At 35.5% G+C, this 72,089-nt stretch overlaps 4 protein-coding genes across 5 annotated transcripts; 2 read left to right on the top strand and 2 right to left on the bottom strand.

Annotated features, from left to right (window-relative positions):
• Positions 1-18,854: 18,854 nt before the first annotated feature.
• LOC113093348 (5'-3' exoribonuclease 2-like) lies at positions 18,855-47,902 on the top strand. The gene is made up of 31 exons (XM_026259171.1): positions 18,855-19,056; positions 20,069-20,196; positions 20,271-20,382; positions 20,963-21,074; positions 21,199-21,257; positions 21,406-21,495; positions 21,588-21,660; positions 21,850-21,900; positions 22,724-22,881; positions 22,966-23,040; positions 23,589-23,722; positions 23,795-23,852; positions 23,997-24,104; positions 24,238-24,282; positions 25,930-26,067; positions 26,909-26,950; positions 27,071-27,150; positions 28,232-28,367; positions 33,841-33,948; positions 34,080-34,169; positions 34,662-34,734; positions 34,831-34,914; positions 35,066-35,163; positions 36,029-36,108; positions 36,240-36,296; positions 36,609-36,677; positions 36,795-36,923; positions 38,191-38,351; positions 43,514-43,556; positions 47,435-47,573; positions 47,654-47,902. The coding sequence occupies exons 1-31, from the start codon at positions 18,982-18,984 to the stop codon at positions 47,708-47,710; spliced, it is 2,862 nt and encodes a 953-aa protein (XP_026114956.1). The 5' UTR covers positions 18,855-18,981; the 3' UTR covers positions 47,711-47,902.
• An 872-nt stretch (positions 47,903-48,774) lies between these two features.
• Positions 48,775-51,191, bottom strand: LOC113093349 (homeobox protein Nkx-2.4). The gene is made up of 2 exons (XM_026259173.1): positions 50,718-51,191; positions 48,775-49,720 (listed from the first exon to the last, which is right to left on the bottom strand). Exons 1-2 carry the CDS (start codon positions 51,058-51,060, stop codon positions 49,137-49,139), a joined length of 927 nt encoding a protein of 308 aa, XP_026114958.1. The 5' UTR covers positions 51,061-51,191; the 3' UTR covers positions 48,775-49,136.
• Positions 51,192-57,920: 6,729 nt separating this feature from the next.
• Positions 57,921-60,354, bottom strand: LOC113093344 (homeobox protein Nkx-2.2-like). Of its 2 annotated transcripts, none has more exons than XM_026259168.1 (2): positions 59,728-60,354; positions 57,921-59,267 (listed from the first exon to the last, which is right to left on the bottom strand). In XM_026259168.1, the coding sequence occupies exons 1-2, from the start codon at positions 59,999-60,001 to the stop codon at positions 58,771-58,773; spliced, it is 771 nt and encodes a 256-aa protein (XP_026114953.1). In that variant the 5' UTR covers positions 60,002-60,354; the 3' UTR covers positions 57,921-58,770. The 2 variants fall into 2 exon arrangements, with proteins under 2 accessions (XP_026114953.1, XP_026114954.1); XM_026259169.1 differs by having other exon boundaries at positions 57,921-59,264; positions 59,728-60,353.
• Positions 60,355-65,789: 5,435 nt separating this feature from the next.
• On the top strand, positions 65,790-70,140 carry LOC113093343 (paired box protein Pax-1-like). Its single transcript, XM_026259167.1, has 5 exons — positions 65,790-65,928; positions 66,963-67,568; positions 68,092-68,225; positions 68,766-68,949; positions 69,635-70,140. Exons 1-5 carry the CDS (start codon positions 65,919-65,921, stop codon positions 69,712-69,714), a joined length of 1,014 nt encoding a protein of 337 aa, XP_026114952.1. The 5' UTR covers positions 65,790-65,918; the 3' UTR covers positions 69,715-70,140.
• Positions 70,141-72,089: the final 1,949 nt, after the last annotated feature.

Genomic DNA, 72,089 nt, shown 5'->3' with positions numbered 1-72,089 from the left:
GTGTGTGTGTGTGTGTGTGTGTGTGTGTGTGTGTGTGAACAGCCTGGTTTGTTGCTGCGAAAGTTTTGCTTTATTTTTTGTGTGGGTTTGCCTTTCAGTGTGAAGGTGGACACAGTTAATGAGTAAAACACTTTTCTGCCACGTTCAGCAGCGTCTCGATGACTGATTCTCCAACTCTGAGCCTCATCTTCAATCTCAAAATATCATGTCTGCATCTAATGCATTCAAAAGTGTGGCCACATCTTCGCAAATCCGGCGGAAATCCACGTTATCTCAGCATATGCCATCCGAGCGTTTGAATAATTGACACCTTAATGAGGCTAAATTAATTTGCCCCTAATGACCCTGTGCCTAACCAGAAGCACACTTGACACACTCCTCAAATTTACAGCACAGGAAATCTGTCAGCTTCGGCCGGTTTCGCCGGAATACAAGTGTTTGTGGGTTTTAGAGGATTTCAGGTTGGATGAGATGGAAACAATGAAGGAGAGGCTCTTCAGCAAATGATGATGAATTCTGTGTTTTTAAAGCAGGCAGACATCAGCGCATCAGGAGCTGAACTCTGTGGAAACATCTCACTGCCAGGTTAAGATCTTTTGTATTATCGGTGCAAAATAAATAAATAAAAAATCCATCACATAAAGGATCATTCAGCCTAATCCTGTGTGTTTTATTCAAGTAGTGTTATGCAGATCTGAAAGCATGCATATCCATTCAAGCACTCGGTATACAGCCTGTTTATTACTCAAATTAATATCAGTTTTATTGTTGTTCCTGTTTTAATCGTTGAGGTTAACTGACTGAAACGTTGCTTTACATTCAGATATTTCTTCTTTAAAGCTTCTAAAGGAACTTTTCAATGGATTTAAATTTATTTAACAGATAATTCAAAGTGACTTGCATTGAATTAACAGAGATTTTGATAGACTTTCAACATTTGCTTTTGATCTTTGCCCTCAGTATTTATCTTTATTTATTTGTTCTGAACTTGCTACTTTCTAAAGGATCCATTAGTTTGATGTGAACATCTTACCAAAATACATTTCAATTTCAAATAAATGCTGTTCTTTTGAACTTTCTATTTATCAAAGGACATTTGGGGAGGGGGGGGGGTTCCCAACATTTCAAATAACATATAATATTTTCCACAAAATAAATATGAAGCAGCACAACTGTTTTGAACATTGACAATAATCAGAAATGTATTTTAAGCAGCCAAATTTATGTTTTACTAATTTCTGAAGGACCATGTGACACTGCAGACTGGAAAATTTTTGCTTAAAATTCAGCTTCGTGTCACAGGAATGAATTACATTTTAATATATTCAAATGGAAAACAGGTATTTGAAATTGTGATAATATTTCAAGATTTTACTGTTTTTTCTGTAGAAAAAGTAGCAGCCTTGGTGATCGTAACATACATCTGTCAAAAACTTTAAGGTTGAAAATTGTGTTGGAAGAAAGGAGAGCATAAATGTTCGGAATGACATGAGTAAATAAATTAATAAACAATCATTTTATTAGTGAACTAATATATCCAGTTAAGTTCATCCAAAATTTAGAATTCTGTCATCATTTATTTACCCTGAAGTTGTATGAGTTTCGTTCTGCTGTTGAACACACCAGAATATATTTTGAAGAATACTGGCAGCCTAACCAAACAGTTGGCGGTAGCCATTTACTTCCACAGTATGGAAGAAAAGAGTATGTCATTGGCTACCACCAACTGTCTGGTTACAAACATTGTCCAAAATATCTTCTTTTTTCGTTGTTCGACAGAAGAAAAAAAACTGAGGTTGAGTAAATGATGACAATGTTTGTGTTTGGTTGAACTATCTGTTTAATTAACGTAAAAAAGATTAAGTTAGAACCAGTAAAATGAGAAGAGGGAGAGATGCTCCTCCAGGTTTAAGGTGAGCTAAAGCCTCTCATAAAGATGCAGCTGTCCCTCATTTGTGATTCCCAGACCTAAAAAGACACGGGTGCTGTAAGCTCCAGGTGTCCGGGGCTCTTTCAGCTCTCTGAACGCTCTGTGAAACCCGGCGCTACAGACCGAGACAAGATAAGAAACACACTCATTGAGGGGGAGGTCTCATAAAGGGAGAGAGAGATTGAGTGGCACATGAAAAAGACGAGTGACGTGATGAATCAATGTAACGAGCTGCTGCACACAGAACAAAACAGCAGACCCTGCCTGCCACATTTACGTTCAACCAGATATTCACACGCTCGTACACGGCTCCTGTGAGCGCTTAAACACAGAGCACTTTAATGAATGAAGGCCTTTTGAAAACAACTGCCAGTCTTGTTTAATAGTTTTATGAATATATCTGCCTAACTAGACAAATCTACCACAATGCTAAGGTGCTAAAACATTGCTTGAAGGTTGCAAGGTTGGGTGTTTTGGGTGGATACTAAAATGTTGCATTCTGGGTAGATAGTAAAGCGTAGATAGAACACTTCTATGGCTTAGTGCATAGGTTTTAGACAAAAAGTTAGGCTTTTTTATATGATCTTACTCCCCTCATGTATTATTAAATATATGTTCTTGAAAGCGTAGTTTTCTAGCATATTTACTTTATCTTCTCACATAATAATCAATGGTATGGCCTATTTCAGATGCAGCCGAAATTACTACAACAGTGGCTACATGCATAAATGTAATTGTTTGATCAAAATTAATGCTGGGGACAATTTAGTAGTCTTTGGCATGCTCGGTGGTTGCTAGAAGGTTTCTGAGTGACTAGTGTGTTTTGGATGGTTGCTATAGTGTGGCTAGAACATTGCTAGTTTGTTATTAGGGTATTCTGGGTGTTTTCTAGCGTTGTAAGAACATATCGCTACCTAGCTAACAGGGAACATTCTTAGAACTTTGGCTGATGTTCTGACAATGAAAGTTTTAGATGGACGTTCATCTGACGTTTTTTCCCATGTTACTACTTGTATCAGAATGTTCAGAGAGCATTCAAAAACAACGTTCCTATAATGTTTGTAAAATGATCAAATTAAATGTTTATAACCGAAAATATGTTTCTAAAACATCCCAAGAACACAATGTTCTGAACAATGCTTTCATAGCTTAAAGGCTCCTTTTTATGCCAATATTAAGGTTCCTAATATTGTTTTGGGATACTCCTAAAATGTTTACATGCATGCAAGGTCAAAAAAACCTTTTTTTTTTTTAATATACAGTTTAAGATTCAGTCTCCCCCGAGATTAGAGAAGCAGTCATCAGCAAAATGACGGGAACGCAAAAAAATACAAATAAATTGATGTACTGCTGTGGAAAAAAAATGAATTTAAACAACTGTTTCTTTCCAGCCTCATCTTCCAGAAGTGAAAATAAAACAAACATAATTTTCACAGTATAGGAAACAGCATCTTCTCGACGTGATGTTAACCACACAAACAGTGTTTGAGAGTGGGTCAAGTTCTTCGCAGCGCTGTCGACCAATTCAGAACATATGCAGGCATTAAGCAAATGCTTACTATGTGAAATGGGAATGTTAGCGAAACGTTCTTAGAACATAGTTTTGTTTGCTGGGAAGATGGTTACTGGGGCATTCTGGGTGTTTGCTAATGCATTGCATGACTATTGCGAGGTGGTTGCTATTGCTTACAGGTCCAACTCAAAACAGTCACCCCAAATTATCCATGATATTCTGGTCCTTGCAAATGTTAGGGTTTCATCCAATTGACTAAATCTAAGTAAGAGAAACACCACTAGCTAGAACCTGTTTAATTTATGATAAGAGGACAAAGAGTACAAATTCATATGCCTGATAATTTTGGTTACGATAGAGGATATATCCTCTATAAGTGGTGATTCATGTGAGAAGGACACCTCCAAACATCATATGTGTGGGCATCAACACCATGGCAACCCTTCATTTGGCAAACACTATTATAAAGTACACAGATGAAGTACAGTCACACCGGCACAGCAGTATGGAGTCAAAGCTGTTTAATACCAGTGGGAGTTGCTCAGTGCCCAACATTTATGAACAATCGGTGAATCAGTGTTTGCAATTACACTACAAATATCTTTCATTAGAAGAGACATCAGATACATACACCATCGTCTGTGTGATTTTCATTTATTAATGCCTCGAAGCGTCTATAAGCAAAAATGTTCATCAAGCCAACCGAGAAAAATAGAAAGAATCAATGGAAAAAATTCTAAATTACAAACATGCTTGTTCAAGTTAGCTATGAACATGTCCTCGTTATAAACATTTATTGAACTGTTAAATGGTTAAAGTTGTATTAATCAATCTGATTAGACATGATTTTTCATAATTAAAAATTATGTTAAGTACTAAAATGGAATGCAGAAGAGAAAAAAAATTAATAGGGCCCTATAGAGTTAACTGTCTATCTATCTGTAGTTGACCTGAACTAACTTTATAAGTGCTTGATTTGAATTATAGCCAGCCATAGAAAACAGTATACACTAATAAAATCAAATACTGAGTAGAAGTGTTTGCATTCACATACATGTGTCTGTTTCGGATCTTAAAAATAGAAACAAATTTTTTTATAGTCTGACGCCACAAGAGAATTTTAAGTCACACAAATAACTTTCTACTCTAGTTCTTTAGAAAACCGTCTTGGTCCTTGAAAGATTCCAGAAACCCAGATGCTGGTCTGAAGAAACTAAACTTAAAGAACTTTATTCTCTGAAAAGAAAAAGTCCAACTCAAAAAAACAAAAATGGTTCTTGATTAAAACAGGGCTCTTGGCTGCACATGTTGTGCAGCAATGTTGCTGTCAATATTCCCATGTTTTCTGAACGTTTAAATATTGTTTTAATGACATCTAACTCGTTTTATACATTTAACATCTTAATCTTGCCCTAAGAGTTTCTTGTTGATTATTAGTTTGAGTAAAGCTCGTCCATCCGTTGCATGCAAGCTGACTGGACTGACACTATCTTTCTTAATAAAAAACAGGCAAGACATGATACTCTCACAAAGACAAACTGCCACTTCCACCTGACAACACGACAACTAAACGGCTTGCTGCAACAATGCCAATTACATATCCCTGTTTGAGCAGGAATGCCATCCCGGGTTACACTAATAGATGTTTTGTTAAACCCTCTTTTATTGGTCCTGACCTTCCAAAGTCCCCCTCAACAAAAGGAAGCTCTTAAAGATTCAGTCATGACCTCAGCAGAAGGGCGACTGCTGATTGGCTGAAACAGATGACATGTCGAAGCATGAAGTGAAATCTATGTTGTGATAAATGACAAACCTTTTTTAAGGAATATTCTCGTTTAGATACACTATCCAAATAAATAAATAAATAATAATTTAACATTACAGTAGTATTCCATTCCAAAGCCTGTTCCCAGCTGACAAAAAATATGTTCTAAGAACGAAGAGAACATTCTATTCTTATTACTAAAGTGCATTATTCAACATAGTTCTAAAGTTCTGCGGACCTTCCCTGTTAGCTGATCCTTCTCATGATTTAAGTACTTTCTGAGAATAATGGGCAAATTTTTTTAAATGTAAGCAAGTTAATATTAAAATCATAAGGAAATTCCAAAAACATCACTCTAAGAACATTTTCCTCACAACATTACCAAAATACACATCAAATAGTAATTATAAGATCATTACAGAACCATTATATTAAGAAAAATGCATCCTTACATTTACATATCTTTTAAAAACATTTGAATGGGAATGTTCCCTATTAGCTGGGTTTCTGGGAACGTTCTGCATGCTACTGGACAAACACACACACTCACACACAGCACTAGAGATGCATTTATGAGTGCGTGGAATAGGACAAACACTACACTCTTGAAGAAAGGGTTCTATATAGAACCTTAACATCTTTGTATTTCTCCTGATGTTAACTACAAAATAAGTCCATTATAAAATTACATTAATCTATCACTAATAAATAATGCAAAACAACTGTCAATAAGAGTAAAACATTCTTCATTAGAACATTATTCTACAAGAGCAAGACATTTTTATTTCATTTTGATATGACATTCACAGAGCTACATGCAATCAAGTGATAGTGGCTGTAAAATTCTTTAAAATGATGGCATCTCAAATATCTGCTCATCACAATGAACGTCATACAGTTTAGAACTCAAGTTCAGATCATTTTCATTCACAGTACTTTTGGAAACCCTGTTAATTTGAACAAATAACAACATCTAAATAATAAAAAAATTATTTTGCTTATTTTTCAATTATTAATATATAAAGACTGAAATATTACTGTAATTACTATAAAATATTTATATAATTTATTTTACACTTCACTTTCAAACATTAATCATTAAGCGCAGAGCAGCATCCAAAATCAAAGTACTTCTGCTGAGAATGGACACTTTACTAAAGAAGATGTTTTGAGTGCGAACAGTTGACGGCACCCATTGACTTCTATAATAGAGGAAGAAAGACTATGGAAGTGAATGGGTACCATCAACCGTTTGGTGTTTAAAGCATCATCTTTTTAGCATTCAGAAGAAAACAGAAACTCGTACAAAAAATATATAATTTTTACATTTTATTTTAAAAAATAAATATGTAAAATAAGCACACACAGTTAAACTTTTATTCCTAACTAGTAATTCCCAAAGCAACCAACTATGTGTCATTGTTGTTAACTTAGACTGAAACTACTAAAAACAGTTTTCTGTAATTGAAATAAAGCTAAAGTAAAATGATATAGATAAATCGTGTAAGCTACTACTAAATATTGTAGAAACTTAATTTTTTGTAAAGTTGCTTTGCAATGATTTGTAAAGTAAAAAGCACTAAAAATTAAATGAAAAAGTACTAAAATTAAAGTAGTAACTTTTTACAAAAAGCTAAAATTGCTAAAATGTGTGTGTGTGTGTGTGTGTGTGTGTGTGTGTGTGTGTGTTTACCTGGATGTTCCCGTGTTTGGCTCCTGGGATGATCTGAATCCTCTCAAAGTCCCTCCCCAGGATGATGATGTCCAAAGCCCAGATCAAATGATTCGCGAAACGCGATTCGGAGTCCCGATCTGAATCATAACTGTATATGGATAGGCATTTTTAACTAATTTAGTTGCTAGTTCTAATTACGTTTTCCACACATGTTTAGGTGTGATATGTGAACTCGTATTTTTTGTTTTAATGATGTGCCTTTTAACAGTATCAAGTAGTATATTCAATAACTAAACAAATCGTGCCTAAAAAGTGCATCCATCTAGGCTAATGTAAAGTTACATGATGAAGTCATACTAGTGCGCGTGGAGCGTGTGCATTTTGAGTGCGTTCTTTTTACTGCATTATTCGGTGTATTCAAATGCATTTATGAATATGGGGAGTAGAAAATGTATATGTTTATATCATTTTATGTAGTTTATCAATATCGCACGAAGAGTGCCATTTCAGTTTTTCTCCAAAAATCAGTTACCACAAACAATTTAATTACAAATAAAAAATGTTGCAGAATAATCTAATATATGAATAAATAATAGCCTAAAGAACCTTTGTGAAAAGGATTCTTTCTTGTCATTATAAGACCTTTTTACCATAAAGGTTCTTTGGAGTTGATTAAAGAACCCTATGGTTCTATATAGAACCCCAATGAACCCTTTTTTCTAAGAGTATAAGTGGCCATTAAAATAAACTGTAGCATCACTTACACCTGAACACTTGGAGGACACAACAGTGAAGTTCTCTCTTTTTCTCTCTTTTTCTCTCTCTCTCTCTCTCTCTCTCTCTCTCTCTCTCTCTCTCTCACACACACACACACACACACACACACTTTCACTTGTTGTCCTCTCTCTTTCTATGCAAATCTCTCTCTCTTCATGTTTCAGTGTATTTTAGGCTTTCTACTGTACAGTTGCTGTTGTCACTATTATGTGAGGATTGTAGGAAGAGATTTTCTGCTTTATATTTGCTAGCTGGTCATCACTACTGTGTACTGTCTGTACTGTCCTTTTTGTTTCTTTTAACTTTGCAGAGAAAAATACCTGCTAGATCACAAGTCAAGTCACCTGTATTTATACAGCTCTTTATACAATACAGATTGTGTCAAAGTAGCTTTACAGTGTTGAACAGGAAAAGTGCATATGATGAAGCAAAAGGAAAATAGAAGGTCTTGTGACGATGGCTGTCGAGGTGATGAGGTATTCGCTGGGGACTTGTTTTTGGAGCTCATCTAGTTGTCCTGGTCTCCGCTGTCTTTCAGGGCTGCAGGTCGTCTCTAGGTGCTGATCCACCATCTGGTCTGGATGCGGACTGGATCCTGGTGACTGCAGTGACCATCTGATCTGGATCACAAAAATTTTTACTAAATAGAGCTTCCCTAATTAATAAAGCACACACATCTTGGCATATTGATTTTTCCCAAAAGACAGATATGCAAGCCGTCTGTTAATGGTGCAGGAGCCCACAACTCCATTATAGGGGGAATGGGAAACAAACATGCATTACTTATTACTAGTTTTAGTAATGATTTACTGAAGGGAATAAAAAGCTTTGGTCATGAGGAACTATACTGAGCTGAGTGCTACGAACATCATGACTGGAAAAGAACACAATGCTCTATAGAAAACAACTGACTAAAGACAAGATCAATACTGGATGTTATTTCAGATCTCTATGAAAGCAGTATTCTGTCTTGCAAGTAAGGAAATAAATAAATAAATACAACTATTAAAAAATTACAATATTAAATAAATATTTTTAATAAATTAATGTTTGGCTTTTTTTTTTTTTACCCTTTAAACTATTGATGAAATTAAGTTAGACATACATTTGTTGACATTTACAAGAACAGCAAAAATAAATCCAGAAAAAAATAATAGGAAAAAAAAAAAAATTCAAGTTTTTGTATGTATAATTTATTTGTTTTTATTTATGGGCGGACTTAATTTTTTTCTGTTTTCATCTGAATTTTAGTTCAAGTTATTTGTTGTGTTTTTGTGATATATATGTAAAGTTTTATTTATTCAAGTTTATTAGTTTTAGTTATTTTAGTAACTAAAAAAAATGAAGTGTTTATTTTATTCTATTTCAGTTAATATTATTTTTATTTTAAGCAACCATGTGTATTTTTTTTTTTTAAGTTTTAGTTAACTATAATGACCCTGATCCTAAATATTAGAAATAGCAATTTGGGCACTGATTAAATTGTTTTTTAATAACACCAGATAGAAATCAGAGCAATGCACCGTTAAACAGAACAGTGTCTTTTAATGTGGTTCTCCCACAGCTGGTTCTTTTCAGTAGGCTTACGGATGAGCTCAACGCCACCCCCTCAGCACCTGCCCTCCATTACTGTCCATCTTCAAACATATGTTTTCACATGCAGGCCTGCGACACACAATAACCCCTGCACACGGGGGGCTCTGGGGTGAGGGTATCTATCTCTAATGAGGGGCAGCTCTGGAGTTTGTGGAAGAAGGCCAACAGGAAACAGACTAATGCTGCCGGGCTAAATGGAAATCCCTCGAGTCGGAGGGTACAAAGACTCCTCTTCGGGTGCCTTTGCGCTTTTGTTTGGGTTTGTTTACCCTGTCTGCCGGCCAGGATTGTTGGTGATCCGGCTTGTCACGGCCTCCTGGGGACAGTTTTACACACACACACATGGTTTAGAGAGATCTATTGTGATAAATGAGGGGGCACACACTCTCTGGCTGGGGTGAGAGGCGCTGTGCACCAATATCTGCAGCGATTTGGGTTTGGTTTCAGGAGGAGAGAAGATGCCTGTTAAAGAAAAGTGATAGAGTGAGCGTGTTTGCAACAGTGTACAATTTTACCCATTCACTGATCTTCCCCTCTATGAAAACTTTTTAAAACTAACCTTACTTAAAGTGATAGTTCACCAATAAAATGAAAAGCTCTTTCAATGTAACAAACATCTATGCATTTTATCTACTTCTGAAGAACACAAAAGAAGGCATTCTGAAGAATAGAGGAGCACAAATAACATTGCAATAATGCAATATTGTAAACTTTTTTAGCCATTCACTGATACTGTCAAAACATAGTCTAACCTTTTTTAAATGATAGCTGACCTTGAAAATACTGCCATTGTTACAAGTCTTTAAGCATCTTTTTTTTCTTCTGAAGAACACAAAAGAAGATATTTTGAAGAATACTGGAGCATAACAACACTGCAATGATGCATTTTCATAAAATTTTAGCCATACACTTCACTAACCTTACCATACACCAAACTTCTTTCATTTTAACAAACCTCTATGCATTTCATTCTTTTGAAGAACTCAAACAAATATACTTTGAAGAACATTTGAGCCCATACAACATTGCAATTATGCAATAAATGTATAGTTTAGCCATTACTGATAATCTTCCCCTATGTTAAAGTGACAGTTCATCCATAAAATGAAAATGATGTCACTGTTACAAATCTCTATGCAACATGTTGGAAGAACACAAATTAAGACAGTTTGCACGTGTCAACACTACATCTATTATTATTATTGATGCAAATCCATGGTGCTTTTATTCAAAGTGACTTTTTTACGTTCAATGTAGGAGTAGGCAATCTTGTCAAGATTATTTTTCCATGTTGGTTTCCAACTTAATGAGCTGCCAAACTAAAATAAAATATATATATATATATATATATATATTGCCATGCAAGACAATTAAATGCATTTGAAAAAAGAATGACAAAGTATTCAAAGTATACATGCATTCCCTGGGATTCAGACCAGTGAAGCTCACTTAGCTGCATGCATTGTTCTTCTTTTGTGAAATATTTTGTTCAGAAACATGTTTTTGTGTTATCATTAAAATAAATGCCACAATTATAATGCAATTGAAATTCATGCATCAATAGATGCAGTAATATTGTGTGAACATAAATATAGTCCACATAGGTCTACTCACAATACAAATGCAGTTTAGTGTTCAGTTCAATTTGTACTGCACCTATTTTATGTCACCATAATTTTTATTCTTTGTTGAATAGAGAACATTTAACAGAATTTCCCACAGTTGGTCCTTGCCGAGAGAACAGACAGGCAGAACTTGACCCGTACGATAGAGAGCATGTAGGCAAGAGCGCTAAACACTTCAGAGGGTTTCTGAACAGCTCCATTAGCCCCAGCCTGATGGATCGAGCGCCATCTCACATGCATACCGTTCTAATGAGGTCTACCTGTGCCATTGTGTCCCATAAATGTGTCATTTGCGTGCTGAATGCATTTCATGCCAATTCTGGAATTAAGAATGCATACAGAACAAAGACAGAAAAGACAGAGAATGATCAGATGTGTTATTCATGTATTATTCATGTAGATGCTGCTGTAATTGAGTTACTTTGCCCAGGTTTGAAGAAGAATATGCTATTTAGAGGATGCTTTAATGTAAAGCATATAACAGCACTTTTGTTAGCTTTACTCTGCAATGTTCTTGTTATCCTGAGCGGATGTGAACTGATCAAACTTGTAAGACTGTTGGATACAGTCGGTGTCTCTCTCTAAAAGTGTTTAGATACTTAAGTCCAGCAGGAATTTTTATATTGTGCTGGTTAAAACCAGGTTTGTTCTGTTCAATGCTGCTCAGAAAAGCTTGGCTTTTCACTGACATCTGGATGCAGCTTTATGAAAAAGCCATGACTAATATACTTTGTGAGAGAATGGGACAAATAGAATTGGAACAACTTTAAAAAATTTATTTTCTAGTAAAGCCACTTAAAATCACCAAAGTACCAGGTTATAAAAGACATAAAGACTTCAAAAATGATGAATAAAAGTGACGTTACTGAAGAGAAAATATCATACAGCATTTGAGACATGCAGATACAGACACTGGACATTTAATATTGATAAGTGTGGCTTCAGTGTCCAGTTTTTTAAGGCAACAGCATTAACTTTCAGCTGTCTGTCAAAACTGCAATCGTTGGCCAGATCATGGAGAAAATTATGACCATGAAGAGAAACGGCAGATTTGCCCACCTCTGAACAGCATGCACTTCTCTTCCTCTCAAGAATACTTGTCCAACATATTATGACTGCATTAATTTGCGGCAAAACAAGGCGACAGCACTTGAGATCAAACCAGGAACAAGACAAAAAGCAGCTTTCTTTCATCACCCAAATCTTTGTAATAAACAAGTGAGTTTTATAAATAATAAAAGGTCTGTGTGATTTTAGCCTGTCTCACCTATTGACCTTCTATTCTGCAAAAATGTAAATACAACAATGTCATGATTTTGAACTCACTGTAACATTGTCCAATTATAATAATAATGGCAACAATTAGCTGTGTCCTATGTTTTGCACGCAACCTTTACAGCATGATTTTCCGCTGCATTCATCAAGCTCAAATGTTCTTACACAATCACTGCAGGAAGATGAGCGAATTAATATTACATTATAAACCAAAATGCGATCCCAAAATAGGCAGCCACTTTGTGTGATTGACTGAACTGCTTTTTCTATGCAGCGTTATGTTCAATATAAACCTATATTACAAAGAAAACCAAATACGGTAAGCAATAATGAATGAGAAATACTAACCACACAAGGTCACAACACTTTTGCTCTGTTTGGAGAGGTAAGAATACTTGGGATGTGACCTCTGTTACTGAAGGTCAGCAGGTAGAGACACAAGACACCAGGACGACTGAAGGCCAGAGACATTATTACAGCACTAGAGCTTAGCTGGACGAGGTCAGAGCGATCTAGGCCTTTCAATAGTCTAAAATGACATCATGGTTAGAAATGCAAAGAGAAAAACTCCTTTAAAATGTTTGCATTGAAATGACAGCCGTTGAGTGTGTGATCCACATCCGTTTTCACTTTAAACGACAGCGCTTGACCCGACTGTGGCTCAGAATCTCATTAATGTGAGTAAGGACTATTTCTGGATCCTTGAAAAACATCTCATAGTTTGTAACGGCCTTCAGGCTTCAAGAATAAAGTTGTACAAGCAAGGCAGACCTCTGTTTAACAGTCTGTGAAGATTTAAACAGTATGTTATATTAGTGAGTCTCTATCCAAGCATAAACTCTTACACAACCAACGGATACTCAGTTTTTATCCGTTTCCCAAAATATGCTGCAGCCAGAATGACTGAAACTATGTTTTAGTTCTGTATTACGGTTAAAATGAGCTGAAGTAGTCTATAGATTCATGACTAACGGCCTCTGAAAATGTTTGACTCCCTCTTGTGCTGGAGGCTAACGGGAAAATGTGTTTATTATTAAAATCGTGTTCGGCGGATCCTCACCCTTGGCATCTCTATGCTAATGTGCAGGTAAGAGCCCTTGTGCTTTTGTGTTACCGGGTACAACAGGCCGCCTGCCAATGTGGTGTCTTGCTTTTACCTGAGTGCTTTCAATTCTCATCAATTTAGCCCAATTAAAGCGCTCTGCCTGCACCAAGAGCATTTTAGAGCCACGTTACAACCCCACTCTTTTCAATTAAGCGCAAAGATAAAGATCCAGGTTTCACTGATGCATTGAAATGCACTGTGCCTACTTTCTGTTCAATACCGTACTGCGAGGTCGGCACACTAAAAATGAAGCAGAATTCAACGCATTAGCCTTAACTATAAATGCTACTAAGTAGCACTACTGTGCACTTGAAAAACATGACTACATTATGCACCACAAGCTAAAGGCAATAAACATAATGATAACATAAATAACTCATTTTAAGAACTCTGATGAAACTTTTGAAGCATCATATCCATGAAATCATTTATCTATCGCTGGCTATCAGTAGGAATGATACCAAATCTGCAATCTTCCTTGAATGAAAACCAGACCAAAAATATTGATGACTCATCCTGCACCACACAGATTTTTGTCCAATCAAATATTATCCAGCTGACAAGCAGCAAGAAAGAGGGAACTGGACACAAAACATCCTATTTCATTATGAAATATGACAGAAAAGACACGTTCTCATTAACTGAATCCACCGGGACTTCTGATTACAAAAATATTGGAACAATGGAGTATTTTAGGCTACATATCAACAACTAAGCAGACAAATATTCTAAAATAAAAGAATGTGCATATATTGAAATACCAAAACTCTCTAACTGAGTAATGGTGCGTGCAGTGTCCCAGTTTAGTTCGCATACTGGTAAAAAAAAGCTTAAAAGCCAAAACAAGGTTACACAGCATTTGCACTCATTTGGGTGTCATATTACTTGCACAATGATCCTCTTGGCTTTAATGAACATATTCTGATTTACTTTAATAATGCTTCATTTTTATCTCAACAGATCAGATCAGAGGTAATTTTAAGAGTTTGCGTGATACTGAGGCTTGAAATTGAGGGCAATAATGCAGTTGCCATTTAGTGACTTGCATTTGTATCTGTACTCCACTGAACCCATTTTCCTTAATCATGATTATATAAAAATAATTTTTCACTCAAAATTCTAAACAGAACAGGATGCTTTAATTAATTGGTATGGGTCAAACTGACCATTATTATCTTTAAAAAAAAACTGCTTTAGTCTGGGTTATTTCCTTCATCGCTAATTAGCAGATGCTTTAAATTCAAGTCAGCTGCGGTTTTGTTGGAACATTTTTGGACACGCTCCTTCGTTCTTTTGGAAAAGTTGCAGTTGCGATCTCTCTGGCTTTTTGCCAATTAGTTGATCATCTCCACAGATCCTTGATGCAAGTTCATATTTCAGCCATCAATTGAACATGCTTGTAATGTACTAATGCAAAACCCAGCTAGAAGATGCTAATTGTGATGGCATATGAATGCCAGTTGTGTGTCAGAAATGTCAGTTGCAGGATTTCTTTTCATTATGGTTTTTTAAACAAAACCATCTTGAGTGTGTTTCTTTTCTAAGGCATTCAGCAGCCCCACGGTTCAAGGTCTGCTCTTAGCCTTGGGTGCATAAAACGATCCTTTACTGAACTGAGATTGAGCTTTTCATGTGTGTGTGCATTCCAGCTTGTAAATGCACAAAAGAGAAAGAAGAATATATTTGAGAAATAACAAGTCATCCTCACTCACTCAAACTCAGTTTTTTTTTTTACCAGTAACAAGGGGTTGAAATCTCACAGAACATGCCATAAATAAATAAATAAATCAAATATGAAATTACATTTTGCATGATGATTCAATAGCATTTAGACCTTTTTGCATATGGGATACCTATTGAATTGCCTTATTCTGTAATGTAATAAACCTCTATTTCTAACAGGTCCATTTGTGCAACTTCTGCTGCTTGAACGCATGTATGCTCATTTGTAGGGGACCTTGTTATGTGTTAGCCCAGTTCATTCAGTAATTGGTCTGTGGTTGTCTATATGAGTGTTCAGATTGTCCATTCAGCAGCCTTTGAGAGATGTATTGTCATCAGGTTCTACGTTATAAATCCAGAATGAGATGTGCAAGTGAATCCTCATTGGTCAAACCATTGAAAGGCCAAAACACTTTGTCTTGCCCTGAATAATAATAATAATAATGGGAATATTACCAATAAAACATGAGGAATAATTTACTAGGTCCTCCACAAAAGAGCAACTGTTTGCACATTTGCCATTGACATCTTTTATTTCATTGCATTGATTTAAAGAAATTGAAAAGTGCACTGTTAGACAAGCTGTAAATCCAAATGGGGCACATTTAGCTGAGTGATAAATGACTTTATTGGTTCCTCTAATTGAATTCAGAAAATATTCTGTTTACAGTTTCTTTTATAAATGTGTTTTGTTTTATTAACCTTTTAATTGCTTTTAAAACCTTTTTAAAGATGCTTGTTCTATTTCTATTACAGGGTACAACTATTGCAAGCATGGGTTATGCTTTATTGGAATAGAATAGAATGTATAGAATAGGATTTGTCTTTGACAATGGCAAAAGAAAATACATTAGACATGAATAGACATTAAGAAAAGTGCTATTGTCCAGCAGAGGTCACTGTTCTTCAAGGCGTAATATTTTTAGCTGTCTAAAATGATACTCTAACCTGCACACCTACAGTACATCTTGAGTCAGAAACCTGAACATGCAGTTGTAGTGAACTGATAATATATTTTAATGTGTTTTTTATATTTTGTTGTGTTTTAGGTAGTTACATTGTCATTTTATTTTGTACACTTTTATAATGCTTATTTGCAGTTAAGTGATTACAGAAACACATTAATGTCCCAAACCATGCAGGAGATAAAACAATATTAAACCTAAAACAAAGTGGGCATCAAAATAGTTTAAGGCAAGTCTGACTTTCTGCTTTTATTGGGTTTGAGGCACTTATCAGCTGGAGAACAACTAAACTAGTTTAACACAAATAAAATCAGTTAAAGCTGCTTTTCCCGTTTTCATGTTTCCTTGCATATGAATTGTATTTTATCTTAAAAGAGGAAAGTTTTTCATGCAATTAATTTTGTTTGCATGCAAATGTTTTATGCTTTTATTAAGTGCTTTCATCAGTGGAATGGTTTGATTTTCTAGATTTGGAGAAATGTAGCATTATATCACTCACCAATGGATCCTCTGCAGTGAATGGGTGCCGTGAAAATAAGAGTCCAAACAGCTGATAAGAAATTAACACAACTGATGTCTTGTGATTTGAAAAGCTGCATGTGTTTGTAAGAAGCAAATCCATCATTAAGATGTTTTTAACTTAAAATTGTTGCATCCTTATAATATTGTATCCTCTGGTGAAAAAAATGGTCTTATCTAAATCAGGAGAGACACATGCACAAAGCAACTACATATTATAATCCAAAACAGTTCTAAACAAATATTTGGATGTTTTTTGTCAGCTGTTTGGATTCTTATTCTGACGGCACCCATTCACTGCAGAGCAAGTGATAAATCTGCTCCTATAAAGAAACAAACTCTTTTATATTTCAGATGGACTGGAGGTGAGTAAATTTTTAACATTTTTTATTTTTATTTTTGCATGAACCATTGCTTTTAATGTATGTTTCCATTGTACTTGTGAGAATCAGATGATTCAGTTTCGACATGTTTTGTTTGTTCTGTTTATTTTGAATGAAGGAACATCCTCATCTCAATTCATTAGAGCTCTGTAGCAAATGATGAGTCAGTACAAGCCCTAATAAAAAATACAAATAAAAAGGCTCAGGTAAATGAAGAAAAAAGCCCCTGAAATACCACAATCCACCACAAGGGAGCAGTCAGACTATAAATGGGAATGCAAAAAGCGTTGGAAATGGAAAATCACATGAAGACACTTGAGCACAGACAACAAAGCTGTAGCAGAGGTTTATATAATCAGCTGAAAATTTAAATAGAATACATTCTTGTATTATTGGCTTAGATACATTTTTTCTTTTCTACCACAAGGAGTTGCACTTTAAATTTCATTGTACAAATATGATAGCTACAATGACAATAAAGCAGGCCTATTAAATTCAGTTGGTTTGCTGAGATATAGTACCTTCAAGCATAGATGTGCCTATTGCTTTCTTTAAAAATGGATGATTATACATATATAAGATATCAGACCAAACCCGGATTTGGTTTTGGATTATTATTATAATAAACATAATTTGATTGATATTCATCTAGGATTGCACTCAACAGTGTTTTTTTTTTTTTTCACTCTCTTTTCTTTTTTAAGAGATCCCGTGCATCTACATTTAATGTGTTTTTAGTTTAGGGAAATGGTTGCTTATTGCTCTGCTCCTATGGAGGGCTGAATTATAGCTATTTTTAACTTTATTGATTTCATTCTCTATGTATTTAATTTCACACACAATTGTGTAAATGTTTGTGTGTCGGTGTGTGTCCATGTTTGTGTGACAAGAGGCTTCATTAATGAACGAGCCGCTTGCTTCATGGACGGACCGTGAAGACTCAAGAGCAAATGAAGATAAGGACAACTACTGAATTTGCATCACCAAAGATCAAACAGCTCTTCACAGGAATCAGCTGAATAGTTCAAGTCTCCATAGAATGTCATATGATGCTCATTTGCATTGGAAAGAAGCTACAGAAATCTGAAGTAATGAAAGAAATGCATTTAAAACACATAAACCTTTATTCACCGATACACAATTCTGGTTATATAATTGTTAAGTGGTAATCACTTTAGTATTAATATTCATATTAGGCTATTTTAGTCATTTTATTTATTTTTTTCTTTGTACTGAATATGCTCAAGGACAACTTGAGCACATTCATTAATTTAAAAAAAAAAAAATAATTTATAAATATATCATAAATATATATTTTGAGAGCTTGCTATAGGCCTAGTGTAATATTTAAAAACAGCAAAGCTCAAGCATCTTATTAATAATATTGATTTATAATAATATTAATTTAATTTAATAACTATGTATGTAGCGTTTGAATGTATATATACATATATAGGCTATACACCTTTGTTGTTGTTGTTGTTGTTGTTTTGTTTTTTGTTTTGTTTTTTAGTTCACAGCATGTATCAACGATATGTCATCTGAAAATAAAAAAACAAACAAACAAACAAACAATTTAACAATTGCTAGAAGAAAAAAGATAAAGAAAACAGAACATGAGGGTAAGATATTAATTTATATTTAAATTAGAGCATACAAATTAAAGTCATTACAAATTGTGGTTGTTTTTCACGCTTCACTAAAAAGAAAAAAAATTGGTTTGTTGTTGGGGAATTTACATTGATGGATACAGAATTTGCCAAGAAAATAAATTAAATTTATAACAAAACAAGCTTTATTATTATTAGAATCGGAATTAAAGTGTCCAAAAATAATATATTTAAAAGTAACAGATATGTCTTATTGGATATTATGTATAATAAATGTTTCAATATCTTTTTTCTTTGTTGTTTTTTTATTTGGAGATGCATATCGCTTTTTTTAGCCAGCGCGGGGCGCGTTCATCGTCACTTCCTGATGAACCGGAAATCACTTAGAGCGTGCTGGGGTAAATAAGCTGCGTACGCTGTGTTTATGGTTTGCTAGCGGTTTTCATCCTTCAGCGTGTTCTGCTGTTTTTAATAGTTTTTAAAGTTGCTATTTCGTTCAGAGGTGCTGTATTTTACGGGAAATGGGAGTCCCCGCATTTTTCCGCTGGTTGAGTCGGAAGTATCCGTCAATAATAGTACACTGTCTCGAGGAGAAGGTGGGACATATTAGCATCTGACTGATTGTTCAATTAATCGCGTGATTAATCATTTGTTATGCTAATAATGTTTGTAATGAAATAAGTTTTCACGGAACTGACTCTCAGATGTGATTTTGTATGTGTTTGAGTTCACTCGATTTTAAGTTTTAAGACAATATATGTTTATATCCTCCTGAGAACCATAAAACAGTTTTATAAATGTCAATACATTGCTTGGATCATAAGAATTTTTTTTCATGTCCTTTGTAGAGGACGCCAAGTTATAAAAAAAATAAGTAGATATGAAAAGACATGTATAGGCAAATTATTATTATTATTTCTTTTTGCAGTTACAGGCTATTTTAAGTGAACTTTTTATAAAGATGATTCACAGCTTTAAAAGATATAAACGTAATGATTAACAATTAGAAAATTAGTAATTGAACCTGTTAACTGTAACTCACATTTTTTAACATCGACTTGAAAGTGCATGATCCGAACCTTAATTTGTATAATTCAGGACTGCAAACATTTTGTAACGTGATTTTGATGTAACATTGTCATAGTAATGCAATGTCTGATTTTAAAATGGGTTTCAAAGGATGAATTTTGAGATTTTAGGTTTTCAAGAGATGTATAATTTCTGATGATTTTTAAGTGTGATAGAGAAAAATGCAATAAACTTTTTTTTTTTGACAAAGATCTGAACTCTTTTTATGATGTAGGTTTTTGAGGTGCACTCTTGCCATAAATTAATTTATTACTTTTCCTAAATATTTTTTTACAAAAAAAGATTGGTAAAATGTATATTTAAGAGTCTTAGACCTTTCCAACAGAGAGAGTGTTTATAATCAAACCTCCAAACATCTGATATCTCTAAAAAGCCCTGAATGTAAGGCTCTCTAAAACTGTAGCATGTAGAGCCTGTTAAAATAGTCTCACTAAAATATAATGTCCTCTACATTAGACAAAAGTCTGTGCCTGGGTACCAGGAGGATATGTAAATATCTTAATTTCTTCTCGTTTTCAGGCCAAGGAGTACAATGGCTTTAAAATCCCGGTTGATACCAGCAAACCCAATCCAAATGAAGTGGAGTTTGACAACCTGTATCTAGACATGAATGGAATTATTCACCCGTGCACACATCCGGAGGACAAGTGAGATTCTCTCATTCATGTATTGGTGTTTTTAAGTGCCTTTATTACAACATTATTGTTTGAACTCTTTGCAGGCCAGCACCTAAAAATGAAGATGAAATGATGGTTGCCATTTTTGAATATATCGACCGTCTCTTTAACATTGTTCGACCTAGACGGGTTCTGTACATGGCAATTGATGGTGTGGTACGTATCGTCCTTCATAACATCTCTATTTGGCCTGTTTGGCACTGCATGCACCAGCATAACTGCGTTGTGCTTTCAGTATTTCTGCTGCATCTCTTTGCAGAAAATAGTCATATCTGGGTCATTGTTTGATATTTCCTTTAATAATGCACTTAAATTCAGGAATTATGGCAAACTCTATAGTTAGACTAAGTGTTACAAAAAGTGTTGTTGTTTTTTGGTTAAATATTTTTAATTTATTTAAATTTTTTTTGTTTGTTTCTTTTAGTTTGTAATTATAAGGTTATAATGTGACTTGTTAGCTGGAAGATAATTGTGAATATAGAAGCTGGCATGGCAAAACAAAGATAATGATATTGATGCAAAATAAATCAACTCATTCTAACTCAGATTTCCAAAACTAAAGCCAACCTGATTGACGAGATAAGGGCTCAGTTAAATAAAGATGAGCTTTGATAATCTCTTTAAGACACTGAAAATAATTGATCTGTACATTCATGAACTATGCACAATTTTCAGTAACCATTTCTTGTGCTCCTCATCTGTATGCTTGAATTTATTTTTTAATTTTTTTTTGTAGGCTCCTCGTGCCAAAATGAACCAGCAGCGCTCGAGACGATTCCGGGCATCTAAAGAAGGAGTGGAGCTAACGGAGGAGAAAAACAAAATGAGAGAAGAAGTTATTCAGAGAGGTGAGAGACGCTGCACCACTTTTAACCAACACGACATCCACTAACGTTTAGGTTGCATATAAACACTAAATGAGCACTGACACATGTTCTAGTTTCACGATTCAATAGATGTTTTTCTTTTTAGGTGGTTACCTGCCACCTGAGGAAATAAAAGAACGCTTTGACAGTAACTGTATTACCCCTGTAAGTGTTCAAAATGTTTGGAGAAGTTATGTGTTATGATTATGGACTCAGTTTCTTTGTTTCTAATTGAAGGATTGCAGAATCTCAGTCTGTGTTTTTGTCAGATGTAATGAGCAGCTTTCCTGTTTTTTTTTCTTTTTTTGTGTAGGGGACCGAGTTCATGGATAATTTGGCCAAATGTTTGAGATATTACGTCGCGGACAGACTGACCAATGACCCCGGATGGCACAATATCACAGTAGGTCACACGACTCCTCAAAATAACTGTAGCATTTGGAGTTTTTATTCTGCTGTGGGACATAATCAATAAATAACTACTTTGTCCTGCAGGTTTTCTTGTCAGATGCCAGTGTTCCTGGAGAAGGGGAGCATAAAATTATGGATTACATCAGGAGACAGAGAGGTATTATAGTCTTATTGTGAATGTCTTTTGAAAGCTTTGATTTGTTGCGATTCATCAATTGAAGCCTTTTCCTTTGCCTACTTTTTTTAATGAGACAGATGCATTTGGATAAGCCTAATAATGTCTGAAATGTGTCTAACAAAGAACATCTCTGCTCTAATGTATCATTTGGGTCGTTTTCTTTTCCAGCTCAGCCAAATCATGACCCAAACACACATCACTGTCTCTGTGGAGCGGATGGTAAAGTGTTTTTTTTTGTGTGTGGTGTTGTTTTTTTGGTTTGTTTTTTAAAGTATTGAATTTGTTCACCTAGTTTAGACTTCTGAAAAACAATCCTTAAATGCTTATTTCAATGAATCATTGTTTTAATGTCATCATTAAATCAAAATTAGCCTCTCTTAAAGTATGTTACAGGACTTTTAAATCTCCATTATTTAATACATTTCTTGTGACTTATTTCAATTTGCACTGCATTTAAACGAATCACACTCAGATCTGCTTTTATTCCAGCATACATTGCTCATTTTTCACAATTCAGTCAACAAATGATTAAAATGTCCCTCTATATTTTTTTTTTCTTCTTGACTAATGGCCGTTTCACTTGTCTCAGTGCAATACTAAATTTAGCATAACTTAAGTTTCATGTCGAATTTAAGTCACACGGCATAATGAATGTTATGGACTGGTTTTGAAAATATTAATATAATAATATTAAAATATTAGAATTATTAAATGTGTCTGGTTTTGTTAATATCTGATGCACAGCTTTCTGTCTGTAGTATTAGTGCACGTGTGGTTAAATGAGGAAATGTATATTGTTTTTGATTAGGCTGTTGAGTAGATACTTCAAAAGCTTTCATTATTTACATTTATGAAGAACATGAACTGAATGTTTGTGTAATATCAGCATTTTATCTTTGTACTTTCTGTAGTCACCATTCTTTAAAACACTTCTGTGTAAAAAAAATAAAAATAAATGTATTATTAACTGCCCATTTTAAAGTTAGTTCAGTTTACTTAACTTTTTAATTACAGGTTTAATTCTATCTTTTTTCCCCCCCAGCTGATTTGATTATGTTGGGTTTGGCAACACATGAACCCAACTTCACCATTATAAGAGAAGAGTTCAAACCCAACAAACCGAGACCCTGCGCCCTGTGTAATCAGATGGGCCACGAGATCAAAGACTGTCAGGGACTGGCCCGAGAAAAACAGGGCGAGGTAACCGATTCATCCTCTCCATTCATCAGCCCAGAGCTTCACCTCAGCTTTGTGTAAACTTCTGTTTTGTGTGTTCTTTCTCAGCATGATGAATTTGCAGGCACAGTTCCAGCATCAGAACAGGAGTTCATATTCATCCGACTGGCAGTGTTACGAGAGGTTTGTTCAACTTGGTTCATGTAGAAATGAAAATATGCTCCGCTTCAGACGGTCCAAGATGAAGATGAGTTTTTTTTTTTAAATCAGATCAGATTTGGAGAAATTTAGCATGCATTACTTTTTCACCATTGGAGCCTTTGCAGTGAATGGGTGTCGTCAGAATTAGAGTCCAGCTGATAACAGCTGATAAAAAAACATCGCAATAATCCACATGAATCTAGTCCATCAATTAACATCTTGTGATGCAAAAGGCTGGCGTGATTGTAATCAATGATGGCCTGAGGGCGAGTAAATTTTCAGAAAACTATAATTTTTTAAATGAATTATTCCTTTAAAAGTGATTTGTTTTTAATATTAAATTTTTCAGATTCTTAATCGTTTAAACTAGATTTTCACATTTCATAAGGAAAATGTGATGTGTTTGCATGTGCAAAAAATACCTCCATAAAGCTTGGGTATTGGTATTGGTGAACGCTTGCTTAGATGTTAGACAAAATGTTTCCAAATTTTCCAGTTTTACAGTGTATACTATTTTTATTTCTCTGCAGTATCTAGAGAGGGAGTTAACAATGGCCAGCCTGCCGTTCCCGTTTGACTTCGAGCGGAGTGTGGACGACTGGGTGTTCATGTGTTTCTTTGTGGGAAACGACTTCTTGCCCCACTTACCATCTCTTGAGATCAGGTACGCTCACAAAAGCTGCATTAATAAGTCTGTCATTTCAGTGAGTTCTGACTCTATTTTGTCTTCAAACAGAGAGGGCGCCATCGATCGTCTGGTTGGCATCTACAAAGATGTTGTGCATAAGACTGGGGTGAATATTTCCATGTCCATATATCCCATGCATGCTTGAAGTCAACATAACATGGTTTTAATTGATTGTATTCAGTGGCAAAACTTTTGGAAATTATTGAAGGGAGAAATGTATAAATAAGCTCTTTTTTCTCTCTCTCTATAGGGCTACTTAACAGAAAATGGCTTTGTCAATCTCGAGCGCGTCGAGCTCATTATGCAAGCCGTAGGGGTGGCAGAGGACAACATCTTCAAAAAGCGCAAAGACGATGACGTGAGAATGCACAATAAACGTTGTTTGCTTTCAACACAGCACAGCGAAGGGCTTCTGACCTCAGACTCTTTATTCCAGTGATTGCAGAAATGCGCAATTCATTGGGCTCATCAGTGCCTTTTATTTCTTGCAGGAGAGTTTTAAACGGAGAATGAAGGAAAAGAAGAAACGGATGAAAGTGAGTTCTAAACTGTTTTCAAATCAATTAAAATTTGGAGAGCTTTTACAATAATTCCTTTTGAAATGTTTAACACGCATACATCCACAGTTCTTTTGAAAGATGGCAAGTTGAGTTCATTCACAAGGTCGTTTAATTAAGCTGACAGTAGCTGAATAGTTTGTATATTGACCCTGCAAAATAATGCGTTCACTCTGAATGAATGTGCATTTTTATCATGCATATAACACTGATATTGATGGCGGTCATCAGTAGGACTTGATATAGCTGAATAGCTTTTGAGCACAAAGATTTGTAAATCAAGTATTAATATACAGAGATCATCAAAATTGGCAATCAACACAATTTCCTAAATTTGAAGTTCACTGCTTAGTCCTATTTGGAGTTATCCTAACAGCAGAAGGCAGTTTAAGCATATTTCATAAATTTAATTGTATTCTGAAGCACAGTGTAAAAAATCTTAAGTGAGATGTTTGAAAAACAACTCTGATCAAAATTAGAGAACACTTACAGACACCTCTAAGTTATTGGTGTTAATCTGGCACCTGGTGCTAATTTCCTTAATTATCTGACAAACCCTGTTTAACTGGCAGCATTCCTCCAATTTTCCCTGAGATTGCAAGATGGCAGGCCGCTTTAAAGTGACTGAAAGCTTGTGACAGAAGCTAGTCATTCCAAATCTGTGATTTCTTGAATATTGCAGCTTTAAAATGACACTTCAAGTCCTCCAAAAAGTCCAGCTATCCACTTTGTTTCACACAAAATAAAGGTTTTTTGTTGAAATGCCTTGGATGTTTTGTTAGCCATCTATATAGAACATTAAGTACATTTATATCATGCAAATAACAGTTTTACGGTGGTGATTTGTAGGACTGGACGGTACAGCTGAATAACCTTTTTGTGCTCAAAGATCAAATTTTCTAAATCTAATTTTAATTTCTATGAACCAATACAATTCATCTTTATAATATCCATCAATACATTCATGCATATTTTGCCAAGTTGCTTTTAAAACGTTGAGTTATTGATTAGTTAAAGCTGCAGTAGGGAACTTTTGACGCTCTAGTGGTTAATAAACAGAACTGCTTGCGTCTTGCGGAAGAACATCGTAGCCGGAACTACTTCTCTCTGTTTATGTCTATGAAGAATCACAAAGGTACTGGGTTACTCCGCCGCGGTATCCCAGAAGCAATCTAAAATAGTCCGAATATAAACACTTATTATAGGTGCACCCTAGTGATTCAGGACAAGCCAAAAACACGGTTTGGAAAATGGATTCATGGTGTACTCGCTTATTATATACATTTTTCTACATTTTGAACACAAACAAAGTTACAGACCGCAGCTCTGATTGGTTGTTTCTTACGGAGCGATGGAGTTTCTGCAAATGGCAATAGGACACTGGGAGGAGCCAGAGGAGCTTGATTTTTTTTTTTTTTCACAGATTATCTCTCATATTCTACTGTCAGGACATAATGACAGGTTTAATAAATATGTAAAAAATATTTTTTACAAAAGTTCCCTACAGGCACCTTTAAAAGTGTCATAAAATTGAATGTAGAACTTTCATTATGGCGACACTAGGCAGAAGTATATGAACCAAACCAGTATCTCATGAATGTGTTGTGTGAATTGCTGTCTTCACAGGCGGAGAAGGGTCCATCGTTTGTCCCTGGTGGTCAGTTTGCCCCTCAGGCTCTGGGCGGCAGAGACAGACCCATGGCAGTGCAGAACGCCAGACAGACTGCATATGAAATGAGGATGAAGGGAAATCAGCGCAATCAGGTCTGCCTTCACTGTCTCTGTGATTTCTTAATATCAACATAAGTGCAACAGTGATCGTTTTAGTGCTCGATTGTTTTCCTCTTTCGTCTTCTCCCTAAACATAGAAATACAAGATTTCCTTTCTGGCAATCAACCACAAAGCAATGCGAATGATGTAATTGTAGTTATTGATTATGAGTATAAAAATATCTTAAATGTATTAGAATATGTTTGGGTACATTACCATTCAAGGATGCCTTAAATTGAAAAGCAACAGTAAAGACATTTAGAATGTTACAAAGAATTTATAGAATTTATAATTCATAAAAGAATTTATAATTCATCCAATTATTCTGTAAAGTAGCACAGTTTTTAACCTTGGTAATAATATGAAATGTTTCTTGAACAGCAAATCAGCATATTAGAATCATTTCTGAAGGATCATGTGACAATAAAGACAAGTTTGGATTCCGGAAATTCAGATTTGATCACAATAAATTACATTTAAAATGTATTTCCATAGAAAACCTACTTCTTTAATTTTAATATTTCACAATGTTAATATTTATGCATTATCAAATGCAGTTCACAGACATTAAAAAGTTCTGCAATAGTTGCACCAACTCGTGGCTTCTACAGCAGCATGTCATTGTTCAATCAACCACAGCTTTTTATTGTGTTTTTGTAGTGAAAGAATCATGTTGTTAAAATCACATTCTTTATGAAGACCATGAATGGGATTTTTACTGTAAGAACTCAACTGCTGTAGTGTATTGCTGCTTTTGTATTGGTCTTGAGTTTCATTCTTAATTTGTCACCTTGGCTAAACATTGGTCTAATCAGCGGTTTCTGTATTTTTCAGGAAGCAGCTCAGTCCTTGAGAGCCATGATGAAAAATGGAAAGGCATGTATCTTTTTCCAGCTTACTTGCTCCAGCTCTTGTTGTTGTTGTTTTAACAGCTTTGACACTCTCTGTGACCGCAGAATATGACTGTCATTGATTTACTGTGTCCATTCCTCTCAGAGTGATGACATGGATGGTCGTGGTGTGAAACGTAAAGCAGAGGACAGTGACAGTGAACCTGAACCAGAAGATAATGTCAGGTAATGACAACACCAGAGAATGGGGCACAATGCTGAGTAGCTGTCGAGTACGGTAGTAATTTTTGCAAACACACTATAAATAAGGTCCCATTAATTAATGCATTAGATAAAAATAAACTAACAATGAGCAAATCATTTGTATACAGAATAGATAGTTATTTTTTGTATCTATAGATACACATGTACTCATAAACACACACACTTATATATAATCTGTAACATCCATTTTGTGTCCTTTTTGTAAACCATTATTATTAAATGTTTATTCATTTATTTTGTATTGTTAAGAGGAAAAAAAAAAATGTAGGACCTGCATTGTGTTGCTCTTGTTTTTTTTTTTTAGTTTTTCAAATTAGATTAATAAATGCTTTAGTTACTTTTTGATTCTTTGGAGCATTACATCAACTTAATCAACTAATCTAGCATGCATCTCAAGACTCTGCATTCTGCTTTGTTTTTCTGTTTTTGAATGAGTGCATCTCATGCAAATGCCAACTAAACCTTTCCAGTTCTGTTCTGGTGAGTCTGAAACTAGCTTAATTATACAAGCCTTCCTTAAAGCTGCTAGTTGTTAAGGAAATTAACAAACTAGTTGATTGTAAAATGTTTTTCATATCCCTACTCTCATATCTATGTGAATCCTGCAGGGGTCTCTCACTGAAGCATCTCTGTAACACCAGTGATTTAATACAGCAAATGTTTCAGTGATTAGCTTTCCAACGCGGTCTAAATCGATTGGGTTCAATTGGTATTCATGGAGGTTTTCCGTGTCCCATGTGGGACGCTGTAGAGGTTACACTAGACAGATGCAGCTCATCCTTGATTATGTGAGCTGCATTTCCAGAGCATATCAAAACATCCTGACCAGCGCTAAGGTGGAAAACAAGTTTCCCGTCGCCTCTTAATGGAGCCCGTCAAAGTGGGAAATTCTCATAGGCGTGCATATGCATATAAGTGAACCCGCCTGGGTTTGGCACAGGAGAGCTTGGTCTCGTTTTAATGAATTCAGGCCCATCTTTGGAGAAGACGACAAACTGAGAGGTGTATGTATCTGTGACTGTGTTATAAATGTGTTTCACAGGTTATGGGAGGACGGCTGGAAACAGCGTTACTACAAAACCAAATTTGATGTGGACGCGACGGACGATGAGTTTCGTAAGAAAGTGGTGCAGTCGTATGTGGAGGGCCTGTGCTGGGTGCTCAGGTATTACTATCAGGTAAGTCACCTGTACACACACCTCAACTAAGGTCTTTCAATTATATATTATTATATAGTTTTCATAATGTCTTCCATCTAATTTAGATATTTCACACAGTGTTACTTTTATCATTGACATACTTTTGTGGTTTTTATTAATATTTTATTTATAGTTGGATCTGTGTTTGTTGTCATCATTATTTTATGTCTGTATAATTATTTGAGTTTTTATTTGTCAAAGTTATTTTAGTATATCAACCTAAACTTTTTTTTAAGCTTTTACATGTGTATGTGATAACCAAATTTAGTTGATTAAAATGACTATGCTCCAATTAAATGCTAAATCGCTTGCTTGTGGTTTTGCCAAATTAACATGCTCACTTTAACAGTAAAATGTAAAAGTGTACTGACTAGTTGATGAAATTCATTGCTGTTTCTTTAGATTTATTTTTTTTTTATATATAGAGTTTTTATCAACTAGATGATGTAGACTTAATTATTAGTTTTGCTACAATTAGATTTGATTGTTTTTTTTTAACCTTTTTTTTTTTGTTTATGAATGGTGCTCAGAATAGAGTAAAACAGAAATTTTATGTAATATTATTGTAATTTAACATAAATATAAATTTCTTCGTAAAGTTTAATTGATTCAATTGTCAAACTTATTTTTATCAGCCATTACTCTAATTAGTATGTTTTTTAGTTTAATTTGAAACATTTGTAACACTATAAATATTTTTACTGTCCCTTTTAATCAGCTTAATGCATTCTTGCTGAATAAGTGTTAAATTTCCTCTTTGTTTTTATTGTACTGTTGCTAAAGTCTCTGGCCTTGTCCTGGTTGATTCCTGGTTAGTGTGGTGAGATGACGTGCATTTCCTACCTTAGTTTTTAACTCCCTTGAATTATGAATCAGAAGTGAACAGTTTCAGCATCCAGCGGCTCCAGGAAATGTTGATTGATATCCTCCACTTTAACTGTTTGTTCACCAGCTGGAGGATCAAACAGCTTTGTGCTGTGTTTGCGCTGCTCTTTGAGCTGGTTCGTGTTATCTAGTTGAGTTTTAATGCAGGGTCTTGATCTTTAGCTTGAAATTCAGTCATTAGAGCTCTGTTCTCTCCAGCAGATCTCTGGTTGATTAGAGTTCTGTGTGCAGGGATTTGTCCGCAGTAATTGGAGCTCTATATTAATGCACGGCCTGCGCTCGCTCCATGTGCTCGGCGGACGAGAGCCGTCCCACGGGAACCACTGAACAGATTCATTATGGAGTCTCACTGCTGCGTGAGACGTGTTTGCTCCCTTCTGCCACATATTCGCTGATTTACACACACACACACACACACAGACACTGCCAAATGGTAGATGAGAGGAAGCATTACTGCAGAGTGTGTTCAAGGGGCAGATCTCTACATGCCTTTTATTTACCCACATTAGGGTGTCTACTTTTTCATTTGAGGGGTCACGAGTATAATTTCAATTGCGTGGATTTCTTACACCTTTTTGCTTTTTGCCACTTGACTGAATGTTAATTTAAATAGGGGAAATTAATAGATTGGTTGACTCTATAAAGGAAGCAGGAAGCTGCTGTCACTGCTGCTCCGAAGAGATGCATTCTTCTCACTCATTTGGATATTTGAGCCTATTAATCCTAAATTAATAAAAAAAAAAATAATCATACACATTTACACACATATTTCCCCCAGAGTGCTCATCATAGATTCAGTAAATGCATAAGTATTATATAAATATTTCAGTGAATGCGAGATATTACAAAGAGCTTATCTTTTTTTTTTTAAGTATCAATGCTTATGCCGAGTTTCCACCGAAATTACCCGGAACATTTGTACCAGGAACTTTTTCCCCCCAGACCTGTTGCTTTCTGCGTTTCCACCGCGGTTTTAAGTAACGGGAAGATAAGGCAAATAGACTTGTTACGTCTGCGTGCGTTTCTCAATACAGAGTATGCTGATTTTGGACGTGCTGCATCCTCTGTAGTTCAGACTTTGTGCATTTCGACTCGGGAGTTTGATGTCCGCAAAGTCCTATAATTCTGCAAACAGCAGCGTACTTGATAACTTCAGTCAGCTGACCATGGCTACTGCAATTTTCCTCTCTGTATATTTACAATGAAACGAAAAAGGATATAAAATACCACTGCCTCCTTTAGTTTTCATTTAAACATAATAACAGCTGCAGAAATGTTAGCTCAGGGATATGTAAATTAAATGAATATGTGTGTGTGTGTGTGTATATATATATATATATATATAGACAGCCATTACAGTGAAATGATCGAGTGGAGTTCACAGTCTCTGAGATCGGCGAAGCACATTTTTAAAAAAGGCTCTATCTTTATAAATAAACCACAGATTTGAGTTTTAAACAACTACATTCTCGCCTAAAATACTTTTAAAATTACATTTCATGACAAAATAACAGTAATATTGTGAAAATGTTGATCCGAATAAATGGTGGTTAGCTCAACCAATCACCATGTTTAGCGCCCAAGTCCCGCCCCCGAAAGTTCCAGAAATTTGAAAAAGTCCCACCTCGCCAGCAGGGACTTTCTGAGGGGCATTTCTTTACCCGGAACTTTTCATTCCTGGTTCCTGCGGTGGAAACGCACCAAGTACCAGGCCAAAGTCCTAGTGATGGGATTTATGGCTCTTTGAGGGGATCCGGATCTTCGCGATCCGTTCCTTTCAAAGAGCCGTTCAAAAGAATGGCTCTTTTGGCTCTTTTTAAATATTTAGTCAGTTTTAAGAAGCCAGCTTGGGAGCATCTCAGTTTATCCTGGAAATAATCACTGGGAGGTATTATGAGGTGAGATTTGTAGTCAAATAATTAAAGCTCAGATATCACACACCAATATCTGAGTTTGAATTATTCTGAAATATTGATTATTACCTCATTTCTCATGTGTCGACTATATTCCATAGGGTTGCACAAATCCCTCTGCTTAGACAGTGACATCATTATTTTGATTTACCTTTAGTACAAAGTGTGTGTGTGTGTGTGTGTGTGTAAAACTACGTTGACTTATGTTATTCATACAATACCTACTCACAAATAAACATAAAAAACAAAGCCGGCTGCAATGAATTTCTGTGCAAAACAGCTTTTACTACAAACACTTCCACACATGAACATTGTTATCACACAAGAACATTTTGATAGAAAACTAATTTTTTTTTTAAGTAGATAAAATTAGAATAAATAAAATGGAAATGTCTACATACTACATACTATTACTACTGTAAACTTTGCAAATAGGACATCAGCCCCTTCAAGTCAATGAACAATAACAAAGTGGGCTGCAATGAATGTCTGTGGAAAACAGCTTTTAGTGAAACATTTCTATACAAGTACAGTATCACAAAAGAAATTTTTAATGATTTTAAAATAAGTTTTAAATGAACACAAAATGCAATGTAAATGCATGCACAACTAATAACTAATATCATCACGCTTTAAAGGGTTGGCCTGCGCTGGGTGCGCCCCTCCCCCTATAACTGTTCTGTCTCCTGGCGGAGCTCATTTGTATGAACACGCATAGGAAAAAAGAATGATAGAAAGAACGGCTCCTCTCCAGTCGCGACTCGGCTCCCATCGTTCATGTTTATGAGCCGTTCAAAAGAACCGGTTCGTTCGCGAACGTCACAACTCTACAAAGTCCCTAGTTCCTGTGGTGAAAACGCATCATTGGTAATATTTAAAGTTGAATATATAAAATATCCAACATTATCTACATACAATATTTATATGTAATATTTAAAAAAGTGATTGATTTGTTTCTATCGATGCAAATGTTCTATCCATATATGTCTGTGTGTATATATTCATCTCTATCAATTCATCTCTATCTCACCTAAAGGATTATTAGGAACACCTGTTCAATTTCTCATTAATGCGATTATCTAATCAACCAATCACATGGCAGCTGCTTCAATGCATTTAGGGGTGTGTTCCTGGTCAAGACAATCTCTTGAATTCCAAACTGAATGTCAGAATTGGAAAGAAATGTGATTTAAGCAATTTTGAGCATTGCATGGTTGTTGGTGCCAGACCATTGGTGTTGGTGCTCACCAAAATTGGACAGTTGAAGACTGGAAAAATGTTGCCTGGTCTGATGAGTCTGGATTTCTGTTGAGACATTCAGATGGTAGAGTCAGAATTTGGTGTAAACAGAATGAGAACGTGGATCCATCATGCCGTGTTACCACTGTGCTGGCTGCTGGTGGTGGTGTAATGTTTTGGGAGATGTTTTCTTGCCACACATTAGGCCCCTTGGTGCCAATTTGGCATCTTTAATTGCCACGGCCTACCTGAGCATCATTTCTGACCATGTCCATCCCTTTATGACCACCATGTACCCATCCTCTGATAGCTACTTCCAGCAGGATAATGCACCATGTCACAAAGCTCGAATCATTTAAAAATGGTTTCTTGAACATGACAATGAGTTCACTTTGCTAAAATGGCAAACACAGTCACCAGATCTCAACCCAATAGAGCATCTTTGGGATGTGGTGGAACGGGAGCTTTGTGCCCTGGATGTGCATCCCACAAATCTCCATCAACTGCAAGATGCTATCCTATCAATATGGGCCAATATTTCTAAAGAATGCTTTCAGCTCCTTGTTGAATCAATGCCATGTAGAATTAAGGCAGTTCTGAAGGCGAAAGGGGGTCAAACACAGTATTAGTATGGTGTTCCTAATAATCCTTTAGGAGAGGGTATATATAAACATTAACATAATTTCTGTCCAGCTGCTTTGAAACCATGCATTGTGAAAGCTGTTCATACGAATAAAAGGTGCTCATAAACAATATTTATATACAAGATATTTATTAATAAGCAAAATCTACCTACATATGGTATTTGCTAAAAATAAATAAATGGCAAGCTGAGACTTTATGAAGCTTTGTGTGATGGATAAAATGAATCTTGAATCTTTTAAACCAATTCATTGTAAAGTATCATTTGACCGAACTGATTTTCAGATAGGAATTAACTCTTAACTTAAGTAAAAACAAGAAATGCAGATGAAGACAGACATTAATTAAATTGTTCTTATTTTCTTTCTTGGTGCATTTTGTTTCCTGCTTGTGTTTTGGATCAGTTTTTTGGGCTTGTGCATGCATACATACTTAAAAATCTTGTAAAGGTTGATGACCTTAAAGTAGACATGGACTAAATCCACAAATTGTGGTCTTTTCATAGTGTGTGTGTGTGTGTTTCTGTTGTTGAAGCTCTCTTTTAAACTGTCTGGTCTAAATGCCCTCTGGAGTGTTAATTGAGCTGTAGGTTTGACGGTGTATCAAGGTCTCCCATTGTAAGTGTGACAGGCTAATGGAAGAGGTCTTAAAAATGACTTTGATTGAAGGTCTTTCCAAAATCGAGCGTTTCTGATTGAAGTAACTGAAGATGTATTTAACTCGTCTTTGTGCGGTACGACGGATGTCTCTAAGTGTCTGTTTTTATGTCACAGGGCTGCGCGTCCTGGAAGTGGTATTTTCCCTTTCATTATGCTCCGTTTGCCTCCGACTTCAAAGACATCAAGGGCATGTTCAGCAATTTCGAGAAAGGGACCAAACCGGTACTTTGAAACACATTTCAACACTGAGCCAAAACAAATAGTGCCTAAGAGTTTGTGTGTCAGGGCATTGTTCTTGTATTGCTGATGTTGACTTGGTTTAACACAATTTTATCATGTTTCTTCATTTGTAGTTCAAACCTCTGGAGCAGCTCATGGGTGTATTTCCTGCTGCCAGTGGGAACTTCCTGCCACAAACATGGAGGGCCCTGATGACAGACCCAGTGAGTGACGGGTTTACCTCTGACTGCTGCTTCATGAATTTGTATTCATTATATTAATTTATATCTATCATTAAGTGTGCAATACACAAGCAATATGTAGTTCTTCTCAAAATGCGATTAAACGTTGCATTTAAAAAATTTTATTAAATTTTTTTTAATTGGGTTTTTCTAGACTTATTTTAGTTTAAAAAGTGCTTTTTTTAAAAAAAAAATTATTCTATTTTATTTCAGCCTAATTTAAATATTTAATTTGATTTCTTGTGTTTTTGTTTTAGTGTTATTTTATTTCAGATTTGTATTTAATTTCTTGTATTTATTAATTTTTTTTCTTTTTACTTGTTTTTACATTATATTCTAATTTCGTTTAAATTTTTTCTTTTTTATGAAATTGACACATATGGCTCTATAATCATGCACTCTTAAGAACAGAGACTTTTTTATGAGATTGAGTTAGTGGCATGATTTTTTTCTCTCTTCATCTGTCTTTAACAGGAATCCTCAATCATTGATTTCTACCCTGATGACTTTGCCATTGATTTGAACGGGAAGAAGTACGCCTGGCAGGGTCAGCACATATCTTTGAGCTTCACAGTCTGAACAGAAACGACGAGTACTGTATCATGTTTTCAGTCATTGTGATTTGCTCTTCTCCTCTCGACAGGTGTTGCTTTGTTGCCATTTGTCGATGAGCGGAGGTTACGAGCAGCATTAGCAGACGTCTACCCTGATTTGTCCCCAGAGGAGGGTGAGACATATTTGGCTAATTTATGAATGCCTAAATAAGGTCAAGCAGAAATACTGGCCAATCATGTTGCATTATGTATTCTCTTTAACAAAAAAAAATTTGTGCTTAAGTGGTTTACTTTTGTGTTAATTTTTTTTTTCTTTCTCTTCAGTAAGGAGGAACAGTCTCGGAAGTGATGTCATATTTGTGGGGAAGTCCCATCCCCTCTGTGATTTCATCCGGGAACTCTACCGTGCAGAATCTCATGAGGTACTCATCTTCCTCTAGAGTTTTATTTTGTTCTCGCTCATGTGAACCTAAACTAAATCAAATTAGAGCTGAAAAATTAATAAATTTAATCATGATTTTGGCTTCCAATAATTCTAAAACTACAATAAGATCAATTATTCTATCAATTGAATAATTTAATATCAAATATTATATTCTCTTTCTTAACCTTGGTGTGCTTTCAATCCTCCCTAAAAGTGCAAACAAATCAATAAATGTATTCCATTATAAAAAATTAAAAAAAATGTTTGTTTAAAATTATTTACATTTTCTTACCGAGGAGTTAGTGTTATTTTAATATTATTTCTATAGTAGTTTTATGTGCTTTTATCATTCTTATTAGTTTTTATTTTAAATAAAAAAAATTTTAGTTTTTCATTTTAATACTTAAACAAAAATAGAAATGGTTTGCAACTAACTGAAATGTTTTTTTTACTTTTTATTATATACATTTATATATGAACTATTGTAGAAAATGAATACAATTATTTTTTTTTAGCTTTATTTACTGATGTTTTTCACAGTGATTATAAAAACAATATTATTTTATTCAGTTTATTTTTGTTTAATTTACTTGTTTTTCAGTTATGTTTAAGTTCAAGGAAATTCACTTTCTAAAAAGACATAAAAAAAAAAAGTGAAATTTTTTATTTCAATATTGACCGCACTTATATATATATATATATATATATATATATATATATATATATATATATATATATATATATATATATAATTTTATGCCAAAATTCAAGTAGCGCTTTGTCAAATGGAATCGTTCTGGACCAAAAGCTCAGTGATCCTTGCGATCTCGGTCTGTAATTTTCCAATCATTTCTCTCTTCAAGGACACTGAGATCCCTGCAGAACTTTGTCATGGAATCCAAGGTATATTAAATCTAGATGAAGACCCTATTCTACCAGATAAGTAAGAGACAACAGATTTATCTTGTTTTTTGATGCTTTTCGGTGTTTTGCCATTACCTGGGCAGTGTCCGTTAAGGCACTTGAGACTGAAGCCTTACAAATCCTGTGAAACACCATTTTTGTTTTCTTCAGACCAGTGGAGTCACCGATCCCAACACTGAGAGACATCAGCAGCAACTGTGCTATTGGGTAAGAGTTTGTTTTATACATCAACCGATTGTCAACCAATCTCAAAGTGGTCCAATATCATCTGATATATAGGAGCTATCTGTATATAGACCCATTTTCGTTTGGTTTTAGTAGTTTGTATATCAGTCATTAAAGCCCTATTAGCTACTCATGGCTCATATTTGTGTCAGGCATTGAAACACAGAGGTCATACACCTGGGATGTTCAACAAAACTTTAGATGAAGTCTGGATTGAGGCATTCATTGGAATTAGATATATCCAGGAATTGCACTTTTGTTTGTACTTAAATACTGATGGTTTCTGGTTGACAGAATCAAATTCAAGGATCCGCAGTATGATGATTGTTTTGTGTTCAAGGCTGTTGTCCTACCAGGGGCAAAGTAAGTGCTGCACTATTCAATATTAAAACCTATTGAATATTCCTATTGAATGGGCTTTTCAATGATGAAGTGATGTAGTAATGGTTTATATTTATGTATTATAACTTCTCTCTTCAGGATCCCTAACAAGGTTCTTAAACCGGGTGATTGGGAGCAGGGTAACCGCGGCCCATGGAGACCTCAACTGGGATTTAACCCAAACCGCCAACAAGCCCATTTGGACCAATCAGGTTTCAGAAAGCTCAAGTAAGTAATGAAAATCCCACCGTCTCCATCCGTTTGTTTGGATGCGTTCTTGCATTTAATGCTTTTAAGTGGTATTGTGTAAAAAGAAATCAAATTGGTGTAATAGTTGGTATAAAGCGGGCTAATTAAACATCTGGTGAATTCAGTGATGAGAGATGAATTATGCATGCTGTTTAGAGGAGATGTATGCAGATGAATGCACACCAAAGACTTAATTTCTTAATGAAAGCTGTTATTGGGTTTGATTGGATGGTGCAGACAGGTGTTCGTGGACTTCAGATAGTTCTGTGATCTCTAATTAAAGTCTTTATTTCATTATTAATGTTTGGCATATTGGAGAGATTTCAATATTTTCGATCTGGGTTATTGACCATTTTCAACCCAAAACAGTGTTATTTTAGTATCTATATTATAATATTTATTAATATTTAGAATTTTTTTATATATATATTTTCAGTTCTTATTTTCATTTTAGTTTTTTATTTATTGTATGTGCTTTTGTCATTTTAATTAGTTTTTAAATTAAAAACTAGTAAAAAAGTAAGCTTAGTTTCTTATCTTTCTTTTATCTTATCTTAGGCTTTTGTTTCCATTTTAATAAATGTAGTACTTCAACTTGAATTATTTTATCATTGATATACTATTGTTTTTTTACTTTATTTAAAATAAAAAATTTCTGTTTTCAGTTTTAATGTAATTGTATTGCTTTTATAAATTTTATTTATGGTTTTAAATCTCTATATATTATTTATCTAATTTTTTTTTTGTTATTTTAGTAGGTCCGCTTAAACAATTTTGTTTCATTTAGTTGACAAATCAACATTTCTCATTTTCATTTAGTTGATTTTGTGAAATTGTATTGTAGGTAATGTCATTTTCTTTCAAGTGACTATATAATAATTTTTTTCATCTAATGTTTATATTTTATTAATTTTATTTAAATTGCCAAAAACTATTTTGATACTTCTAGTTTTACTTACTGATATTGACCCAAACATCCCTTTCTTAGATTCTCAGCCAGTTCTGGGACAAACCAACCACTTATGGACCAGAAATATAAAAGAAACAACCAATTAAATGCATTTAGAAGTTTTTTATTATGTAATATTAAATGATATAAAACATTTTTGAAACCTCATGGACTTCCAGAGTCTAAAAACCCTGATCATTAACATGTATAACTACTAACTTATGTTAATGTTAGTTAACTTATGTTAAAGTTAATCTCTCTTTCTCTCTCGTTCTCTATCTCTCTCTCTCTCTACAGTCACTATGTAGACAGAAATCAAGGGGCGGGTCTGTTTGGTTCTGGCCCACCTTACGAGGCTCAGCATAGGGGCGGTCAATACAGCAATGCCCCGCCCCCCAGAAACTACAACCAAGGAAACTACCGTCCACCCCAAAGAGACCATTACCCTCAAAACCAATGTGAGTTTTACACTCTCTTAAGCCTCTTTCAGACAGAGATTCCAGAAAATACATGGGTAATGTGTCCCATGACTTGTCCCGGGATCATTTTAATATGGTTTATTCACGCTACCAGTGATTTCCCAGAGTCTGTGTCCATTCACACACATTCCGTAAAGAACCTGTAAAGACACATAAGTAAGTGATTTAATGACATCATTTTCATTTTGTGGTGGAGTATCCCTTTAAGATCCAACCGTGAAAATCATTTATTACTCCCATATCGTGCAAAAGTAACTTAAGTTGATGAGCAGTTCCTCATACCAAGGCTTTTGTCATAAAATCCTCCATTATTCCATTGTCACAGAGACGTGTGTTGTGTCCAAGCAGCGTTTAGTACAGTAGTTAGGTGACACTGAGGGACAGGAGTCACTCTTAACATGTACAGTGACCTTCTGTCCTCCTCAGCTTCTGTCTCCGTCGCCCCCGTGAGTGGCTCCCGTCTCCTGTGCTGCTCTCCTCCGCTGTCTCTTTGATGTGGCAATTTGCAAGTTGATGAATAATCGCATCTGTGGGCGAATGGAAGCCGCCCTGCTGCCACTTGATGCAAATAGAGGTTTGGGGGGTTTTGCTGATCACTGCTGCTCTTCAGTGGCCTGTGCGCTTGGGCCTCGTGCAAAACCCTCCAGTTAAACGTACAGCACGCGAAGCCTCCTCTATGCCATGTTTCTATGAATAAAGCAATCAGAGTAAATAGTCAAGATATTTTGCTTGCGATTCTTATGCTGATTTAATTTTTTTTGTTTTTGGGAGGGGGGGTGGGGTACCTCCTTTGTTAGAGAATTTTAATAGTGACTTAACATCGTTTTTTTTTTTTTCTTCAGCAAGGATGCATTAGATTAATATATTGATATTATACTGAATAATGGTATAGAAGTAATGGCTTAAAATATATTTAAAAAATAAAATTTTAGCCTTCAGCAATTTTTTCCTAATTTGTTTATCCATGAATGTTTTGTTTGTTTAATCTTTTTTTTATTTTAATATTGTTTGATATTGTTTCATCTTTTCCTTGCCGTTAACAGGTTAAAATAGCCTTTAGTGCTGACATTGCATTATGCAACCTACCTCTGTCAGTGAAGCTGATTTATTTATTTATTTATTTATTTTTATCCGTTTTTCTGTGATCACTGACTTCAAAGTGTTGGACGCGAATCATTTATACTTTTTCTGCTGCTTTTCTTTTAGTCCTTGGAGCTCAACAGCCCCGTTCATTTTAATTGAAAGGATCAGCATGAGCATATTCCCAAACGTCTCCTTTTGTGTTCCGCCCAAAAAATGAGATTTTGCTTTTCTGAAATTCAACTCATCTTTTAACAGTTTTATCAGTCATGTAGTTGCGTTGATAACCTCCTGACGTGTTCCCAGACCGCTCTGCTGGTGCTGCTTTTCTCTAGAGGAGTGTGTCTGTGTGCCAGATACCAAATCCTCGTTAACTTTTCCCATCTCGCTGTCTCTGTCCCTCTCCCTCCTGCGGTGTAAGCTCAATGTGGAGTTCCCGAGACGCGCTGAAGGCTTTTGTTAACCCTAATCAAAACAGCTGGTGCTAAAGGACCTACTAGTGTATTACAGTCCTGCGGTCTCCATTCTATGGATATTGATAAGATGTACTGTAGAGGTTCATTACAGGCTCATTACAGAGATCAGGATCCATCTGTGTGTACGTCTGCGCTCTGGGACGATGTAATCCCGGTGTTACGTTAATGAGATCACCGTTTACTGGTGTGTTTTTAATCCTATTTAGGCTTTGTATCAACTGGCTTCAACTTCCTAATATTCAGTGTGTGGACTGCGGTCAGTGTTTATTGAGGGCAGGATGAATTGGCTGTAATTTTGTTTTACGTTTGACCGGTGGTGAGATGAGCCGGGATGAATTAGTGTTTGATAATGGAGGTGTAAGTGGGTGGTCCGGCCTCTTTCTCTCTCTGTTAATTAGATCTCGTACTGGATTTTTGAAGGTGTTTATTAGCTGCCAAATTAAACGTCTAGGAAACCTGACAGCATCTTTTGCATGCTGTTGATCGCCAGAGAAAACTCTTTTCTTGTTTTAACAGTAATGCATATACAATAAAATGGATGAAGACATTGTAGCTGAAAGACTTATTTTCCATTGCTGAAAACTTTTCTAAAGGTACCTAGTAGACAGCGCTTGACATGAACTTTTTTGACCACTAGCCAATGTGGCTAGTGGTTTTCCAAAGTTACTAGCCACATAGCATTTTTACTAGCCACATTTTTGTTGTGAAATTACCTTATAAAAGTTGACTATGGTGTGCTAATATTTACTTGAACTAGATTTACAACCCATATAAATTGTAAAACCACTGTACACACCCAAATCATGACTACATGGATGTATAACTATACAGGTCATTATCATTAGCTCTGATAAGGTTGTGTGCAAAGCTCCATTTTTAAATAAAACCATGTATTAAGATAAAGACATAAAGTAGCTTTTTATTGCATAATAAAAGTGGTGCATGGATGTAGAAGATTAATAAAAAAATATATAAAAAACAAAACTGCTTTTATCTTCATAAAAATTTGAGGGGAACAATCCTCTCATCATAAAGAACAAATTTCAGTTTGTTTTTTGTGCTCAGGCCCTAATAATGACTACTGGTTAGGTTGCAACCCACTACGGACACCTTGGCAATTTAATCGCCATTGGCTAGGAAATACTTTAGTTTACTCGCCAGAAGCCCCTTTTACACTGCACGTCGGACCCGGCATGTTGCCGGAACATTGCCAGGTCGCCTTCTGTGTGAAAGCAACCACGTCCCGGGATTGATCCTGCATTGAACCCTGGTCGGGGACCTAGTTATAATGCCGGGTTCAACCCGGGACGAGCGCTGTGTGAACTAAAGCCAGATCTAATGCCGTGTCTAAGTGATGACGTGCGTTATCGCGCGACACTTTTACCGGCTGTTTTGAAGGAAGATCAACGTTCGCGCCGAAAAAATGTGCAAACTGTAATGAAGCAGAGATCAGTTAGTTCCTCACTTTCTGCGCTGATGCATAGATCATTTGCTTGCTTCAGTGAAAGTATAACGTGCCTAACGTTTTCGACTCGTACATTACACGTCACGCCCTGATGTCACGTGTCGTTACGGGATCTTCACGGGTTGTGTGTGAAAGCTGTCATCACTGGCAGTGTGAAAGTGCAAAATCTAGCGACCTGAGAACAATTGCTTGGACACTTTACCTGTGTATTTGCCGGAATGGAAGTGTGAAAGGGGCTAGACTTGTGCGTGCGTGTGTGTGTGTGTGTGTATGTATGTATATGTGTATATATATAAAATATTTGTAAAATGGCGCAGTTTTTTTAAATACACTTTTAACATCAGTCAGTCAAGCTTTATAATAAATTATTATTTAATATAACTTAAGTAATTAGAAGTAAATTTGATGAGCAGGAAATACAATTCACATTTGCAGTCATGTTTAAAATTTGACTGCAGTGTGCTTTCATAGACTTCAGTGAGTTTATTTGTGCGATTTCTTTGTGAACAGAGAGATGTCAACTGAATGCAACTTGTTTCAGTCCACATCAGCTTTACTTCAATCTAATTAAGCCTGATTGCACACCACTATCTCCATGTCAAAGATTATCACGGTTACATTTTCTGTTCACTTTTGTCCAATATTTATGTCCTGTTTTCTTGATCAAAGCTTTTTTCTAGAAAAAGCCCTCTGTGCACTGTCTGTAAGTGCATTACTGTAAATGCTGTTTTTTTTTTTTACCATTTTTATTATTATTATTATTATTATTATTATTATTATTATTATTTGTTAAAGCTTCGATCCCTAGGTCATTGTATTTAAAGCCATAAAATCCTGTCCTCTTTCAGACGGGGAATCATTTTTGTTTCTTTCCGTTGTTACTCCACCTTCAAGCCTACATTTGTAAATGACAGCTTTCTCTTTTGGGCTGAAGTTCTTGTCTTTGTCTCTCTCTCTCTCTCACACACACACACACACACACACTCAGCTCCTGCCCCTATAAAACAAACAGCTTGCAGCTGGTGATCACCTTGGCAACAGCGGATCAGGAAAGAAGCCGCTTGCTACTTTTTTTTTTTTTTTTTAAGTCTGTCTTTGTGAAGGACCTGCAGCGCTGGAACTAGAGCACTTGAGATCGCCGCAGCGCTGGCTGATGAATGCTTATTTCATTTAGCACGGGAAGAAATGCAAATGTGCCACTTTTAACACCCCCCCCCCTTCCCCCTCAAACACTAAATCCTGTTCATATTACTGAACAACACAATTCACTTCATCTCTCAAACTGTTTTCCCTGAAATTGGAAGCTGATACAAATTAGATTAATGAATTTTATCTCATTTAATCATGATTAAGACCTTTTACCCCACTGTAGCTTGGTATGTGGCGGTAGTTGTTTTGCCGTTCAATGTCAAATGAATGCTTTTAAAATGCTAGTGTTTTATGGGTGTTTGCCTGTGTCTTCCTAAGGTGTTTTCAGTGCCTAGTGGTTGCAAGGGTATTTCTAAGATTTAGTTTTTGTTTGTTTATTTTAGTTGCTAGGATCTTCTTGGTCAGGGGTCTCCAGACTTGGTCCTGGACTGCTGGTGACCTGCAGAGTTTAGCTCCAAATTGCCTCAACACCTAAAGGTTTCTAGTATGCATTAGTAAGACCTTGATTGGCTGGTTCAGGTGTTTAATTGGGGTTGGAGCTGAACTCTGCAGGACACTGGCCCTACAGGACTGAGTTAGATGACCCCTGTTCTGGGTGGTTGCTCTGTGGTTTCTTAAAGACTCAAGTGAGCCCATCTTCAATGTAAATATCTGGGATTAACATTAATTTTTTTCCAAATTTTCTAGAAAAAAATCAGTGTTCTTGGAACTATAATTGTCAATGTGTTGTTTTTTTTTTTGTTTTTTTATGACCTGAACCCAATTTTGCATTGCTTAAACATCTGGGAGGAATTCTTTTTCACTTTTTTTAGAAAGGTGAAATTGCACCTCTCCTCACCCTAAATATGAGGAATCATTCATGTTTCTATCATAGTTGTGCATAAATTGAACCACTACATAGTTTTCTGTTCTGGAACTGCTTTAGTAAATGCCACTAATAAAAAACGAATTGCCTGCTTTCATCTTGACAGATTCCAGACCACCTCCAGTGAACGCCATCGCAGCGAATCCCAGGTAAGAGCTTTTTTCTTTATTCACGGTCATGTATGTTTAGTCCCGAAGGTTACACTGCACCTGTGACAGTACATTTCAAGCCGGTCTGGATTATATGTCTCTACAAGAATACTAGGCCTGAAACGATTATTCAACATTATCATCTATAAAAATAAAAAATAAAATAAGAATTGTCAACTGTTGAATAGTCATTTGATCTCCTATGAACCTGCAGTAATGCAGTTTGACCAGTGTGGCGCTGTAGCACTGGAATGTAATTCAGCTTTCCTAAGTGCAAGATGATGGCACACTTATGAGACATGCAAATGAAGCTGGACTGGAAGGGTGTATGAAGGTTTTACAAATATAAAAATATGTAAGTGCCCTGATATAGTAATGGTACATTTCCATTCTTCGCTAAGGGGTGAAAGAAATTAAATCTACTCAATCAGCGCTTTACTGTATCCCACACTGCTGAGAGTGACGTTTAGATGTATATGTACATATGTGATGTGTGCTTTACTCTCAATAACAAAATAAACACAACAAACATGCCAGTATGGGAAAACAGCAGTTAAGAAAGCATCTGATCTCAAGTCTGTTCTCAAGAAAAAAAATCTCAACTAATGCTCTAAAATATATAATTTGGTACTACATTACTATAATATTGAATGTTAAAACTTACTGATTTGTAAGCTATAGCATACTGTTAAAATTACACAATGAAGTTTTTAAAATAATAGTTACTTAATAATAATATTTCTACTTCAGTTCATATTTTTAAAATGTAAGTGGTGACTGTCATAAAAAAAAGTGGATTTATTTAAACTTAAAGTAAACAATGAATATGTTGTATAGTGCATATATTTAGCAAAATGCCCCTCTCTACAGTTTAATTTTCTATGTGATTGAATAAGTTTATGGTCACCGATTAATTTTGTTTCTGAGGTAAATGTGGCGTTACATTGTTTACCAGCTGTTATATTGACGTATTTGCCTGGCTGAAACACTGATTGAGTGATTATGTGAGAGGATACGGATTGTAAAATTGTACTCTTTCTTTTAACTTACCTTCGGATGTTTAGTCATGATGTTTATTTTGTGCTGAAACTGGTATTAATGTGGAGGAGATGATCAGTTCACATGCTCCTCGCTCTGCTGCGTTTGTTGAACTCGGGAACTTGCACTATCTGTCGATTCACATTAAACTGCGCCAAAACTACATTTACTGTTTGAATACTGCACCAAAACTACATTTACTGTTTGAATTCTGCAATACAGTAGACATAAATTGAAACCAGAAACTCTGCCATATAAAAAAAAAAACATTGCTTATTGCGATTTATTGGATGGGAAGTGCCCTTCAGTGTTCCATCCATTAACTGGAAACAGGTGAGACTAATTGATTCTTTGGATTTAAGAACCTATTTCATTCCATAAAAAGTAAATTTCATATCGAGATATCTATTATATATATATATATATATATATATATATATATATATATATATATATATATATATATATATATATATATATATATATATATATATTTATTTTTATTTATTTTTTTACCCAGCCCTAATGCCTATGTATAATGCCTGGTAATGTAGCGTTTGTAAACTGCCGTTACTGGGAAAAGGGATATTTCTGCTGTTCCAAAGTGCCACCTACTGGCAGAGAATGAATTTGCATTTTAATAAGCCCTTCTGATGTTTTTGTTCAGACCAGTGTGAAAATCAACCCATGTTTTTATGCAGCAAACACGCAATTGTAAATATGAACCGGTGGATTGCTAAAAACTAATATGCCTTGTAAAGACAGTAAGATATGTATGTTTTAAATTCATATAATGTATACCTTTGATTACAAAATGGTTTGAAGAAAAAGGCTGAAATATATTTTTCAGTTAATGTAATTTTGTTTTTGTAAAAACATGTATCTGAACTGTAAATTGTTTTATTATTCATTTTACGGTTTAATATGTTGCCTTAGACATTGCCCTACCCCATTCATACTGTATTTATTTTAATTGTGCAGCTCTTAAACAGCATGCAGATACACTGGAATAATCTGTCAAAACCTACTAATTCATCTGTGAAATAATCCGTTATTAATTGTTCTAATAATCATTAGATTAGGGTTTAATGGTTTGTTGCAGCCCTGATAAGACCGAACAGACTCCAGTTACCTTTCCTATTCCAGTGTTAGTGGTCTTCCTGTGTAGGATACAGGTTATTGATGTTCTTCCTGGGGGGGCGGACTGAATTATTGTCTCAGAGTGCTAAACAAATGTTCTCCTAAAGAGGTTTGCAGGGCTTAATGAGGCAGCGCTAATGCAGTTGCGCTTCACCGTCTCTTGTGTGCAGGGGCCACTGGGGGCCGCACAGAGCCGCCATTGATTCTGGCTCCAGACCACTTCAGAGACTAATCAGCTTCTTTTGGTTCAAATTTTTCGGCCCAGCAGCCCATTGTGGCCCTGTGTCACCTTAGGTCAGTAGTTATTAGAGCAGAGTTTCTTTAACCGTTTGGACAAGGAACCTGGAGGAGGGATTATGGATTCCTCAGGAAGATTGTGAGCTGCGTCAGTAATGAGGGATGCTGAAGTCCGCCTCTCTTCTGTAAAGAAGCGTTGGTTTTGGGAGACGTTTATTTGGTGGGCTGGTTTACGGTCGTGCCCGGGTTACAGCCGTGTTATTTGTAGCATTCAGGAGACGTTGGACTAGTTTTAATGGCGACGAGTGAAGTGGGAATCAAAGAACGAGCTTGCCTTTGCCTTTCAAAGCCACTTCAGATGAAATCTCATTTGTACTGCTGGATTTCAAGATTTTATTTGTCACGTACAAATTATATGACATACAACATGCAGTGAAATGTAGGTCTGGCATACTCTTTTTAGACTGTGCTAAATATAAGAGAAAATTAAATACAAATAAAGTACGAAAAAAGAAAATTAAATACAAATAATGAAATGTACCCAATATAGATTTGAGATCTTTGTGGTTGAGAAATTTTTTAACTGAAAAATTTGGGTTTCTGTGGTCTTTGAAAACCATAAAATATCAGAGAATGGTGAAAATGTGATCATCCGAATATTTTTAGCTAAATATACAAGTTTGAGATAGGTGATTTTAAAATTTTACCTTTTCAAAAGAAGTCTCTCCAGCTCAACAAGGCTGCATTTAATTTGATCAAAAAACTATGAAATATATTTACATTTAAAATAACTGTCTTCTTTGTGAATATATAGTAAAATGTGATTTATTTCTGTGATCAAAGCTGTATTTTCAGCATAATTCCTCCAGTCTTCAGTGTCACATGATCTTCAGAAATCATTCTAATAAACTGATTTGCTGCTCAAGAAACATTTCTTCTGATTATTAACACTGAAAACGGTTGTGCTGCTTCATATTTTTGTGGAAACCATGATGTATTTTATTTCCCTCAGGATTCTATAAATTAGAAATTTTAAATGGAAAAACATTTATTCGAAATGGGAAACCTTTTGTAACATTGTAAATGTCTTTTGCTGTCAGTTTTGATCCATTTAATGCATCCTTGCTATGCAAATAATATAACATTTGAAGATACAATGTATATATAAGAGATATATTTTTGTTTATTTACTTATTATAACATTACCCAGTGCTCACAAATGAATGGAAATTAATCATTAATTTGTGGAATGTCTTGCAAAAAGTGTAAGATTCTTTTAAAGAATATTTATTTTTCTGGAATTGCTCAGAAAATATTTAAATCAATTAGAATTGTGCTTTTTAAAAGGAAACTTTTTAAGCTACTTGCTTTGTGATTTTTCTGAAGCTTCCCGAAGACTTTTTTTTTTTCTTTTTTCTGTGTGACCATTGTGTTTGCTGAAGAGTTTGCTCTGATCTCCACAGATTCCAGCACGGAGCTCACGGTTGGGATCGGGCCATGCAGTCTCAGAGCACTGCTTACCAGCAGAACCAGGAGAGAGGACGAGGAGGATGGAGACCCCCACACAACCAGCAGGACAGCCGCAGAGGAGGACATCAGCAGGTCTGACTGCCTCCTGATCATTTCAGTGAAAACTCAGGAATAAAACCTGATGCTCATGGAAAGCTCTGCTTGTCTTTCAGGCGTTTGGACAGGGTTATGGGTTACCTCCACCGTCACGACGCTACAACTGGAACTGATCTCTCAGCCTTATATAAAAGCAGGCTTCTTATTTTCTTTTCCAAGTAAACATTGTCTTTTTTGGGCTGTTGATTTGTAAAAAAAAAAAAAAAAAAAATCTTTTTTTTCCTGTTTTACTGACAAAATGTTCTTATGTACTGATTTTTAAGAATATGCCTGTAAAACTTATGAAATACACATAAGAGACAAGACTTTTGAGTTTTGCTATTTTCTTTGTATTTGTGTTTTATTAGAAATTCAATTTTAATCATTTATTTTAATGAGGATCTATTTATAAACTCCCCTTGCATAGCTGGGGTGAGCTGAGTCAGTATTTGTAGTGTATTTTAATCTTTAAATGAATATTCATAGCTTTTCTCTTCCCAATTATAGATCCAGGTGGATATTTTGAGTCTGTTTAAAATTAGTCTTGAATTAATGGATTAAACTATAATAATACAGAGTCGACTGGGATGTATGAAATGACCAACACAAGTAAATCTACCACTTAAAAAAAAAAATAGTTTTGATCTATTAGAATTTTTTGGTTGAAGTAAACTCAACCAATTCAAAAATTAAGATCAAAATGCACGCATTTGATCTATGTAATAATTTGGGAAACACTGATTCGTTCTTATTGTTTCATAAAGAAATGCATTTAATTTGCTATATATATTTAACTTGGCTCTCAACATTTATAGCTAATAAAAAATACGAAAAAAATATCGGTGTTTATGTACTAATTTTATCTAAATCGCGGCAGGTTAGCTCTTAGCAGGGGTTTTACTCAATTAAATTAAGTGAAATTTCACTCAGAAATACTAGAGCATTTCACAATTAATTACCAAGAAACATTAAGTAACATTGAATTAAACGTGCAATTTTTAAGAAAAAAAAAACTATTTTAGCGTATATTTATTCTAACCTTTTCGATTTCTTTGGTCTTATTAATAATTAAAATAAACAATGCTATAGTTTTCTCGCTCTCTCTCAGGCTAGTACTTTTAGACCTTTAATGCATAATAATTGCTGCTCAGATTGCTCTATCAAACTTTTTGAGGAACAAAAATGATTTAATACTGAATTCAAATGGTGCTTTCATATTTGCAGCACTCATATTTATTTTATTTCCTTTTAAACTTACAAAAGACTTCCAAGAAAGCATTCTTTGTCCACTGTTAGATATGTACACAAAACATTTCTTCATCTACAGCTTGTATTTTACAAAGCAACAAAACTGATGTCGGATTAATGGCATCACGCTAGACTAGTCTTCATCACACACTCCTCATCCGCAAGAGAGATTTGCAGTCAATAATGATTTAATGTTACGATCCATAAAATTCACGTGAGGGTCTGCGGACCTGCATCAGACGAGAGCTGTTTAAAAAAAATGAGTTTTAAAAAATGTGTTCAGTTATCGTTCCCGTCTGTGTGGCTGAAAGATCACCACGTTCTGCCGTAAAGCAGGTTGGAGCTCACCATGCCGCTCGTGTACTCGATGAGCGCGGCGTCAGTCTGAGAGAGGCTGTTCATCAGAGGAGGACTGGGCGACATCTCCTCCAGATCCTCAGCTGAAGCTAATGTCTCACTGCCCAGCACGTTCTGCACCTGCTGATGGACCGACGTCGGCGTGTTGGAGCCGTTCTGACACGGTTTACCGTCCTTAACCAGCACCGGCACGGCCACGCGCCTCGGCGACTGTTGCGCGCACAGGTTTCCGCTCTCCTGCTGCGGCTGCGACGCTTTATCCTTCGCCTGTCGTTTCATTTTATATCTGTGATTCTGGAACCAGATCTTGACTTGCGTCGGGGTCAGGTGAATCATGCTGGCCAAATGTTCCCTCTCCGGTGCCGAAAGATACTTCTGCTGCTTAAAGCGGCGCTCCAGCTCGTACACCTGCGCTTGAGAGAAGAGCACGCGCCGTTTCCTCCGCGGCGCCGCGTGTAAAGTCACCATAGATTTACTTGCATCCATGCCCGGTAATGTCCCCATGTTCATGCCCGCCGATGGACCCATAAACCTGGAGACTTGAGAGAACACGCAAATTAATATTAACATCGATGCCTCAAGTTTCACTTCATTTAAAACCTTGAACGGCGTTTGGAAGCCTAGTTGTAAATAAAGATTGGAGTGTGTTTTACTGGGGGGAAAAATTCTAACTTTCATGTTTCAATGTGTTACTGGTCGTTCATTTGAGAATTTTACTAGCAATTTCGTGGACGTTGTTTCTGAAGTGTATGACTAAAACATTTAACTAATTGTATATAAAATAAAATAAACATTCATTATATTAAATGTATAGCCTGTAGCCGTTTATTAATATATATTTTTTTTACAGAAAAAGTAGAAAGTACAAAACGTCCTCACAGGCCTATGGTAAATGAAATCTAATACAAATAATAATTAAACTAAAATTATTTCAAAGGCAAAGCCGAACAGAAAAAAAAATAATAAAATGAATTTCTATCAAAAAATGTAGGATTAACTTTGAAACAATTTCCCCTTCTAAATTGCAATACATTTCTCAAACAATAAAAGAAAAAGGCAAGCAACATTAAATTAAACGTGAAATTCTGAAGCAGGAAGACGATTTAGTACGTATTAATATAATCTATTTACAAATATTTTTCGTCCCATCTATGTAGCTATCGGCCTATTCATTTATATTAATATTTCATGTGCAGGTTTCTGTAGGCAGTGGACTTGCATTATTTATTCTAAAAAGAGAAAAATGTCCCATAAGCCAAATTCCATAAGCCTCGATATTATGACAGCTTGACGGTGTGTAAACAAATAGTAACAGGCTAAAATGGATTTTTTTTTTTTTTTTTTTTTTATCGAAAGGATAAAATATATATATATATATATATATATATATATATATATATATATATATATATATATATATATATATATATATATATATATATATATATATGGCGAAAGCCTTAATAACATGACATTTTTGATGGACATTTATCAGTTACGGTACACGGGATGAAAGATTCTGTTCATCTGACTCACTTGTGGGATATCTGGGCTCCGGGTTCGAGCCGTACCAAGCCGTGGCCGTCGCGCCGTTCCTCATGCTCTCCTGATAGGACGGCAGGTCTCCCATGGTGCCGATGGTGCCGTTGCAGTATCCTCCCATGGTGCTGTGCGAGAACTGCGAGTGCGGCATGTGGTAGGTGTTATGGCTCATGCTGTGCTGCTGCAGGTTCGCCTGAGACACCTGAGTCTGTCTGTACAGAGGAGACGCCAGGCACGCGCTGCTCTCCATGGCTGCAAACTTCTTGAAGGTCTCCTCGATCGGGCTCAAAATATCGCTCACAGAGAAAGGCGTTGAATTTTTGGGGCTGAAGGACATGGTTCAGCCCGCGAGCGAGTTTGCTGAAGCTGCCACAAGCCCGTGGATGTGCGCGCGACCGCCAGACGCCAAGTGTCCGCCGTGCGTAACCGCGTACTGTGATGTGTGCGTCCTGGAGAAACAAGCGAGTTCTGGACGCTCTTATTTCTGCCTTATTCCCGTCAGACCGCCGGTTTACGACAAACTCGGGGGGCGGAGCGACGAGCAAAACGAGCCATTGACATCCTAGTAATTGAAGAAAATACTCACGGAGCAAAAGATACGCAAAGAATGCCATCAGAACGGCTCCGCTAGCAAATTTGTATCATTTTGAGCTTCCAAGTGGCGTCAGCTTTTTTACATCAATCTAAGCTTTCGCTTTTTGATAAGTGGGGCTCACAATCTGAATTCTCCTCCAAACATCGGAGATTTCTCTTTGTACGAACTTGAGAGCTCGGTTTGACATGCAATGTGCATGATAGGCTAGTTTATGCTAAAATCACAAGGATTTGACATTTATTTGGCACCAATCATCAATATGAACTAAAATTGTGTGTTCTTATTCAACCGAAAAAAAACGATCAGCTAAACAAGGCCTATAAACTATTTATTTTCAATGTATACACAAGTATGAAATCATTTTAAAACAATTCTTTAAAAAAAAACAAATAGTTTAGTCAATTATACACGCGTTTTTGTTACAAGATAATGCAACTTATTTTAAATTTGTGGATAGAAATGTGTATGCAAATTAAGGACACTTTAACCCTGCAGAATATGAAGTCAGAGGGCATGGCCAACAACCACAAAACACAGCCGTGTGTTCCCATCTCCACAGTCCGCAGAGAGCAACGTGCAACTAAAAAAGAGATGGGAAAAAGTTTCTAAAAAGTGATTATTCATACATTTCCTGCATTCATTGCCTTGGATTTCTCAGGAGTCAAAGACAGAGGTTCGAAATGAAAGCTCACAGGTAATTAATCAGTATGTACTAGTTTATAGTTTAAGAAATGGTTTCAGGAATGGTCTGGACGAAAGCGTGTTTTACTGGATGCTTCCCAGCTGTGCGCCAGAATTTCGTTTGTTGGAATTCTTTCGTGATCATTTAAATCTGATCATCTTTTTTTTTTTTTTTTTTTTTTTTTTTGGATAAGGTCTTTACATAACACGTTTTGTGATTCAGATAAGTCCATGTGGAAGAGGATTGAGCGTTGACGATTAAACCTTAAATTGTTTTGTTTTTTCGTAAACGAACGAATATTCCTGCTGTTTATTTGGCTACATTATTAAGCACGCACGATTAAAAAAAAAACAGATTCAGAAAATATGGTTTTATTTATTCGACCTCAATGGAGGGAATGCAAAATAAAGCAAGTTTAAAACGCCACTGAAACCGTTGCATTATTTCCGTGTAATGTCATGAAACATTTGGAAAGGTCAGGAACGCATGGCGCGCAGCTCCTGTAATGAGGTTAACAAATAACATGGGTTATCTACATTTTTTTAACACATGCAGACCAGAAAGGACTTCATTTTTAGCCATGTTTGATATTAGAAATAAGATGGATTTGTGTAATTTACGGTTTAATCTGATTGCGTAAAATACGAGAAGAAACAAACTCACGTGAATGTAATGCCTATATTAGTAGTACTTATTATTTTTGTTGTGTTTTTGTTCATTTTTATATTGTAAAATATATAAACCATGACTTTTGTTATCACAGCCGATGTTAATGTTATGTGCGTCATTAAAACATGAATCAGTTTTTGAATATTTGTGACTGAGAGGTCCAAACCAGAAAGCAGAAAATGACTTTTCTTTGTTAAATCCCCATGGTTTTCTCCTCCAGAGGCTTGCGCGCGGTGAGTCTCCAGGTGTACATGTGGCACAGTGGCGCTCTTGAGGACGCATTCCAGCCTGTGATGAGGTGAAAGGTCCAACGCAAGTGACAGAGCACTTAAACAGCCTTTCTTCTGCTGCCTCCCGCAATTAATGTTATTGAAGGACTGAAATGATGCTAATAGTTAGGCAGAAAGCCTCTGGCTGTGTGGAAACACATGCATCTACTCAGTTTGTAATTGCATTTTTATCATCGCGTTTATAAAATGTGTAAGTTAAGCAGAATTCCCTGCAGTGATTTCAAATGAGGTAAGGTCTGAATGAATGATAATAAAATAAATAGCCTTTGGAAGTGTTTTAATGCCTGTACATATTTCTTTAGGAGCTCCGCGAACAGATTTGTTTGTCCTGATTTTGACTTTTAGTTATATAGGCCTAGGTCGGTGATTAGACTCGATTCTATCTCATTAAATTCTAAAAAGACAAAATATGGCACGTTATTTCTAAACACTATTCGTCGACGATTACGTTATAAAAATAAATAATAAGATGGAGAGCAAGGCAAATGCTTTCACAATAAATAAATGGAACTGGGAGGTAATCTTTCAAACTTGCATTTTCTACAATTTACTTCAAGTGAAGGAGAAACAAAATATTGCACTAAAGGACTTCTATTTTATCACTACTTGCAGTTTGGGAATGTTTTCGATTAAAACATGTTCTTGTTATTTTTAAAGAGGGTTGCTTTTTATTTCCCTGCATGGTCGTTAACAAAAGTTCGTTCACATTAAATGTCAGCTGTTTGCTGCGTGTCTTTACAAAAACAAAAGCCTAAGGAATATTAAAATATAAAAGACCGTAAACGATGTCTAGAAAGTTAAATACAGGATTTCACGACCAGATGAGCTGCTATAATTTTATACAGTTCCTTATCGATGATATTTTGCTACAGAACTTCAAATGTAGCCATGTGCACAGTGCATGTTTATTACATTCATAATACATCTTAAACATATATAAAGTGCAATAGGCTCATATCTAGAATTATGAACAAAATGATGTACATGTGCACAATGCATGTTTATTACATTTTTATACATCTTAAATCTATAAAACATGCATTAGACTCATATCTAAAATTAAATAGGCTATAATATGTAAAAAATGATATAAAGCTTTACAAATAGAATAAATCTTCTCCCCCTTGTTTTGGAATGTCTCGATGCCGTCAATGTTATCTTTAAAAATTAGGCTGGTTATTTTTTTATTACAAATGCACAATAATTACTGTGACTGTGAAGTAAAATACGAACACCCATGTTACATAAACACATCTTCTGTCCGTATATTATTTTGTTTCATTCAGGGTAGAGAATATAAAATGTTAATGGCTAAATCATGTTTATGCTTAAATCGAATATAATACAAATATTATGATTTTGATGTTTTTGATGAATTACATAGCTTTCAGTCACGAAAAATCGTGATTTCATGAAACCTTACCTTATACTGTGCAAGAAGTATGTAGCAGGTGCACCGCACATCTCAACACTAAACAGTGAACACTAAACCATATCGACATTTTTTAGTATTTTTTATAAAAGAAAATTGTACTGAATTATGTGTGTTATTGCATGGATAAAGAATCCGTGATTGTGGTGATGAAATCATATGTAATAATTGTGATACGTGATAATTATAGTGTGTGTGTATATATATATATATATATATATATATATATATATATATATATATATATATATACACACACAACGCTTTCACTGTATTTCTGCACTTTTGTAGCTAGTATAATTTTTTACAAGTAAAATAATTGTACAGTGTCTAAGTGAATTACGCTATAATGTTGTGATGCAATTTATTTTCATATTTGTAAAGAAAATATATATTTTTTTACACTTGCCAAGAAATAACGCCTCTTAACTTACATTTATAAAATATGTACACTAAGACACTTAACCAACTTACAGTAAAAGCTTCAAGGGAAATCTTGCAAAAAGGATGGTTTAACCAACCATCTTTAAATGTAAAAAATATCTGAACAAGAAATTCTACAAAATATTCAAAATATTAATATAATTTATGAGATAATAAGATAGATTCATTTGTAAGATATATATTAAAATATGCAAACAATTCTACCAAATATATCCGACACAAAATCTAGGGTTTTTAGGCCATGTTCTCAGTTGAATTCACATCTGACCTCTCCTCTCCTCCCCCTCTTCAGCTGAGCTTCCCATCGGGTCTTTCTCACATACCTACCCACCTTCTCTCCCTCTCTTTGTCCTCCCTCTTCCCCCTTACCTAAAGCAGCAAAGAGAGAGAGAGAGAGATAATCTCTCTCTCTCTCTCTCTCTCTCTCTCCTTTAAATGAGATGAGCAGGAGGCCAGGCAGCTGAGCTCCTGCAGCATTTGAAGAGGAGACCCACTTTGCCCACTTTAAAGACTCGGTTCAGACCACCTGGCATCCCCCATCTGACCCACATCCCCCATCAAACCAGTCCCTGCATAGAGTTTCTTTATTTTTATAAGTTTGCCTTTCAGGTTGAATTTGGTTTAAACTTTAGTCATTAATTAACTATATATATATATATATATATCACAGTATATATAAGTATAGACGTGTTCTGTATTTCCTCATTAATCAGACTAATAGCATTTATACTTTTTTGGCATAATTATACAAATAATGTAGATTTAGATAGATAGATAGATAGATAGATAGATAGATAGATAGATAGATAGATAGATAGATAGATAGATAGATAGATTTATTTTTGTTTGTTTGTTTGGATTTATTTCACTATATTAATTAAATTTAATGACATCAGAGGTCATATGTTGATGTTGGTTTTTGTTGTAAATGGATGTTTTGTTAATGTATCTCCACTACAATGAAGGAAGTCAGGACGAAGTGACATTTGCTTCTACCTTGATATTTGCTGAAGCAAGCAGATGCTTTGTGAAGATGTTGGTCTACAGAAGAGCCCTCAAGAAAGCTTAGAGCACTCAGGTACGTCCACGCACAACCGAATGACATCTGGCTTTACCTGGAGATGTTCAGGTTCAGCAAACACAGCCACACAAAGAGAAGTTCTGGATCAGCTAAATCACCACATCTCTCCCACTGCCAGCACTTCAAAACACATGACTCAGAAAGAGGCAGCAGCCAAAAACATCTCATGCGAGGTCTGAGTTTAAGGCCAGGGTCTGAATGAGGTGATGTTCAGCAGATCAACAGAAAATCAAAGTAAAGCTTCCAAAAGGGGTTTTACGTACCATAGAAGAACCATTGTTGGTTTCCCAAAGAACATTTTAGTGAACAGTTCTTAAAATAACCTTTTCTTTTCTTAGTGTGAATAATATTTGAATAATCAAAAACCTTTTGTGCAATGGAAAGGTTCCATGGAATCTTCATGGAACCATTAATGCATATTAAGAACCTTGTACCCTGTGATTAAACAGCAACTAAAAAGACCAATTTAAGATGGAAGAAAGTCTTCTACACGCCTTAACGGATGTTTGGAATGTTGTAAAGTGATTACAAGTGATTTAACGTTTCAAAGCGTATATTTTCGCGTGTTCTCCGTTAGGATGAACACAAACACACGAATCTGATGGTCTCCTCTTCTGGAATGCCGCCACCTCCAGGCCACAGAAGATAGAACGTTTAGAACGTTCAGCATTCCAATAACTTTCAAAGCAGCTGTATACATTTGCGAACGTCGCTCGGGCGTCACATAGACGTCACATCCTCCCACTATGAGCCTAATGGGCGCTTTAAAACCAAATCAAATCTAATTGAGGAATTGTTTGAGGGCAAGGTTAAAATGATCAAGAACGTGGTTTTCATGAAGAGATTAACTGACACAAATGTCAGACATTAATGGGATAATCATGGTGTGCAAACTTTAAAATCAAAGGTGTAGCCTAAAAAATAATAATTATATATATATATTCGATTCTGCGTTTGGCTGTAAGGTCGTTTTTTGAACGTTTTGCATGATGGAACGCATTGTATGATTACGATAAGTTAATGTGAGGAGTAGGCCTAATTGCTGTTTAAATTTCTGTTAGCCTGAGCTGAACTAAATGTCAGACAATAATTAGGTCTGGTTTGGGGAGAAATTGTTCATGGCGAAACTGTATTACAAGCAGACCTTGTATTTTATCTAGTGGTTTCTCACTTTAATGTCTAGGCCTGAGACACAAATAACTGCAAACCCGTTTCTTTTTTAAGTCATTAAAAAATGCAATGCTGCCACCAAGTGGTCATTAAAGAGAACGCAGTGCGCGTGCGTCTCTTAACAGGCACATTTACCAGTTTGCCAGTTCGTAGAGTGTCTATAGTGACTTTAGAGATGAACTCAGTTTATTAGATTTTCATTCGTTTGTTATTTTATTTTATTTTATTTTTTTATTTTTTATTTTTTTGAAGCGGCTTAAATGCGCTCAAAACGTCCAGAAACGTGTTAAACGGCTCCATCTCTAGGGCTATCTTTATTCAAAGTTTTTTTTTTTAAGGCGACGGCAAAATAAACTACACAAACTCATTTAAAATAATTTTAATAATTTACTATTGTGCATTTTTTGTATTTTTTTTCACTGGAATTATAAAACTAAGGAATACTTTTAAAAGTTCATAAATTATCTTTCTGGCAAAGAAACTTGTAGGCTACACTGTTAAAATTTTTTTGTAATTTTACAGGAAATTCCTGGCAACTAATTGCCGTGAATTTACAGCAAGTAATATACAGGTAATATATTGTTTTTTTTAATACAATAGAGTCCTGTATTTATACAGCAGTGCTACTGTGATTAAAGTAGCATTATTACAGTAAAATGTTGTAATTTATTTTAATTTACTGTATATTTACTGCAACTCAGTTGCCAGGAATTTCCTGTAATTTTACAGGAAACAATTACAATTGAATATTGTAATTCAAAATATATTATAATTTCTAAATATAATAAAATACTGCAATTTTCCATCTTCCACAATTAAAACCAAAACAATGGCAACTTTTTATTATTTTTTATTATTAACACACTATGCAACATCACATATTACAAACTTATTTTATCTTTTTTATTTTCATACACACAAAATTACAGTTTCACTGAAGAATCTAGCTCACTTCCAGACGTCCAGACAGTCTATCATCAGGGGGAACATGGTAATAAATAACAAAATGTCCCAACCAGTCTTGAACTGGGGCAGTTGTAGGGTGTGGGTGGGCATCAATACCACCCCATCAACTCAAAGTCTAGGAGTCTTCTTAATAGGGTGCAGACAGGAGCGTTGAGCCCAAAACAAAAACACATAAAAGCGCAAAGTAATGACGAGGAATATTGTTTATACTTGTGTGTGTGTGTGTGTGTGTGTGTGTGTGTTTTATTTTATTCATTTTTCCAGAGAAAATGGTTTCAACCATTCTTGCAGCACAAAAACAAAAATGTATAAGTTTAGGAGAAAAAGGTTTATTACAGGTTAGTGAGAATAGATTCAGTTTACAAATAAAATAGAAAAACTAAAGATGCTATTTCTAAGAATTATTTTGCATTAAACGTTATCAAACTGTCAGTTATCTACTTGTAATCGTTTGACATTTAACGAAAACTGACTGCTAAAAAATTAAACTCATCAATACACTGTAAAAATCAATAAATATATCTACAAACAGCATTTAAACAAGTCCCAGTGTTTCAGATTCATCGAAAATAAAATAAATCAACGGGGAAAAAAACATAAGAACATAAAAAACTTATTTAAAAAAGATATTTCGACATTGTAGAAATTTAACGGAGTGACGAAACAGATTCTTATTTTCAAAGTTCCGCTGCGTAAAAGCTTTCCGTGCACCTCTTCATCAGGACCAAGGCTGGATGTGGCCCAGATGACTGACAGATGGCAGACGTGTCATGATCCTGGGGCAGATGTTATGACTGGGTTGAAATTGAGGGAACTGCTTCATATTAAAGGCAGTGATGTCCGGTGGACTGAGAACATGACACACTCTTCCGTCCCGCAGCAGAACGGGAACAGAAACCCTGCGCGGAGACAGTAGATACGGGTCCATTCCTTTCTCAGTCCGGGCTCGTTTCACTTTGTACCGATGGTTCTGGAACCAAATCTTCACTTGCGTTGGAGTCAAATGTAAGATCTTAGCTAGATGTTCTCTCTCAGTCGCGGATAAGTATCTCTGTTGCCTGAAGCACCTCTCCAATTCAAAGGTTTGAGTCTTTGAAAACAGGATCCTCCTTTTGCGCTTTCTCCCCGCGTCCTCTGAACTCTCTCTGTCCCGATCAGCAGACTCATCCGTGGACAGTTCTGGAGTTAAATCCTCTGGAGATGCTGATGGCACTGCTGGAAATAATTCAATTGACATTATTAATGTAAATGCATTCATCAGAAATAAATTACCAAGTTTTATAATAGACCATCATAGGCTGCTTCCAAAAATGAGTTTTTGGATGCAATTGGAAGAACCACCTTTTCAGGAAAAACTAAGCTTGAACCATATTTTTTCACTGTTTTTCAGTATTTTTAGTGTGACGAATATTTAATAATGATTTCCCACTGTAAATAACTTTTACGTAGTTGTTTAAGTTTTAGCTCCATCGCTAACCTTTATTTTTAAGAGAGTAAATGCGTAAAACCATCATTATGCAAATACATGATGAATGCATTTTGTATTCCGTAGATTTTTTTGTGCACTTTTTATTGTTTTATTTGGTTCGAATGTTTAAAAAAGTTCTTAAGATATAAAAATATCAATACACCAACTGTGAGCCTTTATTTAAATAATTAAAGCGCATAACCGTACATTTGTGGCCACATGGAGATCCGACCCAAAGCGCATCCCCGGAGGACGCGCGCTGCTGATTTCCAGAAAGCCCTTCATCCGCCTCATCCTCAGTGTCTTCAGTGGCCGACCCCTCATCGTTCGTGTCCGGGAGGTCTAAAATATCGCGGACAGAAAATCCTGACCTGGAATTCTTTAGGGACATTTTCCAAACCAATATACCGTGAGAGTGGAATTTCTCCAAAAGCGTTGTGGTAAGTTGGTTACGAAGATGGATTGGACAGCACACACACATACACGGATCACAGATGCTCCTCGGATGCTACAGTGCTTGACCAAGGCAATCCTATTAGTCTGGCTCATTTAAGGTCTCAGATGAGTTTCGGACCTGCAAAAAAGCGTCAGAAAAAAGGCCTTGGCGATCGAGGGCGGATCTCTGGAGTCAAGGGCTCGAGCACTTTCTGCGGGCGTGAAATAGTGAGTTGAGCTTCTAACGGCGGAACATCAGAAATGCATGAGTGGGATGAGGTGACACGACTAAAACACGAAAAAGGGGGGAGAGAAATCACCCGAACTCATTTACATGTCAGAAGCGTACGTGGCGCAAATGGGACCCTCTGTTATAATTAGATATATTTAAAAACGCACGCATTTTACATTTACAACCCCCGATAGGTCGGAAACGTTGTATGTTATGGGGTGATGAGCTGTCCGTGATGAAAAGGGGGTTCTTTAAAATGGCAAGTGCGCAAATTATGGAAACCTTTTGGGTCAATATTTTGCTTAGAGCTTAAGTCAAGTGCTAAATTCATCAAGCAAACCGACCCATTTTTGACGTGAAGAGCAGAATCCTGTTACTGACCTCCTTCAGAATTCGTACTGGCTACATGCTGAGGTCATTGATACTTAGTGTGGTGCTTAAAAGCTTTTCGTTAATGATGCGTTGTGCATTCAGATGTTTGAAACTGATGGCTGAACCACCGCGCGCTAAATCGACATACTTCACATGTTTTAGAATGATCAAACCCCAATGCATTTATTTTATTTTTTAGACCGAAATGCATTACAATTACAATGTTTTACAAATTAATTCCAAGTAAGTTGCAGATTTTTTTTTTCTGCAACTCCCCGTTCCGTAGGGAGTATTTTAGGGTAAATTCAGGTTAACTGGGACATTTTTGCGAGTCATTTCAATGGAAGAGTTCATCCACTATTTTATTTGCAATTAATTTTCTTATTTTTGTTTGATCAAATTTCTTTTAAAAGCGTTTTTGGCGACTTTTTTATTTGTTTATTTGTTTTCGTTCTTTTCTTTCATTAGAACTTTGTATATTTTTGGTGCATATTTTAAGATAACTTTATTTTATGCTTTCTATGCGACATTATTTATTCAGTATAATTTCTATCATCTTAAATGATTTGGGAGTCTCTTTCCGACAGTATCTGTTATGTGAATGTTCAGTGGGCTCTGTGTGCGTCATGGGTGGTCGGACTGTGCAAACACATCTACAAACCAACTAAGCTCTGGTCAATAGACCACTGAAAGGCTCCCTCTGGAAGTTTTTGTGCTAGATCAGGTTTTGCATTTATTTGGGGCGCAGAAATAATGGTTGATTGACGCCCTCGCACAATACACCCAAACTGGTCAAATAAAAGTGAGCGCGCTCCTTGTTGTCATGGCATTCAACTGGCCTCAATGAACGATTCCTTCATTCATGTTTGGAGCTTTGACTGCCTTATAAAGACCAAAGTAGATGTACATAGCGAAATATTTTGGAGTTTTCTCCAGTAGTCTACTTTAGATGTAATTTCTTGCAGTCAAAAAATACGTCTTAATGCTGTAATGAATAACAGGCTACAGTGAGACTGACGTTACAGTGCTTTGAAAGCTTTTATGCATAATGTACACCGATCAAGCGAAATCATGAAACAAATCTCAAGGAGGTTTAAAGGAAATTGTAAACTGAAGTAAGATTTGTGTTCTGAAATGCATGAGCGTCAAACAGCTGAAATATATAGATGCCATATATTTATATTCAATATATTTATTTTCAGTGCCCAAATATGTATTTATTGGACCTGCTCAAGGTCAAGGTGCCTACTATCAGTCAGCTCCAAAATGAAAAAAAAAACAAAGTCTATATGCTAATTGAAAGAAAACAAGTTGACAAAAATATTGAATCTAAGACATATAGCACAGCAGCAGATATCTAAGCAGTTTTGTGTGCACGTGTGCTTCATGCAGCGTTGTTTTGTGTAAGAGCGCCATCTAGTGACGGAATATAATGATAACAACATTTCTGTAGCATTGTTTTAAATAGGTTTGAGAGGTCACTGTTGTTCTTTTGATCACACAGAAGGTTTAAAGATAAAAATTGAACAACTTTTACTTTTAGAACATAAATTATTCTTCTGTGGCATCAGACTGCACATGTAAAACCGTTTTAGATTGTATGTGTAATCTATTTACTGTATATCCAACAAACTTTTTGATACTTTGCTTTTCTGCGCTGCCGCTTTTCAGAATGCCCCTCACAATGCACGCTTCCTAATTCTTCCTAGTTCAGAGTATGGAGCGTGAATCATTTGAACCAGTTCTGGAGTTCGGAGCGGGATCGCGAATCATTTGAGTCATTTCGGGAGTTCGTAGTGGGTTCGTGAATCATTTGAGTCATTTCGGGAGTTCGTAGCGGGTTCGCGAATCATTTGAGTCAGTTTGGGGATCGCGAATCATTTGAGTCAGTTTGGGGATCGCGAATCATTTGAGTCATTTCGGGAGTTCGTAGCGGGTTCGCGAATCATTTGAGTCATTTCGGGAGCTCGGAGCGGGATCGCGAATTATTTGAATCAGTTCGGGAGTTCGGAGGGGGATCGCGAATCATTTGAATCAGTTTGAATGCAGTAGCTCTTTCTAAGGGTATTTTTTCAAAATCCTTTTGCACATTTTATTTGTGTTCAGTAGCTAGTTCTTTCTAGCTCAAGCAAATCCACAAACTAATAAAATGATTTATTATTAAGGTCACCTGTAGAATGCTGTATATGAAACCCATTCAATATAGTTGTTGTTACCTCAGGGGATGAGGGGAGTCATAAAAAACAAAACAAAAACCAGTTTTTTTGGCTATAATAGAGTACTGGCATCTATTTTGGGCCACTTAAAGCACTGAACTTGATAGAACTATAACTTGGGTTAAACAATGCATTTCTAATCTGTAACAATTAGCTGTATTGCAAGTACAGAAGACCCATTATGTAATTCTAGTCCTCTTTATGTTTTGAAATGTAATTTTTTGTTTTTGTCTTTTAAGTGATAAGAATATGAATAAGAATATGCAGGGGCGGATCTACCACCATTGGCAGCAATGAATTAAAGGTTATGGCCAATTTGAAAATTTACAAGCACGAATCTTTCCTGATTCGTGATCCCGCTCAGAATTTCCGAACTGATTCAAATGATTCGCGAAGCCGCTTTGAACTCCCGAACTGAATCAAATGATTCGCGATCCCGCTACGAACTCCCGAACTGATTCAAATGATTCGCGAACCCACTCCGAACTCCCGAACTGATTCAAATGATTTGCGATCCCCAAACTGACTCAAATGATTCGCGAACCCGCTCCGAACTCCCGAACTGATCACTCAAATGATTTGCGATTCCCAAACTGACTCAAATGATTCGCGAACCCGATTTGAACTCCCGAACTGACTCAAATGATTCGCGATCCCGCTCCGAACTCGAACTGACTCAAACGATTCACGAACCCACTCCGATCTCTGACATATATTCAGATATAAATGTAGAGGGGAGAGCAGGGGCGAAAGTACCATTTTCAAAAAAACATCATTTTAAAAGATAATGTTGTATAAAGAGATATATTTCTGCTGTGGCCAGTAACTCGGAAGAGTGGTCTAACAATTTAGAAAGACTTCAGTATAATTTCACTTTGAACATAAGTTGCACATTGTTACTTTTGACCCCATCGGTTGGGACGAAAGTAACAACAATAAGCTAGAATTTTTGCTGTTACTCTTATTTTTCTTAAGTATAGCTGATTGTGACCTAGTGAATATGTAACTGCAAACATATTTTGTCCTTTATCTTTGCAAAAAAAAAAAAAAAATTAAATAACATTTTCATATTTTCATTTTAAATTTAAGTTTCATCAGATTGAAAATTTGCATTAAAACATCTGGAAACACTGCATATTCACAGGTGGAGGTGTAAAGGCCAAGATATGGCTAAAACCTAAATGTATATGTGATGTAGCAGCTGCCCAGAGAGAGATGTTCCTCTATGTCCAGAAACGCCCTCTCAAAAACATCTGGATAAAACCAGACCTCTGTCTGTCTTTCTGACCCTCACTCAGACATATTCTTTGGTATAATATGACATAAACATTTGTAAGAAATGATGCAAGACACAGAAACTCACAAAATCACATATAGGGTTTCTTAGTAGCTTGACAATTGTTTTACATTCATATTCCTAAAGCATCTGCATACAAATAAAACAGTTCAAGTTATCACACAGTATAGTGTAAAATAATAATAATAATAATAATAATTATTATTATTATTTTTATAAAGAAAACAAATAGTGTCATTTCAAAGATAAGAGTTTGATGTTAAAGACAAACATTTTCTAGTTAAAAAAAGAATAAAGTCAATGAAAATAGTAATAATAAAAAATTACAAAGAGCAATACTTCAAATCATGACATCAAATCGTTACGTTTTTTTATTAGCATGACACCTACTGTACAACCTTTTTTAACATTTCCTTTATACTTTGAGTTTCCTCCTCAATCAAGCAATCTATTAATCAATCTAAATAAATCACCCCCATTGACCTAGATGTTTAATTTAGCCTTTATACCTGTCTTTTAGCCTACATGTGACCCATGTTTTGTCCATGTACCGATTCAACTTTTACATTTTTAATCAATAAAATATACAGTACAGAAGGATGTCAATTAGCTTATTATATTGTGCGAAAGGCAAACAAATACAGCCAATAAAACTAGTTCTATAAGGTGTATATATATATATATATATATATATATATATATATATATATATATATATATATATATATATCGGTATATTGTGTTTTAGATACGCATTTCACTTGATGCTTGTGATTTCTAAATGCACCGTTAGATGGCGGTGCTGCAATACTTTTTCTCCTCGAGTTGCTTTCGTTAAACTGAGACTAAATTCCCACTGCGTCTGTAGCAGTTAAATTTGAATGCAAATAACATTTATATGATCTTCGTTTCTTTTCACTGTCCTTACATTAATAGCAATATCTGTAACCTGCCATTCAATTTGATTGTTAAGCTATTTGTTTTTCAGAGTTGTAACTTTCCTGCTTAAGTTAAGCAGTGGAAAAGGCGCAAAGACCTTGTAGTAACAGGTTGTAATTCTGGAACCACTGTTTACTTTTTCTCTTTCACTTTTAAGATGCTTATGCAACTAAAAAGTTTTTAAAAAATAATAATATTATGGGTCCACAAAACTCTTAACAATTTGGTATAGCCTTATTATATTTTATACAGTTATATTTTAATTAAATAAAAAATATTAATTTAAATAGAATCGTTTATTTAAAATTCTATTTAAATATAATTTTCATTATAATTATTGTATTTTCTTTGTTTTATATAATTATAGCCTTTTATATTTTATGTAATAAAACTATAGCTACTTTTAATATATTATACTGTAGGCCTACTTTGAGTTTAACATTGAGATCGTCAGGATAATGTAGTTCCTAAGCGTTGCCTGCATGCATATTATTACAATTAGGCTACTAAAGTGTGGACATTAAGGAATAAATGACTACCAAATGCTTTATACAGAGATAAATTCCGACTTTCATTTCCAGATGTAAATATAGGCTATTCAAATACCTTATTTTCATTTAAGATTTTGCATGAATGCACTCCAAAAATGGCAGGGAAAGTAGGCTACATTTTGAAGTAGCATATCCTTGCTGGGGCAGATCCCAGATCAGGATCGGGGCGGAGTCACGAGCTGTCTAGTGTGATCGAAGCCTGTGACGCGTCAAATTGAGCGCACGAGCCAGTCTGCTGGACGGCCGGAGTTTCACTTGTGGATCATAGATTAGTGTAACCTCTCCAATGCTGCACAGGACTAACAGCAGCACAGTTAAAGGATAAAGGAGCACAACCACTTTAGGGAAATATCACGATGCAAATGGGTAAGTTCCTCTTGATCTGTTAGAACTAGTCTATATTTTATTTAAAAAATAAATAAATAAATAAAAATCAAACGAATAGCCTAATCATAACTCTTAAAATGAAGGCTTCTTTATCGATTGTTCCATAATTTTTAACAGCCATGGAATGTACGCTCCACCAAAGCTTCTTTATAGTTGAAAAAAGTTATTTAGATGTTCTGCACAGAAAAACAATGGTTCTTTTAAGAACTGTTCACTAAATATATATTTATATATATATATATATATTTTTTAAGAGAGTACGATGCATCTCGTTCTTCTAAAATTATGTAATGTGTGTAAATATTGTGTGTCTCCGGATGCTTAGAGCAAAAAATGGCACAAATCATATGCCTAGGATAGTCGAACTTTTTAGGCATCAATAGCTCAAACACACATTAATAAAAATGTATAGCATACTTTACAACCACACTCTCAGAAAATAAAGCACATAATTGTACCTTTATGGGTACAATGGTTTGTCACTTTTGTACCCTTGGCATAGGCTTGGGAACATGTACCTTTTTGACCCTCAAAAAGGTACATACATGTACCTTGAGGTCCAGTCATAATCCCTATGGGGTATGTTAGTGCAGATTGTACATTGGGGGACAGAAATTGACTCCTACCACTATTTCTGACAGTGCATGCGCTTTCACTCTTAAAAATGTTTTTTTATCTATAAATACATACATAGGCTACATACATTTTTGGTCTGCATTTGTCATTATTTTTGTTCAACAAAATAAAAATAAAAACCTATAGTTTCAAAGCAACCACTCAAAGTAAACTTGTTCATAATAATATAGACAGGCTAATTAAAAGATTATTTGTTATATTGTGGAGCATTTATTTTTGGTGTTGTTCTTATTATTATTTTGAGTGTAGGCTTATATTTCATTTACATAACAGCCTCAATAGTGCAAAATAAATAAATAAATAAAACAGCTACTAAAAATGGTATGGCTAACCTGTATTGGTTGTTTTGTTGATTAAACGGTGTTTGGTTGTTGCAGATCAGACGTACGGGGAGGTGAATCAGCTCGGCGGGGTGTTTGTGAACGGTCGGCCTCTTCCCAACGCAATCCGGGTCCGGATCGTCGAACTGGCGCAGCTCGGGATCAGGCCTTGCGACATAAGTCGACAGCTCCGGGTCTCTCATGGCTGTGTGAGCAAGATTCTGGCCAGATACAACGAGACCGGCTCCATTTTACCCGGTGCTATCGGTGGGAGTAAACCCCGGGTCACGACGCCAAACGTGGTGAAGAGCATAAGGGATTACAAACAGGGCGATCCTGGAATATTCGCTTGGGAAATACGCGACAGACTGCTGGCCGACGGAGTGTGTGACAAATATAATGTTCCGTCGGTGAGCTCCATCAGTCGCATTCTAAGAAACAAGATTGGGAACCTGTCTCAGCCGAGTCAGTACGACAGCAAACCCTCTCCTCCGCAGATCTCCTATAATCCCGTGTATCCGTACTCCTACCCGAACGCCATGTCCCCGACTGGCTCCAAACTGTGCAGTCCTCCGGCTGTGTCTGTCAACCTGTCCCGGGCCTGGCCCTCCGTTCACACCGTCAGCAACATATTAGGAATAAGAGCTTTTATGGACCCCGCAGGTAATCCACCTTCTATAGGCCTTCAAGATCCTGGCGGAGCCACTTATGATGCTGTCTTTGTGCGATTTTAACGATTAATGGGAATATTGTTCATTTATCAGATACTATAATTTTTATGTCTTACCAGTTTATCACCCAAAATTCCAATATTGGAGAAATTGAAATGGAGAAGATGCATGAGGTGTTTGGGGAATAGGTCTATCTGGATTATTAGTGTTGCATTGCTTCTGCACTCTAAGTGTATTCTGCTGTTTGGAGATTAAAAAGTTAGCTATTGATGTTTCTTTTTTTCTTCCTCTTCTTTTTTTATTTTTGGTTCTTCTGATCAGTTTTTAAAGCATGATTGCAGATAGGAAGCATGCTTAGTTTCAGACTGAGCCAATTTGAAGTTCGGTTCTTTATGGTTTTACTCCAAGATTAGCGCGTATCTTGAAATCATAATCTTGATTTACTATGCTATAGCTATTTGTTGCTGTTGTTAACGTGCAGCAGATTTATTTTAATTCTATATATATTTCAACAGCTCTTGCCGGAACAGAAAGTTACCAGCCGAAAATGGAGGACTGGACGGGCGTTAACAGACCTTCATTTCCTTCCGTTCACGGAGTCACCGGGATCGACAAACCTCCAATAGAAAGTGACATCAAGTACACACAGGTGCACTTTTATTTTATTGGTTTACTTATTTTACAATATGCATAATTTACGTGTGCATGCTTCATTTCCAATTTTATGCACAATATAAAGAAGCGTTCTTTAAAATAAACGTTCCATGTTTTCTCAGAAGTTTACAAAAGGTTCCACAAAGAATCTTTCAGAACCGTTTTGCTTAGAATGCAGAACATTTTAATAATTTGCAGAACATTTTTTCCTCTATAAAGAACGTTTTGTGTAAAAGGGTTAAATGGATGTTAAATAGGCCTATGCAATCATAAATGCCAATAAATAATATTTACATCTGAGTGCAAGACATCTGTGCAAATGTTTTTAACTTTCATTATTTCTATAGTTTAGTCAAATTTGATCTTTTGAGTGTCATCGAATAATACTGCATTGTTCTATTGATCACTGGTTAAAATTGATCACTAGTTTGATTGCATTTTATCATAATATAATTTTCTGTTTTTATGAATTATTTGGTGTCGTTCTTTTTGGTGCACATATAAAAAAAATCAAGATTATTTTTTACATGTTTAGGGTTCATCAAATTTATCGGGATATGTTCCTGCATGCGCGTACTCCGCCGCTAATCAGTACGGTGTTTACGGTGGACATCCGGGTAACTACGGGCACTGGCAGTCTCAGGGCGCGGGTCTCACCCATCCGCACAACGGGACCATGATACAGAGCCCGAACCTGCACAAAAACCCGCTCCGAGAAGGTAAGACTGAACACTCAATTATGAAAACCTCTACATGAAATTAAAACAAAAATAAAAAGAAGTAGAATAAATGTTGCAAAAACATACACAAAACATACATTTTGATTGAAAAGAATATAAAAATGCTGCATTAAAACTTACTTTGTAAACTGTAATATATATTTAAATTTATAGGCTTTGCTGTAAATATATAGTGTAAATAATAATATATTATTAGGAAATCAATATGTATAAGTTTTCGATAAAATGTTACATTTTATAGCTTGTTTAAGAGTAACGAATTCCCTGCATAAACCATAATATTTGTTTATATTCAATTATATAATAGTCTAAAAAATAGTCTTTCACTATGTAATTTTTATTGTGTGCAATGGAGTGTTTTATATCGCATTTTATGTTATTTAGTTCATGTTTTTGGCATTACATGTTAGGTAAAAAAATGTTGGCCTGAATGTACTGTAACTCTGCTAAATGCATACATTATTTATTTCCACGTTTTACTCTGACGTCATATTTTAGGCCAATTTTAATGAAGTTTTATGACATGGCTTTCCATTGTACCACTGCTCCCAGTGTAACTTAAATGTACCCCAAAATACAGTGTAGGTCACACTGACATTGTTGAGGAAGTATAGACTTAACAAACATCTTGTTTGCTATAAACACTCCTCTCTTTTGGCTCCAGCTGTAGAAAGAAAGAGTCCTCTGAGCAAACAGCAGCAAGAGGGTCTGAGCACCATTCATGGACTCTCATCAGAGTCATAAGAACCCAGAGAAACCAGAAACAACTAAAAATCACCTGTTCATCCTTCATGAGCAGCTTCAAGGACTCACTCTGCAGTAACTTCTGGATAAAACACACAACTGAATGTTTCACACCATTAAGAAAAAGTGGGATCTGAAGCTGTGGAAATACCACAGAGGATTTCTGCAATATTTGCAGTAGATTTTTTTTCTTGTTCTTTGGGGCAAATAAATATAGCGTCAGGCTGTTGTTATAAATGGGCTGCAATTTGTTGGAATATTTTCTTGTGAGCAAAGCAACATTGTTAGAGGGGAAATGAAATGAAACTGTCCATGTCATTGCGTTTTCGTGTCTGTATGATATTGAATGGCCTATAGAGTAATACACACATGCATATCTATTTTTATAAATTCATTTCTGCTTAATAAAGCCATGTCAAAAGTGAATTGTCTTTTTGCGTGTAATCAATTTTATGGCTGATTTCTTCTCAACGGTCACAGATAACATGTTTACAGAGAGATTATGTGGGATTTTGCTGTCGATGTTTGTTCACGTGACAGAAGATCTGCTTGGACAACCATAAAAATAAACAGATAGACGATCATATCAAACTGTTGCAACAAGTCAGTTCGTGTCACCTAAAACGTAAAAGCTCATACGATAAATTATGGGCAAAATATATTAATAAGTAAAAATAACAATTTACTAAATTAAGAAAGTAATGCGATCATAGATGCCTTAACGTTACTTAAGAAATAGTAAAACAGCTATACATATCCATACATACAGTAGGATATATATATATATATATATATATATATATATATATATATATATATATATATATACAGTTTTATTTGCTCAGTAGGCTACAATTTGAACCTTGTTAATGATATTGGGGGGAAAAAACATCCTTAAATTTGCGATAGGCTAATATTGCAATGTAATTAATTTGGAGTTGACTAGGCTATATTTTAACCTATTTATAACTTCACATTTTCATTTTTTAGTTGTTCGATTAAAAAAAAAAAAAGCCAATAAAAATATGCCTAATTAATAGTAGGCTATAGTAACAAAGTCTTGACGGTTTAGCGATTTTTTTTTTTTTTTTTTTTTTTTTTGGTTTATTTGACCTAGACTGAATTCGGCACTTTAATCACAAATCCCGAGATATGTTCATTATTATTAGAGATATATGTTATTATTATTAAATAATTTTTTTGTTTTTACCCCTATTACGCATGCGCAGTTATGTTGTCTGCCGCTTTAAATGCCAGCACTAAGGATGGATGGATTCTGCCTTCTGAGCTGTTTGTAGCGTTCACCAGTTTGACAAAACTAACCATATTTTTCCATATTTTGTGTCCTAATCATTAACTTGCATCACCATTACATTACCTATCATTATCTTTAGTATTTTTAGTATCTTTGAACTTCCGCTGAAAAGGGGCGGAGCTAGATAAAGTCTATTAAAGCTACAGAGTTATAGTTTTCGCTCTTAGGCTATAAAGGGACAATACTATTATCATCGAAATTATATTATCATTTACTCACATTCAAGCTGTATGATTATAATAATGTTACACACACACACACACCTATATATAGAGAGAGAGAGAGGAAGAGAGAGAGAGAGGAATATGGGTAACTTCACTGACTGTTTTTTCATTCACTTTAAATGTTTTTTTTTCCAAGTCAGTGGGGACCAGCAGCTTTTCGTTAAACCACATTCTTTCAAATATCTTCCATTATGTTCAACAGCATGAAGAACCTCGTGTAGGTTTGGGAAATCACGGGGGTGAGGAAATGATGACAGAATTTACATTTTTGGGTGAACTATCCCTTTAACTGCTTGAATTCATAAAGTCATATTAATTAAGTCATGTGAATATTAAAGGGAAGTCTTGGCCTATCATGTGAGATGTAGAAGCACCCTATTAGACCAACCTAATGCTTCTACATGTGTTTTTAGTTTATAAACACCAGTTTTCAATAAAAACTAACAAAAACAGAATCAAAAATGAAAGATTAGAGACAGTCGGAAATTATCCATAAGTTGAATTGCCAATTTAAACACCAGCTATACTATTTGTAGATTTTGCTATCAAACTTTTTATGCCACCCTGCTCTTGTTTAGCAGAATATGTGTATGTTCTCATCTGAGTGAATTATTGGTCCTTATCTGTCCCGTCTAGAGCTTCTTCTTTCTTACTTTTTCAAAGCTTCATTCTTGTGTCAGCTCAGGCATGTCCTGCAGGTAATGTGAGATGTAACATGGTCCAGTTGCAAACATCTCTATCTGAATGTGGGTGTGCAGCACTCTATGCCGAGGTGACGTGAGTCTTTAAGTAGCTCTCAATAATGGCTCGGCTCAATGCACCAAAGGGTTTTACAA

Source organism: Carassius auratus, unplaced genomic scaffold, assembly GCF_003368295.1.
Source record: "Carassius auratus strain Wakin unplaced genomic scaffold, ASM336829v1 scaf_tig00214968, whole genome shotgun sequence".
Lineage (NCBI taxonomy): Eukaryota > Metazoa > Chordata > Actinopteri > Cypriniformes > Cyprinidae > Carassius > Carassius auratus.
This window is presented reverse-complemented; position numbering and strand designations above follow the sequence as displayed.

What these genes read in the sequence shown, in the direction of transcription:
- LOC113093348 (XM_026259171.1), top strand. Translation starts at nt 18,982, where the DNA reads ATGGGAGTCCCCGCATTTTTCCGCTGGTTGAGTCGGAAGTATCCGTCA. An exon ending in TGCTCAGGTATTACTATCAG is followed by an intron (nt 28,368 to 33,840) that starts GTAAGTCACCTG and finishes TTTATGTCACAG; the next exon opens with GGCTGCGCGTCCTGGAAGTG. An exon ending in TGATTTGTCCCCAGAGGAGG is followed by an intron (nt 34,915 to 35,065) that starts GTGAGACATATT and finishes CTTTCTCTTCAG; the next exon opens with TAAGGAGGAACAGTCTCGGA.
- LOC113093349 (XM_026259173.1), bottom strand. Translation starts at nt 51,060, where the DNA reads ATGTCCTTCAGCCCCAAAAATTCAACGCCTTTCTCTGTGAGCGATATT. An exon ending in GGAGCCCAGATATCCCACAA is followed by an intron (nt 49,721 to 50,717) that starts GTGAGTCAGATG and finishes TGTTCTCTCAAG; the next exon opens with TCTCCAGGTTTATGGGTCCA.
- LOC113093344 (XM_026259168.1), bottom strand. Translation starts at nt 60,001, where the DNA reads ATGTGTGTGTGCTGTCCAATCCATCTTCGTAACCAACTTACCACAACG. An exon ending in ATCTCCATGTGGCCACAAAT is followed by an intron (nt 59,268 to 59,727) that starts GTACGGTTATGC and finishes AATTATTTCCAG; the next exon opens with CAGTGCCATCAGCATCTCCA.
- LOC113093343 (XM_026259167.1), top strand. An exon ending in GTGACATCAAGTACACACAG is followed by an intron (nt 68,226 to 68,765) that starts GTGCACTTTTAT and finishes TTACATGTTTAG; the next exon opens with GGTTCATCAAATTTATCGGG. An exon ending in CAAAAACCCGCTCCGAGAAG is followed by an intron (nt 68,950 to 69,634) that starts GTAAGACTGAAC and finishes TTTTGGCTCCAG; the next exon opens with CTGTAGAAAGAAAGAGTCCT.